This window comes from Corapipo altera, unplaced genomic scaffold, assembly GCF_003945725.1.
Source record: "Corapipo altera isolate COAL_440 unplaced genomic scaffold, ASM394572v1 66, whole genome shotgun sequence".
Taxonomy (NCBI): domain Eukaryota; kingdom Metazoa; phylum Chordata; class Aves; order Passeriformes; family Pipridae; genus Corapipo; species Corapipo altera.
Genome location: NW_020884924.1, coordinates 6,156,431 through 6,215,586, shown reverse-complemented (window position 1 = coordinate 6,215,586; position 59,156 = coordinate 6,156,431). Strand labels below are relative to the sequence as shown.

The following is a 59,156-nucleotide window of genomic DNA, read 5'->3' as shown; positions in this document are numbered from 1 at the left end:
ACACAGCCCATACATTTTAATGTAATCCAAAACATTGCACAGCAACTTGAAAATATTCTCACTTCCTCAAAATAAGTCATATAGCACATATATGTGCTAAGCAGTATGTCACTAATGCACATATCAATCCTTTGACATTTCCTAGTTCTGTCTTTTAGAATTAAAGATCATGGAGATATTTACCTTCTCCTTGGAACTCACGGTGTCAACTTGACAGTTGAGCTTGTTGATGGGCCTTCTGGAGCAATGGAATATAAAACCATTGCCACTCCCAGTGGCAGCATAATTTTCACTCACGATGAATCATATTCCTGTCTGTTGCAATCAGTTAGTATAATTAGGGGATCTTTTGTGGAATCCTGCATTTTTCCTTATCCCTAAGAGTTCAGAAAGAAGTCACAATTTCAAATGCATACTGAGATGTAAAAAAATTTTTCCTAGTTATAAAAGAGAAAGCAAACTCCTAGAAACAAAGGAGATCTGAGGCAATTTTTTACCTGTAAAAAATAAATTCTACAAATTTTGATGTGTTTTACTGTCAGAAGTGACACCACTGAATGCAAACACATATGTTTCTATAATAGAAACTAATTATTAAAACCTCTGATGGTGGCACAGTAGCAAGGGAAAGTAAAATACAGAACTATCTGTTTGGCCAATTGTGACATAAGGCAGTGGTTCCAAGGTGGAGGTAGGGCAATTCCCTTTGCCTTCTCCAGATCTGTGCCTCTGAAGACTTCTCTCGTAAAGATCTCTTCCAGGGAACTTTCCCTACCTCTTTACTGCCTCAACTGAAAATTCTGTCCTTAATGCAGAAGACGAATTTAGCCATTTGTTCCAGAATTTGTTGAATACCCAACAGCCTGGGCAAACAGTAGCTTGCCTTTATTTGCATGATATCCTAGAAGAGAGGGCACGTTGCACGCACAGCTCGACTGTGCCGAGCACGTACCTCAGGTGTGCTGCAGCTGAGCCTCCGCAGTCATTGTAGCGATGGGGTACAGGTCGTGCATTCACAACAACGACACAGCGCATGCAGACTAACTTTGGTACTCCTGGGATGCTGTGCTTCCTGCAGAGGCACTGCAGGAAGGGGCTCTCCATGCATTATCTGCATTGGCCTAGGTTCTATGGATGGAAATTTGAGATATTCTCCTGGGGATTCCCAATATTTCTACTGTAAGTAGGGAAGGCATTTGTGGCACAAGGGGCAAAACATTGAGAAGCTATCGCTGTTCATATAGTCTTCTTTCAAAACCTTGCATTCTGCGGATATGTTAACAGGAAAACTGCTGAGTTTTGTCCAGGCAGGCTTTCCACAAGACACTGATATATCTAAGTTTAGCCCACAACTCCTCATTTTTGTCAGTGTCTTTGAGGAAGTCTGGTCCTTGCCTTATATTGCTTCAGCGAGGCATAGGCAGCAGGGACAGAGCAACCTAATTATAAGCAGTAGTATATTTCCTGTTATTTTCCTGAAAAAATAATCTTCCTTCACATTTAGATTGATATGGTGTGTAGGTGGGCAAACACTTGCATAAGCGTATGCAAGCACAAGCACTTAAATCACTGGTTTGTAAGAAATACTTAGTTATCAATGTTAACATATACTTACATATCAACCCAACAAGATACTAGGGTTCTCTGCTATTTAGGAAGCTTTGAAGGCAGTTTCATGTCAATCACAAGGTACTCAAGGGTTTAATTCTCTTCTGGTTTGAATTTTCTCATATTTTTTCTGGGAGGAAATAGAAATTAAAAATGTGCTGCTTGCTCGTGCCCTGAGGACAAGAGGGTTAGACCGGCACAGATTTTGCCTGAAGGAAAGAAAGCCACAGAGTCTGGTTTAACTTGCTTAACACTGGGGCAAGAAAACTTCACAAAGTGTCTGGCTTGCTTTCCTGGTTTCTGGCTGCTCTCCACACAGCCACTTAAAAACCCACCTGCGGAGCCTGTTCCTCACTGTTAAGGAAACTTCCCTGTTCAACCATCCAAGAGCCATTCCATCAGTCGCACCCATACCATCCAAGCTAGGCTTGGGGCCCCTTTGCAGCTGCACACCCCACACTCACACAGTCAGACCAGTTTTCCCTATCAGCTCAACCTTTGGTTTCCCATAGCAGAGTCTCAGATGTCACAACCCTTAAAATAATTTAATCATGGTGCAATAACAAACTATCAGCTCGAGCTGAGTGCCTCCAAGGAGGAACTCGAAACAAAAAGACACCTCCGCGCTTTTATACCCTCACAGTCTATGTATGGGAAAGTCCAGGGTCCTCGGCTCCTGCCCTGTTGGGTCCCCTGGCTGTGCCACAGGTCTCCATGCCCTTTTTTATGCGAAGCAGCAGTTCAGGTTAACTCTTCAGCCTCTAGCCTAGGGCTTGGGCTCTCACCACCCAGAGCTCAGCTTGCAGTTTGCACTGCAGCTGCACCCCGAGCTCCCTGCCCTGAATGTATTCCTCGACACTCACACTGTCACCCATAGGAAACTGCAGGGCAAAACTGGGCAGATGCTGATCTCTTTCTTGTGGTGGCAGGCTGTTCTTTGTGTTTTTATTTTTGGCACTAGGCATAGCACAGTTGGAGGAAAAAATGTTGTGGAATACAAGAGGGGAAAGTATACAAATAGGAGCCACAAAATACATTAGTTGCAAGTCAGAGTAGCACTCAGTCATCTCCCAGAACAGAAGAAGGGAGATAGTTTTCAAGCAGCTAGACACAAACAAGTATTTTTCTTTCAGGAACTGGCAATTTTTAGTCCAAATTAATATAGTGAATGGAAAACTGCAATCCTGAAGCGCAATAAATCATGTCCTTTAGGCACAGGGGTGTGTGGCTAGAGACACAAGTACCCTTGAAATTCATTCTTCTGTATAGGAATCCATTAAGGCAAAATTCAAGTTATCTAATATGCTATCAGACTGAAATACTACTCTCCTAGTCCTGCTTAGGTTTCTGATACTTTTGAGCTCTTGCCTTAACTGTCTTAAGTGAACAGGTTTTTTTATGGTTGTTTGTTATTTCACTGGTTCTGTAGGTACTTCTGTTCATTTTGAGTTAACCTGAAGGTTAACTGTGGCTCCACTATTCCATTTGGTGGAGGTTTGTTTCACATGGATCATTTTCTGTCGTTGGTCAAATTATAGCTAATGAAGGAGCTGAACTGGCCTTGATTTTCAGAAAGGAACATTTTCTGCTGTTCTTCTAGTCTCCTCCTTTGATGTTACCTTCTCTTCTAGGCTAGTTCAATGTGGGTTAGAGAGTGCTTAGACAGGCACATTTTTTAATGGCAATGTGCGAGAAATCCAGAAGTTTTTGTTCAAGTGGATTGAAGGATCTCCTGCTTTGTAGGTTCTGAGGAGACTTGCTATGCAAGCACCTGCTGGGAAAAACAAAGCTATAGCTAATTCTGCTGTTGAACAGGGAGCTGGACTAGGAATTGCACCACATTTGTCAGATCTATGACTCCCTTCTTGCTCTTGGAATAATGCAAAGGTGCATTTCAGGCCAGAGAAAAATTAAGAAGATTGAAGAAGGTCATGGTGGTCTCAAATCAGGAGACTCTCTTTATTCCTTTCCATGAATAAGCCTCCTAGAAGGAAAGGATAAATAACAGGAGGACTTTTTTTTAAGGGTTATAGAAAATGGATTGTGTGGAAAGGAAGACTAAGATGTAAAAGTCCTGCAAGTACTGCAAGAAGTGACAGATTTTCCTTCAGATACTTGAACTATTCTGGTGAGAATGCAGATTTCAAAGACAGACCTTTTAGCTGGTGGTCAGATGCTTGTCATAGTAAAGTTGCTTTCAGGTACAGAGGAATGGGTCACAGACTGAGCTGCTTGCTACACCTAAAGTTCTCTACATTTAGATAAGAGTGTAAATAGTACAACATGCTTAGGGACAAGTTTTGTTCAGTACTGTTTAATCTGTTTGCAGTCATTTTGGCTGAAAGTCTCAAACTTTTTCTTCATTTTCCAATGACTTTTTTTTTTATGTTTCTGATGGCCTTGGGGCCAGGACCAAGGGAAAGAAGACTTCTCTGTATGATTTGTAAACCATAAAGAGTTCTGATGACATGGATAAGATAAGCATAGGAAGGCCAAAACAAGGAACAAGAGATCCGCTCAGTGATGTCAATCAGCAGGACACAGTCTCACAGCAAGAAGCAATGACTCTGTAGCAGAACAGACCACCAGCATATTCCTTGCGATTATTCTTTGCTGCAAAAAGATGTAAGAAACTTGGATTCCTACAGTTCTCCCTTGGTTTTTTTCTCATTGTTTGCAGCCATATGCTTTCCTTGCTGTCAGTGACTACACGATGCAGCAGAGAAACAGATTCCTATTGAGGAAACAGAGGCTGATCTCAAGGTTGACAGCAAAGGCTCTTCTTGTCCCTTCCATCTGGCAAAATGCACATTCTGCTACCACCCTGCTCAGGTGGTAATTACAGAGTACCTGATTTGTCTGAGGTTGCTGTGAGTAAAGGTACCATTAGATAAGTAGAGTTGCTGAATAGCAAGAATGAAACAAGGAGTCCTGTGATTTTCATGAGGCCAAAAGGGCCCTCCCTCTTTGTCAGACATCTGCTTCAACAAATAACAAGCCTTATACAACATATGAGAGTAATTAAGAGTGATAGAGTATCTGTGGTGATCCAGAGAAACATTAGCATGACAGAAAAATACCTCTTGAAGTAGTGGAAGAAGCTGGAGAGATTCCAGATGTTGCTCATGGTCTCAGCTCATTTGGGAAGCACCACGTGAGCAAAGTCTGATATTAATTCCTGTGATCTTCAGGTTGTATGAGTCAAGAACTTATTGAAAAGCAAGTATCACCTTCTAAATTGCACTGCTGTCTTCTGACTCTCCAATACTGAATTTATTGGCAAGAGAGTGCAGGAATTGATAAGAGTCAACTTTGCAGAGATTTGAGCCACCTCATGCTGGTCATTCAACTTGCCAGGGAAAAGGTGAGCCCAGCACTGTTTTTTTTCCCACCTGAACTTGTTTCTGCAACAAAGTTTTTCCATTATTGCAATGAAACCCCTTTACTCTCCAGGGAAACTTAGACATGACACAGAATAGCATCAAAAATTCTTCATCTTTGATTCACTTATCTTACCAGCATCCAAAAATAGCTCTAGCAATACAGCCAGTTCTGCCTGTTTTACATTCTCTGCTCACAGTTCTGCTCACCTGTTCATGCGCCTTGACTAACAGGAAATTACATTTGTAAGCAAGGATGTCTGCTTAACTGACTTCCAAAGCATAAGGTGTTATGACTAGACAGATAAATATTTTTGCATTATGATCCCATTTTATAATGCTGATCCAGGCTTTGTGAGTGATATCATCTATAGTATTCCTGGACATCATCCCTTTGTGGCACTTTAAATCGTTTTCTAAGCCAGCTCTCTTTACCTAAATAACAAGTGTAGCATTTTTTAAAGCTGTGCAATACAGAATGTCCATAAGTATTCCTCTTCTGGCTCTATCTCTGTGCATAGCTTTTCTCGTCAGTCAGTATTGTGGGATGCAGTAGATAGTAGAAAAATTCCCTTGCCTTTTAAAAAAGGGGCTGTTTTTCTATATTGCTTAGCCACTGGAAAAGATAATAGATAATCTCATGCAATGGATTTGTTGTTAGCTTTGGTTGAAAGTGACAGAACTGTGTGGCTGGAAGGAGCTTTGAGATTTCTAGTGTTTCTTATGCCCTGAGGTGGGATGAAAGACCTAGACTACAGTAGATAGGTGTTTGTCGAACCTAGTTTTTGAAGCTTCTACACAAAGATTTCCCAAGCTTCTGTTATGTTTCAGTGCTTTCTTATTCCTGGAATTTTAACTCAACTTTCTTTTAAGTTGTCCTGACTGCAAACTAGAACAGTTACATCCAGTCATCTTTAAACTTTGATATATGCCACTGGCCAAGTCATGTAAATACTTATTAGTCAATTTATCCTTTGTACAAGATGTAGCATTTGGGACTGTCTCCCTGGTCATAAAATGTCATTACTGTAGGTGTACTCATGACCAGAAATTTAACACTACACTAATCACACTACCCAAAACACTGTGGGTATTGTTAGCTACTGAGCTGCTTCAACAACTTATGGATTTGGCAACCTGAAATGTCCTTTAGGGCTGCTCAGCCCTTTAGCACATTGTATAATTCTCACCATTCTGAGAAGAAAAGTTTTGCTTTTGGCCATCAGTCTGGATGTTAAAGTAATTGTTTTTCCTCATTCCCATGACAATCCTTGTGGTATGATTTCCACAGCTAGTCAAATTATGCAGTTGCTCAGTAGTTTAATATGTTCATTGCATAAATTTTACTGTGGGGATATTCTTGCCAGTCCCTACAGCTAGTGAAATGAGATGCATTGTAGGTCCAGAAATGAAGTGCATGTGTTTGCCGATATTGCGCACATATTGTTAGTGACCGAGTTTTGAAAACAAAATGAGATTTGAAAACACCCTTCCTAAACTGCCAAGGCCTATGAGGAGCTGACAGCTGCATAATTTGAAACCACAGGGTCAAATTTTCAGTCACTGTAAAACTGATTCAGTTCCAGAAGAGGTGTGAAAAGAGAATTTGTTCTTCTTCAGGCCACAGAATAATGTGAATGTACAGATGGTATGTTTTCCACATCCTGCCACAGAATTTGTACAATATATAATTTCATCATTCTTCAAGTCAAATTTCTACATGCCTAGGATAACCAAGGACTACTGAACTGTCCTGAAAATAAGTTCTCTACAACTCTTCTCTCAGTTCCACTGATTTTTACTATTGATAAAGTGTTTGGTCTCATATTATCCTGCATAAAATTTGACAGCCTCTTCTTTTCTGGCCTACCTGTAACCCAGAAACATCACCTTGTGAATCCCAGATACTTGTATCCCAACTGGTTGTAAACATTTATAATCTAAAAAAAACTAATGTGGAACTTGTGACCAGCATCACTTACCAACAACCTTCGTAAAATAAGATACTAAAGAAATATCTACTACAGGATAAGAACACTACACAGAATACTATGCAAAATACTACATAGAAAAAGATATTTAAGAAAATCTGATTTTAAAGCATTATGCTCCCAAGAACCACTATTTCATGCAGAATATGTAAAGTAGTTCCTGCTATTTTGGTCTTAAGCGATCATTGGATGTGAACAAGAATGTCTTGACAGAACATGATGTCCAATTGCTAGTGGAAAGCACCATTTGATTCTTTTCCTAAACCTTCATCTTGTACAAAGTAAATATCACCACTAAGCCATGGGAGGTAAACCGGATCTGGAACACCATCAAATGATTGTGGAGTGACTTCAAAGCTCTGATCCTGCCAGCAAGCCTTCTCATTTGAGAGTAGGGAAAGCCTCCAAGTACCTGTCTTTATTCACAGAGCTGTAGTTTACTGTATATTTAAGACATGGTTAATTTTTTCCCCCTGCATTTGGAAACCAGCTACAGGATGTACTCATAAATATATTCTCCCTTTGTCTGATTTTGTGCTACATGGAGAAACACAACTGTGTGGGTTCATTTCTAAACTGAGATTCAGGATGGCCCTTTTTTTCTTCCTGCTATGCCAGGTATCTGAGCAACTCAGCTAGAGAACTGGGACTGAATTCTGTTCTCAGGCTTGGGTGTAAATCTATCACAGCTCCACTAACACCAGTTCACTGATATTTTAATAGCTCATAAATGCATACTCTGTAATTGCAGAAAATTTTATAGGCAGAAGAGACCAGAATAAGACCAAATTTAATTTTGTTGTACAGTTCTATTCTCTCTGTCTCAGTTGTGAAACTCAATAATTGACTGCAGGTTTCCAAATTTTTGAGTCACTAACATTCACTGAAAACTACGTGTATTCATTCACTCCTGCACATACAGAAAATGAGTTTTGCTATGCAGAAGCAAACTGAGTAAATAAACACATTTAGATACCAATTCTTACAATCAAAAATCAGAAAACACAAATTTAATTATTCAAGGCCTTACCTGAAGTGGTTTTGCATAGAAAAACAGTCAGCTCACTATTTTGTGCTATATTATAAAATTGATATTAAAATATTAAAACCTATGAATGCCACACAAGAAAAATAAACCAAAAAACATTGCCACATATTTGCCGTTTTAAAATATTTCCCTTTATATTAGGGCATTTGACAAACTGCAGCTAAACCCTGTGGTGTAGATTGATCCCAGCCAGCAGCCAAGCACCCACAGAGCTGTTTGCTTACTCCCCTCCATCCCCAAAGGGATGGGGGGAGGATAGGAGGAGCAAAAAGGGGGGGGAAGGGGGAGAAGTGAGTTGAGATAAAGGCAGTTCAGTTGGCAAAAGAAGCAAAAACAGAAGCAAAAATCTCCACCACCCCTTCTTCCTCCCACCAAGTTTTTGTTGCTGACATGATATTATATGGTATGGAATATCTCTTTGGTCAGTTGAGGTCAGCTCTCCTGGTTGTGCCCCCTTCCTGCTTCCCAACTTATTTTCTGGGGATAGAGGCAGAATGGGAACAAAGAGAAAGCCGAAATATATTCTGGCTGTTACTGAACAGGAAGAGTTTTCTTTGAAAGGTCCCTTTCAAAAAAACCTCCCATCCTTTGCATCCATTATTTTTAGAATTAAAAGTCAGACAAATGCAGGTGGAGGACATTCAAGTTCACATTGCTGTCCCAGGACCAGGTTGCAGACCATGCAAAGTGCACCTCGTACCCTGACCTGAACAAGCACGTCTGGGCAAATCACCCCTTTAGTCATGTTCATGCTTTTCCGCTGTCTGTTCCAGCTAGCTCCTCACTCACTTTCATCTCCTCAATTTTTATTTTTTTTTAAAAGGCTGTACTCTGTGTAAATATAGTCATGTAGTCAACATCCTGTTTTTCTTGCAAGAATTGCTACACGGTTTAGAAGCACTGGTCAACATTCAGACACTGAGTAATTGTGAATTCGCTGAATTACACAGGATAAAAACTTTTTCTTTTGTACATTGTGTAAAACATAAAGCACATTGTGTGAAAACAAACAACAGAGAGACTAGCAAATTGGATTGTCAAGACATAGCCAAAAAACAATCTTGTTCCTCTTCCTCCTGAATTTGAGGTAACAAGTTCATATGTCCTAGCACTTCTAACATAACTGCAATGCCATTTATCTCCTTTTGCCTTTAGAGGGGATTACCAAATTCCCTTCTGCTGTTGACCCAAGGAAAGAATTTCGCTACATACCTCCTAATCCTGGGATTGTCACATCCATGAAATGTCAGCCCCGCAGGCAGAAACACTGCAGCCAGCCTTCGTGCATTGCTGCAACACACTTTGCTCCACTCCACCCTGTGTTTACAGTACTGTCACTACCCCAGGAAAACCTAAAGCTGAGAGAGTTACCTTCTCCTGGGAAGAGCTGACTGACAGTTTCTTCACTGATGAAGGACGGTGTCCCACCCTGTCTTAAATTGAAACCAACAACTGTGTAGCCTGCTCAGCTTATTTCTGAAAAAGGAGCGCGCTTGGGGAAATCAAGGTCCGACAGACAGAGTACCAGGAGAATGGTTTTTCATGTCCCACAGGAAAGTGAGACACACTGAGTGATCCAGTGTCTTCTGGTTTTCACTCTCTAAAACAAGCAGCAAAAGAAGGAAGTATACCTCTTTCCCCTCCCAGGGAGGAGGCACACTATTGATGCTGCTTCATCTCATTCACTTGCTTTGCTGAATCATCTGTAGCAAAGACACGGTAAGCATCTGCAGAAAGCATACAATAACAGCAAGAGGAAAACGGGAAAAAAATCACAGTATTTAGAGAGGCCTCTCCCTATACTACCTAAATGCATCTGACAACCTCTGTCTCATGGGTAGCCCTGATAATCCTGCAGCAGATGACAGACCTGGGCCCGTAACCACAAGATGTTATTTCTTCTTTAACTCAGACCATCCTGATCCCGTCTGTGCTGCAACAGCTCCTCTGTCTCAGACCTACACTTAGCTGGGGCTGCCTCAGCATGGGCACCAAAGGACCTCCAGACATCCCTTCCAACGCTGACAATTCTGTGATTCTGTGGTTCCGTGTGACACTGTGCCTGTCTTGGAATCTCAGCCTGTTTTTCTTCCTGCGTCCACAAAGCCAGACAGTGGAGTGAGCACACAGGAACCTTCAGCAGCACATCCTAGCCTGGGATTTGATTGTCTCCCGGACTCTGTGTCTAGGGGAGGCAGACCTAACCAAGTACTACAGGATGTGATCCAAAGGGCAGAAGAAGTCCCAGTTACGCAGCTCTGGGCACAAGGTTGTTCGCATATGGTGAGAATCTTAGGGAACAAACTTTTTCCATTGACCTCATGCAGGAAAAGGGCAAGAGGGGGTGAAGCAAAGGCATCACCAGCCCCACTTAGAAAAGCTCAGTATGAACAGCACTAATGGGAGGAGCAGTGAGATGGAGCAGCTCTGTCATTCAAACTGGTGCTGCTTATCCCTCCGGGGCTAGATGTGGGTTTTTCCCAGAGTCTAACAGAGAGTTAGACACTGCAATGGGAGTACAGCTGAGTTCTCAGTTGTGAATATTTGCTGCTGTACTCTAGCTGTGGATCTGGTTTTCTATCTCTTAGGTCTAGCTCACATATTTCAGCAGAACTGTGGGGGGAGCTTGAGGCACTGATATTTTTGGTTTGAAATGCATGTGGGACTCCTGAGTCTTTTGTTGAGCTCCACAGTCATTGTCAGGCTGCACCTCCAGAAGGTTTGCACAAAACAACAACCAAATAAGGCAGCAAGGTGGGGTTGCTCCTGCCTGGGGATACAAGAGATACACCAAAGGCTGCTGGGTATGTCTTCCAGGATTCTCCATATTCATCACCATTCATGAGCAAGGAAATGGGCTCCACACTGTCAAAGCACTCATCCTTTGGCCCTTTGGGTTGTTCTGTGTCACAAGCAGCAGTCAGCTGGTGTCTCGAGAATGGGTGTGGGCTGAGCACTGTCTATATTTTAGGCCAACAGGCACTGTGCTAGTCACTGCTCTAGGCAGAATATCATATTTCTTAGAGAAGACCAACAACCGGACCTATTGAGCAAAATGCAGCTAAGCCCCCATTAGATACCACACAATGATTGCATTAATACAATCTGAAAATATTACTTGGGGAACTTTTCCCTGTTATGAAACTTCAGCTTGAGAAAGTCTTCCCCTTCAGTAGTCATCCTACTAGAATTTGGTAAGGTGATTCCTCACTCGGCAAGCTGAGGGCTGTGGAAAAGGCAGAATTGGTCATTGCTGCCCAGTGTTTGGGGCAGCTTCGTGCTGACAGATTGCAGAGGAGAGGAGTGACAAGCAGCAGAGAAGGCTACAGTGGGGATCTCTTGGAAAAGGAGCCGTCAGGGGTGTAAATGGAGGCAGAGTTGCAGCTGGTGCTGTGAGGTTGCAGGCTGCAATTAGGACAGAGCCGAAAGTGAACTTCTTCATGAGGCAAGAAAATAAGGCGTCCATCAGGATTTACAAAAGAGGTCCTTCAGGAGTGTTTTTCCAGCATGTTTAAACTATCAGTAAGTGTATGGAAAAGCTGGGCCCTGTTTCCAAACTGTGGCACTCAAGTGAGGGAGTAATGCAAAACAATTTTGGACATGTGTATGTGCCAGTGCTCTTACATAAAAGCTGTGACATGATTAAGAATATCTAATTTCATGCCTGAATATGCAGATGAAAAAGCTGCACAGCAGCACCCTCTGAAGAGCTGAAAGGAAGCTCACCAGCGACCTACTTTAGTTGCTATTTTCTTTTCTAGGCAGATATTAAGAAAGTGAGGAAAAATTCATGCTATAAGAAAGATATAGACAAAATACTTCCATATCATTATTGCTAGGATAGAAACACACATATAGATACTTTTTTTCTGTGTAACTGGACTAAAATAGGAAGAGCCCTGGGACCAGAGACTGGAAACCAGAAATCATCTATAATACAGTTGTTGAATTGCAAAGCTGTCAGTCCTAGAGTTCTCTGCTTGTGTCATTAAGCTGCACTCATCTTTGTAAGGGCTTCAAAAGGAAGGTGGACAGTTTTGCCACACAGTCTGTGCCAAATCCCAGTGCCTGATAGCATTTGGTGCATTCTCTCGGGAGCCACAGGCTTGAATTCCAGCAAAGGTATGGGATACAGGCCCTTCACCTCCTAAGCCACATGAATTTCTTCACTACAGAAGTTAAGTACTATTTTCAGTCAAAACAAAAATGAAGTCAGTGTAATGGCATTTTCCAGGAGCCCTATTTGAAGAGCTTGCACAAAGCCTGCTTTGAATTCATTCACTAGATGTTCTTCAGGGATTTACACCTCATTCTATCTTGCTCCTGACTTTCAACGTGGGCAAAGCACCTCATCACTCACATCAGGGCAGTTCAGAGAAAGCAAAGAAAAATGCTAGCTGCTAGAGAATTTACAAAATGTGAAAATAAAATGCCTACAAATTTTGGATAAGAGAATTTTCCTTTCAGATGGCTTTTTGGATGTACAAGTTTAAAGCCAGCCTATGTTCTGTTTAGGAGAGACACATCATTACTTTAGTGTGTCTTCTCCTTTCTGAAGCCATCTATAATTCTGTGCATTAAACATGTTATTCACTGATTCTCCATTACATATACATATAAAAAAAAACCCCACAGTTTGCAAGTGTGACTTATGAATCTGGTTCTCATAACACCTATGAATACTATGATGCAGAACCTGCTAGAAGTGATTATAATTCAATATAGAAAATGAGCATACTTTGCCAAGAAAATAAAATCAAGGATTTACTAAGAGACAAATTTTTTAATAAATATGGAAATTAAATGTCTAGATTATCCTGATGCCATTACTGTGTGACTGACTGCACAGCTGGAATAGAATAGCACCTCTTATAGTACAGAAGGCATGAAGCTACTTACATTACCATCAGTCAAGGCCAGCCTTCGATGTGTGGTAATTTTATATTGTAACAAATATTACATTATTATAATTAATGTTAATAAATTATAAGTAAATAAAAGTTAACCTATTTATCTTGATAATAAATAAATTTAATAAACTATGTACAATTTATATTGTAAATCATATCGTGCTTGAATGTTGAACTTTAGTCCTGATAATCTGCTCATAATACCTTCTGTAGATCTTAGCCAGAGGATGCTAATTAGTAGCAATGCCATCAATCAGATTCAGTCAGACTACATATGTCCTTCCTTGCTGCTTTGTTCAAGCCTTGGTAGTATCTGAATATAGATGTGATGCTACTACACATTCACCCTGCTAAGTTGACTCTACTGGACTAAGAGAATAAAATATGGTATAACATGGAAGTTTAAAAAAAGAAGTGAAATCAAAGCATTCCTTCTTCATGATTTTCTGAACCCATACAAGAAGTGAGCTGGCACTTCCATACATGTGTTGGAAGTGCAGAATGGATGGTCTAGGCAAAAGGTGATGGAAAATTGATAAATACTGGAAGGGAGACTGGAAACAAAGTTCTAAATGCATAAGACTTTTTCTTTTTTATGGTTGGAGAGATAAGAATATCTGTAAGAAATCAGTGACAGGATAGTTTTTAAAAACCATTTGAATATTGTAATATTTTTTACTAATTATACTACTGTGTTTAATCTTAAGATCAGAAGGAATTACATCTGAGTTTCTGTCTAAAATAGGTTTGTTTTTAGAAATCCAGAACACCAAGGCCAAAACCAAAAATGACCAAGAGCCAAATTCTGAGATATTCACAGGACAACTTAGGAAATAACAGGTCAAATAAATCCTGCTAAGTAGCCTCTCCTGAAGTGTACCAGTTGAACCTTTTCTGGTTTAATTTTTAGCCCTGGGAATAAAGCTTTCCCCAAGAGTAAAATCAGTGTTTAAGCTTTTTACAGCAGTACCTCTGGCATTCTTGACTCCTCTGGAAATATAGGTATCACATCTTTATTAAATTAGAAATACATATTGAATTGGTTTCTAAAGTAAAGTTTAACTCTCTCTGAAGATAAGTGAATTATATAAACAGTTGCCTGCAAGGTAGGCATCTCACTTTACTGCTCATAACACATTAACTGATTTTGTGATTTGAGGGCCAAATTGTGGCCCTCCCCTTAGTTGATACCAGGATAGACATAAGTATCTAATTCAGTGAGGTGATGAGCACCAGGCGATGGAGAACCCAGAGCTGCTGATGAATCCTCTCAGAAGGACTGTGGCCTCACAATTTGGAGAAGAAAGCTGAAACACTGTGCATCCCAAACACACCAAGCCAAATTTCGAGAGAAGAGGTAGAGATTTACTCCATACATTTCTACTGCCACCACTTCCCTTGCACCAAGAGGAAACCACATGCAAAGTTACCTCAGATTGAGCATGAACACTAGAAGTGATACTATGGAAGCGAAACTTTCAACATCATACACATCTCTAAATCTAGTCTCAGCCCCTGTGCACTGAAAAATAGTATTTCTTCACCTTGTAGCTTAAAAGCTATATATTTTGCCAATAACCATTATTCCAATCACTGCTGAGTTTCTCCCCCTCCAGTTCCAGACAGAAACAGGAAAACAAGGCAGATCCTACACAGTTCAGTAAGTATAATACAGGATATTAAAGTTGGGAGAATGTGAGATTTTAAAATGTGCCTGTATGTTTCGTGTCTAAGACACAATACCTGATAACTCTTTCATTTTTTACCAACTCAGATATTTTGCGATGCAGCATGGTTGCTATAAACCAGTCTGACCAGCTGTAAATTAGTAGACGACCAGAGCTCAGTGGACACAGCTAAATCCAGCTAACCAGAGCACAAGACACAGACCCATAGAACAGGCTTTGGGTTGTAAACGACCTTCAGAGGTCACCTAGTCCAACGCTGGGGTCTCAGGGCAGAGACACAAATACTTCTGAACCTTGCCATTTGCAAAGGAGATGCCTCCTCCCCAGCGAGCTGCAAGCTGTGGAGAGAGAAGAGGCACTGAACCTTATTTACAAGAATGGGGATTAGCAGTGAGAGAGGCACTGCCTTCAGTAGAGTTTGTACTGAGGGAAATAAAATGTGAAAAACCTATGTTGTATAGACATTTGGGGATTTTGCTTCCTAACATTTTTCTTCTCTTAGTTCATGAGGTTGTTGCAATACTAAATCTGCTGCTATCGCATGTGTCAGAAAAGGCCTAGACACGTCTCTGATGCCATGCAGGGTTCACCACTCATCTTCATGGCTCCTGGGCTCTGACAGCACAAGAATGGCCCAGCTGAGCAGGTACTAAATGGAGGCTTTCACTGCAAACATTCCCCTCTATTTCTTTCACTGTCAGGACTAAGCTCCTTCATTCTTCACTGGTAACAAGTGCAGATCTGTCACCCTGCTAATCCACAGCATTGCCACAAACTCCTGTTTTAATTCAAAAGTCAAAAAAGAATGTGCTTGGTGTTGGGAACTGTTTACTCATTTCTGAGAAAAGATAGGAATAAAGGGAAGGGGGTTTCCCCCGTGGCATTTGCCACTTCACCATGAATCCCTGTCCCTCTGTTTTCAAAAACATTGCTGATTCTTGAGGTTGCAGTGCTCAGAACTTCCCTGGGGAATGTAAACACCGGATGATGACAGGTTTAGGTAACAAAAACAATGCCTAATAGGCCAACTGGGTGACCAGCCTCCAGAAAGGAAACACAGACACAGCCTGAAAACTCCTGCTGCACTTCTACTCCACCTTCAGATTAGACAATCAAGAGTAGTAGTTTGCTTATTTGACTCTTTTATTGTCCTGCTCCTGTCTGTTCCTGCTCAGTTATCACTCACTTTTATTTTCTAGACTTTCTTGTCCAAATGGCTCCAGGTAACTTACCGTGCATAAGCTATGGTAATCATGAATGCAGAACATGAGGATGTACAGTGAACAGCTGATGTACATTTTCCTTTTCAGGGGTCAAAAAGCACACTGCAGACATTCATTTGCTAAATCTCATGCAGAATCTCTCTGAGGAAGATGTCACTTATGTTAAACCAGCAAATTAGCAGTAATATCTCCCTATCAGTTAGGAAGAAGTTTTATTTTTTCCCCACAAACATTTGCAAGTAATGTTTAACTGTGACTTTCATGATTTACATTGTACTTTTCAAAATCATACCTTATTTTTCAAAGCATGGAGAGAGCCCTGTCTTTCAGATTTGCATCTGAGAACATTAAAATTCACCACACAGCAGCATGAGAGAAAAAAACCCCACATTTCTTGAAAGTTCATTGCTACAGTTTTCTGCATCAGTAACTTCAATGGGGTGCTTTAGACCATTTTCTTCCTATTCTTTGAGACTGAAATAATTTGATTTATCCCCATATAAAAGGCTTTACTATGTAAATAATTAACCATCTTTAGAAATATGCAGTTTTGTATCCTGTTCCTGCAGACACTACGCATACAAAATTGTCTTTGGAGTTATTTGAGAACTTAGGACGCGCTTACAGGAGTTGGTTCAAAGAAGTGGTGGAGTCTCCGTCTTTGGAGATATCCAAAAGCCATCTGGACATGGACTTGGGCAACCAGTTCTAAATGGGCCTTCTTGTGCAGAGGAGGTAGACCAGATGATTTCTAAAGGTCACTTCCCATCTCACCCCTATTATCACCATCATTAATAAGTAGAAATGCATATGAATGCAGGAATACAGGAGCATACATGCACATCAAGGAAACAAACTGTTATTCATATTCAGTGAGGTTAAGGTAAAATTTACTCCCATTACGGATTCAGATCAATACTTACAATTCAAGGAGCCTAGTGACAGAGCATCCATTTAATAGGTTATAAACAAAACTGGTTACAGTGATTACTTTGAAGTACAAACCAGCCGTCATAGGATTAAGAATGTACTGGGGAAAAAAAGTACAATTTCTGATTTTCATCCAGATGTTCCTTACAATGCTATAAAACAGCCCTGATTTTAAGGTGAACGGAGTTTGCCAAAGAAAATAATAGCATTGGTAGGATTGTGTCGAATAAAGAATAAGAAAGGGTGATTAGCCATAAACACCTCTGTGAGAGGCATAGATCTCCTCACAATGCTAGCTCCTGTACCAGCTGCTGCTACGGTGCCTTCCTCATTGACTTCCACATACGTCTTATGGACAACATTTGACAGCACCAGAGATTTTGCAAACGACATTGCAGAGAGGTCAACTTTTGATTCAGTGAAGATATCAGTCATCCCCATCTCTTGTAACACCTCATTGAGGTTAAATGTGTCTTCAAGCTTGAATCGGGGGAGGTAGACCTCCACTGTTGTCTCAAACATGTTCTCTACAGAGGTCCACAGCATTAAATTTTCATAGGTCATTTTGCTTTCAATCTAAAAGTTGGGGGGAAAAAGAGATTAAAATAGGTGGGCAACTTTAAAAATTTAGATCTTTACCCACTGTTAATTTAGACAACTAGCTTTTAGTTCTAGCCCATGATATAAACTGCCTTACCTGCTCCAGCCCACTGATAGATCCATCAGCCGCGTCACCTGGCAGCAGGATGATCATGCTCAGTAACTTCTGAGCATAAGGGAGTTCAAGGATCTGAGCACCCACCTCCTCAATGTAGCCTAGTTTAAATGTGCCTTTCTGATACATCATCTGCACAGGTTTTTTTCTGTTCTATTGAAAAGAAAATATGAAGTCACTTATGCAATACAGCACTTAACAACACCTCTTCCCAACAGGAGAAGCAAGTTAAGTTCCCAAAACACCCTTACCTTACCTTAATCACGGGGCAGCTAAGCCTTGGACATTGTGCTTCTGCAATGATCACACTTTCCAGAGTAAATAGTGTTAAGATTTACAGAATGTAGATGTACCTGATTCAGTTTAAAATCTCTCTGTACTGTTTTTTGTTCCTCAAACTTGTGTTCCCAGGATGCTTTGAAATAGATGACATTCACCAGCACCAGCAATGCGTGTCCATCAATCACACCAGGAGCAAAGAGTTCCTTGATTTTACCTAAGGGGAATTTTGAAATATGTAAGTATTTATTAGTTGTCATTAAGACTCTGGATTTAGACTCAATAACTGGCCTGTGAACTTAGCTTTGGGAAAACTTAGGAACTTTTGGTTTATTCAAAGGACAGAAAAAATATAAGTAAACAAATGGTGGATTCCTCTGCACTGTTACCAGCCAGGGAGGACAGGGGAACTGGGGGTCATCAAATTAGCCAGCTGTCACTGCCAGTGACCATACATATGTGCCAGGTGACATTTATCATGGTAAAAGAGACAGCACCATTAAACACATATTTTGGTTTGCATGAGGGCATCTTTCCCTTCCTACCAAGCACAGTACTTAACTGGCCATGGAGTTTTTGACTTTCTACACAGAGGCTGAGGTAAGAGTTAGCAGGTCCACAGGCTTCATATGAGCACCCAGACCAAGGATGGTTCCTAACCCTGTCTGAGGTGGCTTCTGAACTTTCAGCTCTCTTACTGGGAGCCCATTGTTAACAAGTCTTTCCCACACCAATCACAGGCCGCTCTGCCAGTACAAGGACAGGCTTGGTCAGGAGATGGGCAACTGAGAAATTGCAGAAGCCATCAAATCTATTTGCCTGTTCCTGAGGAAATTCTGGTTTATGTTCAGCCAGAAGATTCAGAAAATTTTCATCCCACTGCTACTGCAGATCTGGCAAAACGAAAGGAAAATGGCAGATATCATGTTTAGTCTAATCAGCAAAAGCCAATGGCCCCTGCTGTCCTGTTATATGCAACAGTTGATTAAATGATGTCACTTGTGATGGTGAGTCTTGCCAGTGGTCACATCTCTCATCTTTGTGGACATTGCTTTACATATAACCAGGTCCCCAGATGGGCTCTCTCCCCACCACCACTCTTCCTGGCTGCTCCCAGTCTCATCATGAATCTCATGGCTTCCATCCCCTGCTGTATCTGCATTTGGGGCTGTTTGCAGAAGCTGTTGGTCTGGTCAAGCCTTATAGGTATTACTGTAATTACCATGCCAGCTGTAAGGGTGGGAATACGAAAGTATTTGACAACAAACATTTTTAATTCAGAAATAATTTATCTGGTAACTTACTCTAATATTTCAGGAGTGGATGGGAAGACAAACTATATTTAAACAGCATAAGAGTGAACACCCAGACATGTAGACAGGCCTTTGCTTTTCATATTCTGGAATTTCATTTGTTGAAGCAGTGTAAGAAAGCAGCGAGAGTATGACAGTGGTTTTGCTTTGTTTTACCTTGTGTCTCACTCTCAACCCAAGCATTAATTTTTCTTCTGGCAGCTTCAACAGCACCATGAAAGTCCACTGTTTGCAGCATTGCTCCATACAGTTCCTTAGTACACATTAGAAATTGCTGTAAAGCAAAATAAAGATTATGACTTGATCAGGTCTATTAAGCACTTATTCCCTTTAAAAAAAATCAATGGTTCAACAGTCTTTTAGAAATGGTGAGGGACCTTTTGACTCCATAAGGCAAAGTTTCATTTTGGAAACCAACTATCTGAAGTTTATTCAGAGAATCTTTGAAAACAAGATAATTATTCTATTGTATAGGCAAAAAAGGTAAATAAGTAACAAGAAAGCCAGGAGAAAGAGTCTTCTCATGGAGAACTGCACAACTGATGTCCAGGTAAAAAAACAATAAAGAGAGAAAATGTGAAATATGTTTTTTGATGTTCAAGTATCAAAAAAACCAATAGAAATAACTGACAGAAAAGTTAAGATGTGACTAGTAAGATAGCCTTACCAAGTAATCTCAAGACCACTCTTCATTCAGTAAGAAAGGAGCAAGAAATTCAGGACAGCAGCTCTGTGCATGAACCTGTTCAACACCCCAGGTGATAAGTCCTCTCCAAACTTACTGCTGCCCCAGAAGTAGGTAGTTTACACACAGCTTGAATAGGACATTTTTTGGCTGTTGGTTCACCTCTGGCTGAGTGTAGACATGCCAAAAGTGAACAGCCCTCTGCTTTATTTTTGTTCTGTAGCCATTGATATCCACAAGGTGGTTTATTTTATTTTAAATAAAATAACTGAAAGTTGACAATCTTGTCTCTTTCCCACAAGCCCCAAGAGATATAGCTCCAAGAAGCACATTGAGTGCTCCAAAGCATAAACGAGAGGGGAAACAGTGAGATTTGGTTAAAGGGAAGCTTGAGGTCAGGGCCACAGGAATTAGCAGATACAGGTAACTTACCTGCTGGATTTCAAATCCTTGTTGTATAAAGAGATTGTTGGCCAGGGTTAAAACGTATCTTTCACCAAGGTTTTGTAGTTGCAAAAGCAATGTCTGGAACACTTTATGGTTAAGGTCTCCATCCTTGTTACACTGGGATTATTACAAACACAACAATTAAAATTATTCCTCTGTATATCTTTGGTTTTTAATTTGCATCTTAATTAGATTACGCTGTAAGGCTAACTCCTGCTGAAGTCATTTTTAGATCCAGCAACTCCAAGCTTTGTAGCCTGATCCTCTTTCAGATGAGATCACTGAAGGCTTTGGTATCGACTTATTGAAAGGTTTGGCCCTTAATAAAATAACACCTTGTATCAGGCATTTCCAAGAGGATTAGGTAGACTCTGAGCCTGTGATCTTGACTCCCTCCAGTGGCAAACTAGTGCTTTACCCCTACTAACCTACCTCACAGTGAAGACAGTGTTCCAGCGCTCCCCACCCAAGGACGCACCTGTGAGAAGGAAGGCTGTCTCTCCCAGGTTTCTTTTGGCTCCATTTCTGGGGCTGCATTCTCTTGATCGTATCCAAGGCTCATTCCTCCTGCAGATTTCCTGATGTGGAGCACCTGCAGTTGAAGATGCCAAGTTATGGCAACTGTAACTGGGATAAAAGCATTTTCCTCAATTAAAAGCTTTGCTATGCTGCCGTGGATAAGTGGTGTAGATTTATAAAATGTGTTTTCTCAGCTTCACTTATCAGCTGAAATGGCAGACTTGAAATTGTTCATATACTCATGTTCAGACTCACATATCTATGTCAACAAACCCAGAAGAACTTGCATTTAATCCCTCAAAGTGTTACTCTTCCTTACCCCAGAGTGTTTATATTTGATTTGTGTTTCATTGCTACAGTTACCTTAAATTTCAAAACAAAAAGTTGCCCCAAGCACAGAGATAAAAATGGTTTTCTTTGAAAACATCAAAACTGGATTCTTGCAACCATTCTTAATAGTGGCATCAGCTTAGGAAAAATATCAAAACCATAGTGCTCTTAATGGAAACCAGTACTTGTTTCTAATGTGCAAATATCTCACTGAAAAATTTCCAGCAGCTTCTCCATTACAATAATGTTGCATCATACATAGACTTACTCTTTTTATTGAGGATACTGATATTAAGCAGTCCCCATTTCTTTCCTAAAACAAGCAGTAGTCCCTGTGTATAGGGTTGATGTGGCATCATTATGGTAGCCAGGGGGCTGCAGGCCTCTGTATGAAGAGAACAGACTCTATATGTCAAACTGAGCTGGTTCAGCCAGCTCCAGAATGAGTCAAGTCTGTTTTGCCGTGACAGTAATTGCCAAGTGATGTCCCTGTCCTTATCTTGACCCACAAGCTTTTTAATCTTATTTTCTCTTCCTGTCCTTGTAGAAGATGGAGAGTGAGAGAATGTCTGGGTGGGTACCTGCTAGCCACCAGCCAAGGTCAACCCACCACAACCTGGAATCCTCACAAGGAGAGCACATCTACCTTGGCTGTGGGTGATCCAGCAGTCAGACTGTGCACGTGGTAGTGTTAGAATATGATGCATTAAAATGTACCAGTACAGAGGCAGCTACTGAGAAGAATTTTACCTTAGGATTATTGGGGTTTTACCACTCATAGGCTCAAACAAGAAAAGAGAAGAAAGGTTGTAGAAAGCAGAACTTGTTGTGCAGGGAGTAAAGGCACAGTGATTGAAGGGGTCTCTGTGAGGTGAGACACTTTGACTCTTGAATGTCATAAGTGACAAGTGAGCTAATGCTTCCAGCCACACAGGTGCAACTACTTCAGGTTTCTGCAGCTCTCCCCACTGCCCACCCAGACACAACTTGAGGATTCTCATAACAACCACAACAAGAAACTCTGATCTGTAATTTTGAAACCAAGTCTGATATTCTGACAGCAGGCTTGGGGAAAGCCAGAGTGCCCCACTGTGCTGTACTGCCGCTTCCCATTCAGTCCTTGCTCCTTGTTCTTGCATGGGGGCATGATGAGACTCACATTAGCAGATGGCAAGGATCGTAGTTCACCAAGCACGACTGTGAAGGCAGAATCTGTGCCTGCATTTGTGCAGGTTTCCTATGAGACCCTTGCACATGTGTCGTGCTAGGGTCTTCCAACACTTCCATTAAGGGAACAGCAAGAAATGAGGAAGCATCTCGGCATGGTTTGTTAATACTTACTTTTTCTATCTGAGCAGCAGTGTTGTTTCTTGCACCTAGATGGATCAGGGCCAGGGCAACAGAGATGCTCACTGGAGAGAAGACGATATTTGTGTCCTCTGCATTTCTGTTGAGCTTATTGTAGAGATCAAGGCAAAACTCAATAACTGGTCTAGAAATGGAGTTCATCATGAAGCATCTGCTAACTGAGAGCACAAAAGAATGAAGGAATTTAATGCAGCTTGTCTAGCTAGGTGCTATGAAGCACCTGTCTGCCCTGAGTTTATCCCATAGCTGGTTGCTAAATAATAAAAGTTTTCTAAATTCTGGGAGTTTGAAACAGCCAACCTTGCACATATTTGTCAGTCTGTAATGCACAGATGTATCAAGGACACAGAGGGTCTGGGAAAGGGACCTACACACACAGAGGGTCCTCAGAAAGGACCCTTTTTTTGTCTTATCCCATGCTGTGTCTTATTTCAGCTCATGATATTGAAATCAGTCAGCTATGGATTAACATTTTCCTCCTCCAAACTGGTTTGATGGATATAGTTGCAACAACTCTTTTCTCTTTTAACAAAATACAGTGACACAGACTTGGTAACAGAAACTATGCCTGCATATAACCATGTGTGGTAACCAGAGCTGTAGTATACAGGTTTCAAGCAATAGGTTTATAAAAATAAAATCACTATTAGTTGAATGTCATACATCAAAAAGGGTAATTAACAGCTATGGAGACTGAACTACATATGGAAACATTAACAGTTTGAAATACACTTTTTCACCTCTCGTGAGTTTTCCAGGAGCCACAGATTCAGGCAGGATACACAACTAAAAATTCCAAAGTAATAGCTCAAGAGCCCTGAAAAAAAATTTTGTAACTTCCTGCTCAATGATATAACAAGATCTGTGTCAATCTCTTCTTTTGTACTAGAAACATTACAGTCTGATACCTTTCCCATGGGTCATTTACTTTCAATTCGCTCTGCTAAGAACAAGTTAGGACCAAGTTCAGCTTGGTCCTTGCAAGGAGGAGACCGTGAAGAGAAAGAGGGTTATAAACTCCTTTCCTGAATCTTAGGAGAATAGTAAAGGTGTTATGTGGATATGAGTGGGATCACACAAACTTTTACGGAATCATTATACCAAAAAAACCCAAAACCCAACAAAAAACAAACCACATCACTTTCAGTATCAAACAAATAATATTTTGAACAGCACAAATGAAAAAAATGTATGAAAAGCAAAGCATACACTCTCACCTTCTTGCAGACAGAGCTAGGTAGCTGTGGTCTGTGTTTCAGAAAGATGATTTATTCAGAGGAAAATATATGGCCACAGTATGGAGAGAAGTCCTTCATGTCTCCCATGGCACAGATCTGGCTGGCTCTCCTCTCAGTCTGCACTGGAACTAGCATGGGTCAGGTCCATAGCAAGCTGCCGCAGTTCCTCTCCATTTTAAAAACAAGTCAGTGCACAGCCAAGTGGTTATGCTCAGTCCCCACAGAAGGCCATGGCACAGCAGGCAGGCACTCCTTCTCAGCCCTGTCTGCCTGGCTGCTGCAGCCTGCTAGGCAAAGTTACACGAGGAGCTCCAGTTTGTGTCACCAGAGGTTAAGGGTGGGGAAAGGCTTGTGAAAAGCTGAACTTCAGGATCTTTTATCAGCAGGGGCCATATACAGCCTGTCCTGGGCTGTCACTGCCACTTTGAGAGTGGTCTAGAGCCTTCATGGGAAGTGTTGCCTGGTGCTGGGGACCTCCATCCCCTTCCAGCCAATTCTCTCCTGTCACCCTGCTCTCCCACTGAGGCCCCAGTTCTACCACAGCCACAGCCCCCCACCTCACAGAGACCCTGCCCTTTACAGAGTTTTCTTTTTTCAAAGAGCTACTCAAAACGTCTTGCACTGTTCTTAAAATGCAGAGTGCAGGCTACCTCTTACTCAGCCATGAGCCAGGTATGCATTTTGCATGAGAAGTTGGAACTCAGGTGCCAGAAGAAGTTGCCAGGGCGTTGGGTGTTGACATGGCTCAGCCAAGATGCAGCATTTGTCTGTGCAAACCGTCTTAGCCCACAGCAAGTGCCAGACAATAGGAATGAACTCAGTCCACAGAAAAACAAACTGAGCCTAAGACAGATTGCTGAAGAAGATTGGAAGAGCTGAAAGGTCAAGTTTCTGAATACATGAAGGTGTATTGTGTGGCAAATGCAGACATTTCTTGCCATTTGACTAGCTTGAAAAGCACAGCAATAATCAGTGCTTCATCCTGTTTCTGAATGAAGCTCTGTGGAAAGAACACGTGATGCTGAAAGAAAAAGTTCATGTATGTTTCATACTGAGACATTTGTTTTACCCTGAAGACTAGAAGTACTTCACACAGAGACCTAATACAAATGGAGAGGAGAAAGACCAAAAAAATTTTCTGCACAGAGAAATCAAAGATCAGTTTTATCTCATTAATTCTGAAAACTGTAGCTAGCTCTGCTAGCTCTGCTATTCGTGTCTTTGTATGAAATATGGTTTTCATTTTCCTTTTAGTAGTGCAGTCATCTTACCACAAGACATTGCACTAAATAATCATTTCTCTTTCGTTCTACCTTCACATCCTACTATTCAGAAACTTCTGGAAAAAAAAAACTCAGTGCATCTTCAGTTCTTAAGTTATTATTGTTCTACTTCCATATCTCTGGAAAAATCTGAAATGGAGCTGTGAAATCAGTCATGGTGAACATAGGCCATGAGGCACATTATAGGTGTGCCCAAACTTCAGAACAAGCCAGGGAGAAAAAAAGAGTTAATAAACTTACTCAGTGGGAAGGAGGCACCTCCACCCCACCCTGCAGGGAAAGGGCTGCATACAAAGAATGGAGGGAGAGGCCAGGATCTGGGAACAGGTTTTAAAAGCGAGCGTCTGGCATAGTGAGGTGACCACTCCTTTTGCAAAAGCAGCAGGCTGTCCTCAGGGAGACATCCAGGTGCAAACACTACAGCCAACTCCATGGTTTTGTGAGTGGGAACTACTTAGAGAGCTGCCCTAGAAACCCAAAGGAAGGAGAGGGAAGTATGGGTTGGTCAAGGAACTTTCTCACTGAAGACTTAAAGGATTTAGTGAACTTTCTTAATCTAAATTGGGGTGGGCACAAGTGTGTGAATGATTCCACACCATTAAGTCTTCTGTATAATTTGTGTAATATTTCAATCAGAGTTTTGGAGCTACTGCAAGGACCATGGCATTTGGAGAACACCTACGTGGTGGACAACAAATGGTAATGTTACTTTTAAATAATCTTGGGGTGACAAGAAGTGATAATATTAAGAGCAAAATAAGTGTTCCAGGAAGATCCTAGCTGCTGTTCTGCACTAGTCAAAGCATGTGCATTGAGCATTATCAATAGTGCAGAACCACTGATGAAGGGAGATGCTTTGCACAATAGTTCATCAGCATTTAACACAGATCAGCAGATGGAAATTACTGGTGCCGCTGTATGTGAGCAAAAGCCACCCAGAAAAATAGCTTCCTTCAGAAGAAACCACTGCATACCACAGACCTTGCAAGGATGACAAACTTCTTCCATACCTGTGTGAAATGACAAACACTTCTCTATAACTATTCATGATTTGTCCTCCCTTTATAGTTTTGGTTTCGGCTAAGGGTAAATGAAATCTAAATTAAAATTATCAAAGAATTTAAAAAAAACTGTGCTCAAATCTATCATAATTATTGGGTGTATTTAGATTATATTATTCAGTCAACAGAAGGAGGTAGTAAATAGGGCAGAGAGGCTGGGAGGTGTAGCCTTGCTTTTAAGGTAATTCTGTATTTCATACAAGAAAAGTAAGAAGGAACCTGTTTTCTCTGATGCCACATGGTACTTTCTATTGCATGTTTTACTTATTTAATCTGCTTTCCATTAATGTGCTTTAATACACATTCATCTCTCATACACAAAGGAAGACAGAATAGGCAGAAATTACATGTGTCTATCCTAGAAAAAGATCACATGACAGACAGTGCCATTTCCTCACACGAAAATTGGTAGAAGTTACTTTCTTATTTTTCATGGCCATTCTTACAAAAAGACAATTCCAAATGTTTTCATGATGATTTGGAGTGAAAGAGACAAGGAGCACATAAGAAAAATTAAATTTCCTACAACACAGAAATTCTAATCGTTCCTAAGTGACATAAAACATTTCCAAAGTAACATCCTTTAAATTAAAAAGCAGTACATTTCAGTAAAAAACAGTTTTTCAAGCAAAATGGTGCCAATTTCATTTTCCAAACAACCTAGCCTCTCAGGATTCTACTTTTATGCCAGAAAGCCTTTTTACTGACTGCTTTTATTAGTTTGAGTCAGTCCCTCCAGTATCTTCTGTACCTCATTCTAGGCTAATTATTTCTGCATAAACAGACATGGATATACATTGGCATGTTGCAGGCTGTACAGTGGCAAGTTATTTGCTGTGCTTGTGTGCAGCTGCACAGGCAAGCTTCTAAACGTTGTTGCCAAACCCAGGAGCTAATATTTTGCTGGCTAAGACTAGCATCCCCACTAAAAAACCAAAATCTTAATACCACTCCACTCTCTCTATTTTATAGAGTCATTGTTCAGGAACATAAACAATTTCCCCGGCAGCGGGGATCAGAGTACAGGGCAAATACCTAAGAACCCAATAAAAGAATTGCATGCTCTCTCTCTCATCTAGTGAACATTTCAAGGCTTTTTCTTTTGCCATGGAAACCTGAGAAAAGAAGTTAAATTAACATATATCTCCCACTCTGTGAGTGAGTTTGCTCAGGTCATCAGCATCATCATTTTATATGAAGCCCGTTTCTACCAGAGTAGGTAGAGGTGCTCTGAAGGAGCCTGCACTTCAGCCCTTCTGGACATACAGGCAGAAAAGCATCTACTTTCTCGTATAAGCCACTGAGCTCATTAGTCCTGTAGAAATTAGACCATAGTGGATGGACAGAGATGTTCTGTGGAAATTTCAGATTCAAAAGCCTGTGAAATTTAGGCAAGAATCTTTAGATTGATATCTTTGGGCATATGTTCCTAAATTCCTCATTCATATCCCACATATCCTTTGTGTGAGCCACCTGAATTTCAGCAGTGTGTTTTGCTGCCTGAAGCCTGTAAACCCTCTCTGTTCCATCTGTAAACATGATGTTTACTTTACCAGCCTGTAGATTACTTTGGATCTGCCAAAAAAAAATATCACATGTTATTTGGGGGGGAGAAAACAACAAAAACAACATAGAATTTTTACCTTCTTGCCTGAAGAGGTTAAATGAAGAGCACAACAGCTGAGCTCTGGAGCACGTTCCTGTGACTACCGTATTACAAAAATCTCCCACTCTCTTGTTCAATCTCTAACCAATTGCTGCTGATAGCAGCATGTTGCAGTTCAATGTGAATGCCATCAACATGAGGTTTCCTCACAGAAGACTGGTAAACCTGCAGCTAGCAATATGCTATTAGCACTTCTCTCAAGGCTGCCCAACAAGTTTGGCAGGCAATATCTGCTGGCAACATCTGATTGCAATGCCAAGTCACCCTCAGCTGGAAAACTGATCATTAACCCTGGAGATCCATGGCTGCATGGATGTGTGTAGTCCCTTTAAAATTTGATGGGGTCTGGCTTGGACACAGGTGTTTGCATGCCAAGATTGTTTGGACTGAGCTTGCTTGCACAGAGCAAATGAATGGGAAACACACGAGCTTTATGTTGCCTACAGCCATTTCTCTCTCTCAGGTAAGGAGTCGGCTTTACGTGTATGGAAGGAGCTTAATTAGAGAAGGGAAGAAGTATTTCCTTGAAGTGTAACAGGAATTCCCAGCCAGGAGGTATTCTTTTAAATCCTTGGAGTAAAGAATAAAAGAAGGCCAGAAGTGGTTGATCACATAGGTTAAGTCTCCAGTATAGGGTGAGAAGGAAGAACAGGAAGCATGGAGCTGCATCAGCACAGTGTTTGATCTCCCCTAAGCAGCACGACTGAGCTCAAGTGCAACACTGGGTTATAGCAGCTGGTCTCAGAGATCAAAACTGATCTAGGGTTGTATGTGGCTTTGCAATCCTGAAAATTTTATGTCTTTCCTTTCTCACCTCTTCTTTCTTCCTACAAAGCATAAAACTGGCTTTGTGTTTGTAGGATCTTTGAGGGATCAAACATGGTAAGCAGGAAAGAGAAAGAAGGTCCCCCAGCATCACCTTGCCCTTCCCACAGTTTCCTTCTAGAGCTGAAGCTGGACTACCCTCTTCTTAGGCACAGCTCCCATCAGCTTTGCTGTTCCCTTTTCCTCTGCCAAGGTCTCAGCCCAGTTGGCCAGGCTCCAGTGCTCTCATCCAAAAAGGGGGATTTGTAAGCAATGCAAGACACAAGGATAAAGTGAGTGTTCTTGTTACCTCTATTCTTTTCCTCGCTTTTTTGCTTTCATTTGCCATTAACTTCTTTGCTTCTGTTTTTCCTTCCGTCATGTTTCTGTAGTGCTCCTTAGTCTTCCACCTCAGGTCTTTCTTTCCCTATTTTTAAAACTCATTTATTTATACACATTGCCTTTTCATGTATCTTGTGATGCTTTTGTGAGTCCTAGACTCTTTTCAGTGACAGTCTAGGTATTTTTTAGTATCTCACAAGACTTTCTTTCTTCCAACCTCTGTGCTTTCTCCCTCCCTCCTACACTGACATTGTTCCTTCACTGACTTATTTTACTTGCTATGCCATATATTCCCTCAGAACTTCCTTGACTGATATCAGTTTAACTGCTTTGCCTCAGGAAATGTCAATGTATGTGGAAATCTTGTCTTTTCTAGGCCCTTAGGATACTACATTAACGAAAGTGTCCTGCTTTTCCAGTAAGGCCAATTGGCCCTACCTTGCATTTTTCAAGTTTCAAATCCAAACTGCTCTTCCCCACAAACAGTTTTTGCTACCAACAAACATTAAAATGTATCTCTTCCTGCTCCTAGCATTTGGTTGAGAAGTGGGCAATGACTGTGCAGATGAGCAAATGATGAGATGACTAGGCACATAACACTACAGTTTGCAACTGCCTGCCAAACCAGCCATGGCTTGCTTTTTTCCATCAGGGGCATCATCCATCACTGGATAGTAATGCTCTGTTGAAAGCTGAGGTGGAGTGCCTTTTCAATCTGAGCAAGTCCTCAGCTATGTTCACTCTCTCCATTGTAACCAACACCTTTCAGCACATAAGTGTTCCTATACACAAACTCCCACACACATTTTCCCATGTCCTCCCATGAGATTTCTTGCCCAAGGCCCACAGGGGTGTTCCAACATGGGTGGAACAAACAATAGACTGTAACATGGTTCTCACACCAGCAGGAGCCTCATGGATACTTTTCCATGAGGAGAAGTGCTGCCAGATGGAAAGGCTTCACACTGGGACTGGTAGAGAGAAGAGGCAGAAGTGAAAAATGAAGATTTTCATGGGCAAGGCACCATGTTTATAAATGACCAATAAGGGGCTTTGCCTTATGTGGGCTAAGACAGCTTTGTATCTCTAACATCTGCTTGCCTTGCACAGACTGGGATACCTTGGTATTAGTCAAGAGGTGCAGAAAGATGGGCCCCACCCTAAGGCTGTGTTTTGCTCTGCTTTCATGGGATAACCCTTCCTGGCAAAGCTATCATAAGGACAAGACATGCTTACATAAATTTGTGGGGATATGCCAAATGCTCTGATCAGCATTTAAACAGAATACAACCTCTATTAAATGAAGACTGGCTCCTGAATTGGAATGTTTTGAGAACCTCAAAACGCTTTGGAAGTGATGTCTGAGCTTTTCTCCTTCAGGAAATCTCATCCAGGCAGAAAAAGAGAGATAGGTAATCTGCCAGAGGTTTTCATTAGTCTAGCAGACCAGCACAGATGTAGCAGTAAGTGTGATATGGCCTGCTGAATGACAGGAACTACCTGACGAAGAGTTAGCGCCCAAACACAAACTGTACAGACTAGAGGCAACTAATCCATCTTGCCTATGCACAGACTGCCTGTGCAGCTGCTTAGTCATCAACCCCATGCACAGTGTCCTGACACACCTCATACGGGAGAACCAGTAGAAATCACAGTGATTAAATAACCCTGGATAAATCTGACCTCAGCCTCCAAAGCAGATCAGACCATGATTGGGTGTACCAATCACTCAGGTATCACTGAAATTGAGCCAGTAATGATCTTTGCAGGTAATTCCTTCTCAGACAGGATGGGCTGCACAGTAATTTTTATATTTTTCATTCTTCTGACTACTATCCATGAATCAAGACACCTGATCCATATCAGCAAAGATCCATAGAGGTCTGCAGGGTCTCACCTCCCATTGTTTTTGGTGGAAGTTAGTCTCCTCAGTACCCTCAAAGATACGGACCAAAGACCCCAATTAACCTCTGGCATTAAAATACATTAGAGCCCATTAAAGGTCCACAGAGGGAAGGAAACACGTAAAACTACTGAATCACTGTGACTCAAAAACTACTGAATCATTGTGAAATCTCTCATGGGTTGATAAGAATCAAAACAGTCTCTACATTCTCAATAACCACAGCACTGCTCTCTGATGTTGAAAGTACGCATACTTGGGGTTGCCTCTTTCCATTTAGAAATCTCTTTCAGTTTCTTTCAGACCTGAGGCACCAAGAGGATTTCTTCAGTAAAATGCTCCCACCCTTTGAGAATAGATAATTGAATTCTCTGTATATCCTGACCAGCTAGTAACATATTCCTTACTGGAAACTATCATCATGTGGCCCAGAAGGGCAATCCAGACATTTACTTAGGGTGTTTTTTTTATTCTGACTTTGTGGCCTAAGTGAATCTGTTTGCCATTCCTATTATTTATTGGAAGTCAAGAGTGAACACTGACACTGTCAGTGAACACAAAGACTGACACTGGAGGTATTGCTCATTTGACACAGGTTTTATAGTGCTTTATTCTGAACAGTAATTAGGTAAATCAGTACTAAACATATGCAGCAGGCAGTCTTTAGATAGAAATGAAATCTGATTACCATGATCTCATGTGGAATTTGAAGACTAGTAATTACAATGTTAATTTCACTCAAGTTGAAGTCCTTATTTCTTTCTCATGCTTCAGACGTTAAGTAACTGTAGAGGAGTTTCCTTAATGCTGAATCCAGAACTAGAAGTGTGGCACTTCCAGTATTAATCCAACTGTGTTCTATCCTTGAATTGCATAATGTTCTTTTTCTTAGGATATATACAACAGGGCTCCTCATAACTGCGCTGAACTTGTCCCATCTTCCATGTCTGAAGGGAATGAATGAAAAAATGCCACACAGAAGAATCCAACCTCCCCAGTCTGGGAAATGATGTAGCTCATGCTGAAGAGTCTTCTGGGTATACATTCTGTCACCATGATTTTTGCCTCTGGCGTCCATAGGCCTCAGTGTGACTGATGTTTCACAGATGCAAATTCTGATGCCAGCCTGAATAGTTTAGCTATCTGCAGAACTTGAGCACTGTTTCACTGAGCATTGGTAGGGTCTGGTAGGGCACCCTGGACCATCAGAGTGTAGCCAGGTACAAGGGCAGAGCTATCACACCACATGTGCACAGTTCTCCTTATAGGTAGTAGGAATCCAGAGAGTCTGGGTCACAACAGAGAGTGGTTTGACTAGGGAGCAGGAATGTCTTCCCAGAGCCCTTTCCAACCCCTGGTCTGTCTTAAATCAGGCTCTCAGTTCACTTCATTTTGGGAAAAAGGTGTCACAGAGGAACAGAATATTCTTGTTGCGAGGCTGGGATACTTCTCAATGAAGTGTTTTTCACAATGGAAATCCTTCAGCTTAAGGGGATGAAACATAAGGAGATAAACTAGTTCTGCTGCATATGTAGAGTACATTGTATTACCCAGCCAATATATGAAACTCTTAGATTTCCTTTCAAAGATGATTGTCAGGATGACAAGCTTTACAGGAGCATGCACCACCATAAATGTAATTGTGCTTTTCCATAATGAATACGCCCTACTTAGGGAGAACAGAATCGGCCTGTGAGAAGCACATTGCGAGTTTTGTTATGTCTAAACAAAAAGATAAATGGATGGTCAGCTTTAAATTCATCTTTGTGTTGCAGAATCCGATATCCTGGTACCTCTCGGGAGTCGCTACCTTGTTCATTTACTTCCAAGGAGACTTTATGGATGATCTTTGACAAAACCACACCTTTTGTCTCACACATCTCAGAGAAATCTGATGCACTTTCATTGAAGATATTTGTCATTCCCAGGCTTTCCAGAAGTGGCTTCAGGTCATAGTCACCTTCTATGCTAAACTTTGGAAGAAATACATTCACTTTGGTGTTGGCCATCATGCTGGGATTGGTCCACTGTAATAATGTCTCAGGAGTCAGTGCCTTTTCCAGCTGAAAACGTAAAGGAACAGAGGAAATTAATGAGCAGTCCAAGGAAAGAGAGGAAAAAAACAACAGACCATTCCTGAACTTCTCTCTCCTATCAAGTCTCCAAAACATAAAGTCCGAAAGGCAACTTGTTCTTTTCAATTCACAACTGTAGCATTTAGGCTTAACATATTCTCAGTTACATTGGTGTAAGTATGATTTAATCCATAGGACTGGCCTCTAGAAGAAATCTACTGTATGTGCATGCTCTGGCAAGCTTTTGATAAGCAATCACCTCAACAACCATATGAAGGAACCTGAGAAAGACAGTCCCTACCCAGGTTACACCTGGCCAACTGGCAGAGATCCAAAGTCTTTATTCCTGATCCTGCAGAGTAATGAAATTGCTGCTATCTGGGACAGAAAAATGCTCTGAATACAGAGCCTGATCTCAATCAAACATGCAGCTGTTTGAGCAATTTTTTTAAAACTGGAAAGTCAGGAGGCAGAATGTGGGGCCACAACAAATTGCTATCAAGAAAGGCATTTTATGATATGTGTGTTCTGTAATTTACTCTGGCATATGAAAGTATCTTCCAGATGCAAAGACAGATTCTTCCTGCCTTTAAAATTTGTGGACAGTTGCAGCAAATTACAAAGGAGAACTGTGTGATTATCTGTCTTTTAATCTTAAATAATTTTATTATTTATTAATTAATTAGTCCTTAATGAACTTTGAAGAGGAGTGAAAATATATTCTAAAATTTTCATAGACAAATGACATAAGAAATTGTTGTTCTTTAGGAAATGCCTTATTAATCTTCACAAACTTACTTTTTGTTTCCTAATGCATTGCTTCAAAATAACTAAAACCTTCCATAAACATATGGCATTATAAATGGGCTGTTTCCAAGGAAGTATCATAGCAATTCTACTTTTTTCCCTCACCTGCTCCAGGCCAGTGGTCTCATCTTCAATTTCTTTGGGTAGCAGAATGAGCATGCTTATATGTTTGTTAAGGCATGGAAGCTCAAGGATGGAAACATTTAAATCTTTTACATATCCCAGGCAAAAAGTAGCTTCCAGATTCATCATCTGCACTGGTTTAGTTTCAGTCTGCAAAACATAGAGGAAACAATCTCTCATTCCTTTTAATTCACAAATCAGATGCTGAGACAGAAAAGTTTGCAAGCTTGCCTGGAAGTAGTATATTGAGTTACCACCACAGAATTTGTTGGCTTTCATAGGTAATGAAAGCAGCAGCAAAACACAGTGTTGGCTTTTTACAGTAGGAAGCTTTCCAAAGAAAAGTGGGACAGTGTTCTACTTAATACAATAGCAACATATTGGGGATGTGCCTTAAAAGAGGAGTTTACCTAGTATCGGTGGCCCTTCATGCCTTTATCCCTAAGTGCTACAAACTATACTATATACATAATGCCAGTAAGTGTCAGGCACTGAGCACATCTCAACAGTGAAGGCCAAGCTGTTCATATGAATAATTGATTTTTTGGTTCAGGAGCTGAAATAAAATAAGAAGAAATTTCAGGCTTACTTTAATTCCTATGTCTTTGCTTTTTGTGAATGAAACAAAACAGAACAACCCAAAATTCTTTATTTCATAAAGAAGGTTTAAAAAACTGTTCTGTTCACATGGAAACATTCAAAATTCAAATTCAGTAGAAAATGTTACTTTGGAAAAAAAAGTTGAGATGTTTCACTTAAAAATTTTAGTGTTGATTGTATAATTTTTTAAATTTTTTTGGCTGAAACTATTGGTTGAATAGGTAATTTATTAATAGTTTTAGTGAACCTGAAACTTCAACTTTTCTTTTGCATCTATATATATATGTATATATGCATATATTTGGAGTATAATCTCTCTATCTCACAAATGTTGTGCAGCTTTGTATCCTGGTTTAAAGCTGACTGTCTGATCACAATATTCATTACTGGTCACAGATTCCTGAATCCACCAGCCATAGGTGCTGCATCCATTTGGACCTCATGGCCAAGCAGGACTAATATGCAGAAGGCTGCAGACTTGAGCCTGGTTGGAAAGAGGGAGATTGATGGGGCAACACCTCTACTGAGGAAAACACAGGGCCAGGCACCTAAGGGATGTACTCAAAAAGGTGAAACAATTGTAGATATTTCACTATCTCTGTGACTACGAGAAATGCAGTGTTTCATGCTTCACCTCTGCTGGTTTTTAGGTGCAGCCTCTGGTTCCTCCAACCTTTCAATCTCTTGGAATAAGCTACTCATGAGAATGTGCATCTCCTTACAGACAATGGCTGCTTCTGATCACTTGTACTCAGATCACATACTAACTGGTATATACCCACTCACACACTAACCTTGTGAGTGCAAGTCTGAGACCCTTGCAAAACCATATGGGTTTAGATAGAGTCTAAGAATGCTGTGGTAAAAAACATTTCTCATTTCGTCTTGTGATTTCCTTAGATCAAAGTTTGCATCTTCATGAGAAGAAACCGTACTCCATTTTATTTTATTTTTTTTCATAACATACCTTGTTGACTTTAAAAGCACATTCTTTGATCTCTGCCTCTGGGAACTTCTTCATCCAGTTTGTGACAAAATAAGCTGCATTAACTAGAAGGATCTGAGTCTCACCACTTACACTATCCTCATTCAAAATATTCTCCATTTTGCCTGTGAACAAGTTTAAAGTGGTTGTTAATACAACAATACATTAACATTATATCAACTGCTTCAAGTGAATACGGTAGCATTTCACTGAACTAAAAACATTTTTGTCCTGCACCTCATAGATAATTATTTCTAATGGAAAATTTCAAAAAGAAGTACTTACTTAAAATTGCAGCTATATTTTTGATATGGGATTTGGGATCAAGGCAGATCTTCCAAATTACATGTTTTGTTGGCTTATATTCCACGGAATCAAAACTATGTCTCCTGCTTTTTTTTCAATACCTTAAAGAAGGTGCTCATTTTTCAGTGAAATTCAACAGGTGTAAGTGAAAAAACATTTGTCATTTGGACAGTAAGACTTGAAGGGAAGTTCCACACTAGCAGCTACTCATTTCTAAACTGATACATGAGAATAAAATTACCAGAATAACAAAAAATGCTGCTCTGATTACAGTTAATAACCAAATACTGCTACGGACTTCAAAAAGAAGATGTAAATGACGTGTCCTCTCTCTGTTTCAGACCTGTTCAAGCACTGCCATAAGTGACCCTGAATTCAGAGCACTGGGGAGGCAAGTCCTGTCTTCGAATTGCACAGGCAGGGCAAGATGCTTCCACATGGACACCTGTTCCAGCCTGGAAGGACCAGACTCATAAACGGTGTTTCCTTATTTGTACCACACGAGGGCAACAGGTGGCAACCAACCCCAGAGCCATCTCTGCCCAGGCTTCCATAGGAAGGCAAATAAGAGATGCACATCTGCTTGTGTTACCCTCACTGGCAAAAGGAGGTGGGATATTGATTAACAGCCTGAAATTCAGAGTCCAACAAGTACTTCCCATTAAAATAAAGCTTTTAAAGGAGTTAGGGTCTGGGCTCAATGTATTGGTGTCAGAGGTTTGTGGCGCTCCACAACCAGGACCTGTCATTCTCCCAAATCATCTTGCTGCAGTCAGATGTGAGCAGCTTTCCCCAAGGCTAATGCACAGTCAGTCTCACATTTCCACCTTCAGAAGTGCTGCAGTAGTGAAGTCAGTGATTTCAAAACAGGCTGACGCTGCTAATCCTCATGAGTTCAAATAGTAGGTCTAGTCCCACTGCTTTCACTATGTATTTACTTCTAAAATCATTAGTAAAGAAATGTCACAAGGACAAAGATCTTTCTCCAAAGAGGCAAACAGCATCCCCAAGGTTAAGCTGTACTCACCATCAGTTAGCTCTGAAAGAGATTTGTTGATTTTTTGTCGGGTTTCCTCGGTTTTTTCTTTGAACTCCACTAATTCCAGCTCAGATGGAAAAGGCCTCTTTGTGGAGTTGACAAAGTCCTGAAAGATACAGGGAACGAAAGTCATGCTTGGTTAAGTGTCATCCACTCAATGATTCTTTAAGAGCCTTCAGCATCAGCCTCTCAAGCTTCGCCATGGGGTAGCTGAGGAGTTCATTATGGTAGAAACCTATTAAATAACCACGTGACAACCAGGATGCACAGCTGCATCCAGCACACTGCTCCCAAGGTTGTGTTCAGTCCAGTGGTGTTACATCAGCAGCTTTAAAGTAACTTCGATATTGCAGGAGTGACCATGTTGCCAGAGTTCAAAAGAATAAAACAATCCTCAGTTCAGGCCTGGGTAAGACTGAGATAAAGGCCACAGGCTGCTCCTATCACATCTCTCCTCATCAGGTGAGATATTTATTGCTCTGGATGGGTACTGGCCTTTGCTGTGTCAGAGGCTGAACAGCAGATAATCTGATTATAGCATCACTGAAGCATGCCGAGTTTTCTGAAACATGACTTTTAGGCTGATGTTATCTTTCTTGGGACTCTATTCAATGACAACTTTCGGGAAAAAAAAAACAACACACACAGAATTCTTCTGAGTTTTTTGCAAGGTTCATAAGTTATAAAGAACTTACAAAGTTCTTCACTTGTTTTGCTTCAATAGCCAGGCTTCTGCCTCACAGATAGATTAAAAAACAACAGTTTATGCAGTAATTACTTGGGTGTGTGAACTGGACACACACTTGCACCATCAACTTTTTATATACTCCTCTTCACTCATACTTGCCATGTAAAGACTTTGATGTGGCATATAGGTTATTTTGCATTCAAAACCAATCTAGCTACTGACCTAAAGCATATTAATGAAAGAATTAGAAGTGTTGTAATAGTTGCACAGTTTGAGTTCAAGCAGCAGACTCATACATCCTCCTACAAACTTCTATGGCAGCTGTTCATCATTTGAATCTAGTCAAGAAACAGCCAAAATTCAAAGAATTTATTTTAAATAACGTTGCAGTCTGACACAATAATCCGTCAATGTAACGGTTAAGCAATTCATAGCACCAGTGTTTTCCTACAGTACTTACTGTGGTAGGATTAAGAGACTTGTCTACAAACAGCCGTTTTACCATTTTCAGTGCAAAGAAGGAGCTGAGTTTGGAAACATCTGAAGTTATTGTTTGAAACCCAAAAGAAACGTCTTTGACATCTTTTAAATGGAGTACCTGTTAAATGAACATAGTAAAATACTAAGCATCTTCCTTGTTACCATTATCTAAACATTCCAAACAGCTTAGCAAAAAATAATGCTAATTTGTGACCAGAGCTGTGGCTTTTTGTATTTAAGATGATAACAGAGCCTCTCACTGTCGTTTCTCAAACATCATTTATTTATTTGACATCCTCACATAAATCTAAAAATCTGATCCTACCAGAACTTTAACCAAATGCATTTCTTTCCTGTGAGCAGTCCAAAGAAATCAGTAGAGCTGTTCATGCTGGTGATGTGACTTAGTCAACTAAAACTCTGTGGTATGGAGTCATAATGTTTTCACCAAACTTACATTTCCTTCCAAAAATATGGAGCTTATTCTAAGATAGATAAATGAAGATCACAGATAATCTCCTTTCTAGAAGTGGGCTACACCTTTAAAAATGCTTGACAGATCATCAAGTTTTCTGACTGCTGTGACTAATACATGACATCACATGACATTTCAGCAAAAACTGATCAGATAACTGTGTCTGTTTTGTAGACACAGTATAACTGTGAGCAGGGCTGCTGACCCACACATGGCCACTTCCCAATTCCTGGGAATGACAAGTCCAGTTCTAGGAAGTACGGAGTTGACCTAAAACTTCTTGCTTTTAGGCACCAGAGGTGAGAGGTTACTGGTGCCTTTGCTTGAAAATAACCCTATAAATACAAACTGAAATTTTAATGCCTATTTATTACAGGGTCTTGGATGGTGGCTGTTTCATTACAGGCAGCCTGCCCAGTCTTCCTCGTCTGACTCAAGTTTCTGCACGAGGTATAGCAGGCATTAGTGACCTTCTTTCCCTTTGTACATCACTCCTGCTCTTTCTCTCAGAACACATCACATCTTCAAAGACACAACAAACTGCTGCTCTTTCTAGTCACCCTTCCACATCCTCCCCTCTCCTTGCTCAGTGGAAGCAGAAGGAAATAAACTCCCAAGGACACACACCAGCACAGCTCTCATAGACAAACTCCATGGTCATTTCTTCAGAGACAGCTTTCTCAACTTATTTCCTTTTCCTTCAACAGTTTATTTCTGTGCATGTTAAGCACAGAAAGCTTCTGTGCCTGGGAACTATGCTGGGAGAGAAAGCTACTGCAATTCTCTACCTGAGAGAACTTTTGGCACAAGTTTTTTAATGTTCCAGAGTACAGCTGCCAATCTGGCTCCTTTTGTATTTAGTGTTTAAAACCCAAGCACGAACTCAGGGACAGGCAGAAGCTAGAATAAACATGGAAAATAGGAGATATTGCATTTAAAAACATACCAAGCTCTCCTTAGTATCTGAAGTCAGCACTTTTTAAATACCACTAGAGAAATATGAAATATAAATGTGCTTGTGTAATAGAGCTCCACTTGTGGATGTATAAGCTAATTTATTATTATGCAATGGTTCAAAGCAAAATGCAGAGACAAGTGAAAACAAAATAAGGGCAGGTTAATATGTTGAAGTCTCCCATCAGAAAGACAACGTTTGAATTTTGAAATCGTGAGGGAGCTTCAGGGTGCCATTTAAATTAAAAATAAAAATTAAAAATAAAATTTTTTTAAAAACCCACTAGAGTTAATTTTTAAATTTAAAAGAAAAATGCTGTTTAAAAAAATTTGCAGTGCCTACAAGATTCATCCCCAAAAATGTTCAAAGCCAAGCTGGATGGGGTCCTGAGCAACCTGGTCTAGTGGAAGATGTCCCTGCCCATGGCAGGGGGATTTAAGGTCCCTTCCAACCCAAACCATTCTAGGGTTCTATGATCTTCATGACATATTGCAGTGTAGCTCTGTGAACAGCACAAGATTCCCTGTAATCTGTGGCATAAGTAGAGGCACAGAAGGCTGTGCTCGGAGGTGCTTTCCGTGAATGAGAAAGTACAGGGAGGAATTCCCAAAGGAGGGAAAATGCATTCAAATATGTAGAAACTTTCAGAGCCAGGTGATGATCAGCATACAAATGCATACTGAATTTGCCTCTAATCCACCTTTAGGTAACTGCAGAAACCCAGGGACACTCACTGGGATAAAAAGGAACTAGATCTATCTCTGCTTACACAGAGGCAGCAGAAGAGGCTGGAGGGCTGACTCCCTCCACCCCAGAGTGAGCTTGATAAACTGATTTAATCATGACTGCCATGCTGCATCATGGTGCTGGAAACCCTTTGAACACCACAAGCTGCTTGTAAGGAGAAACACAGCTGAAATTGTACCCCTTCTGCTGCATCTGCCTCCTCTTAGCAGCTTTGCAGGAGAAAAGGGAAATGCCAGTGGCAGGGCTGCTATGCATACTTGCTGCTGACAGACAATGCCAAAATTCTTTCCAATTCTATAAAGCCTAGGTGGTTTTGAATTAAAAAAAAGTTATCCAGAAAATGCAGTGATCTTGACTGTGGCTTGCAGCCAGAAACAACACTGCACTAAAAAGAGACAAGGCTTTAATGCAATTGTTAAGGACTCTGCCATGTTCCCTTCTGCCTTCTACACACTTGAAAAGTCTTTTCTTTATGACAGGTTTTGTCTTTTGTTGTGTGGGGCTATGGAGTGTGGAACCGTTCAGGAAATTCAGATGGGTGGCTTGAAGTCTGATTTAAAGGAAACAGACATCCAGGAGAATATTAACAATAATAAATAAGACAGACATCTGCAACAGCCGTATAATTTTGCAGCCACAAAACAGGTTGCTGACAGTTTACCTGTTTCATTTGGTCTGCAGTATCACCTTTCGTAGCTTTATATGCCAGAGCCAGAGAAGTTGAGGTACACAGTGGGGAAAAAATAATATTGGCTGTTTTGTCCTTCTCACATAGTTTTTTGAACATATCAACCGCAAAGGCAGTGTTCGCTAGCTGCAGAGCATCCATTGTCATCCTGAAACAGAAAAGGGAAAAGAGAGATGACTCAGGCTGTAATTCTATCTCCTGCACTAGAGGCTATGCCAAAGAACTGAAAGAGGCTGGGCACCAGTATCTGAACTGGATAGCTTGAACCGAAGAGAGGAGAGGTTTAGTAATAGCCATTATCTTCAAGTGACAGCTAGCAATGCTACATGTTATGTGGAGCCAGTATTACCAGAAGAACTTGGGGAAATCTGTGTAGGTCAGGGTGACCCAAGCATACTGAGTCAAATTGGATCACATATGAATTTAATCAGTTTTTAATTGATATGCTTAAATTAAATATGCCAACTCAGAAGGTACTTTGCCTATGCTCTGGGCCATCCTGGCTCTTAGGCAGGCCTTTAATGGTCTCATAGCTTCTCTATCTCTTTCTTCGTGGCTAACTGTTCATTAAGCTTTAGCTTACATGTCCTTCTAAGGGTTGATTCCCCATTCTCTCTGGCCTTGCTAGGAGTCTCCAAAAAGCTAGTCCTATAGGTTGAGATTGTTCTAGAAACCTGAAGAAGGCCTTCAAAAACAAATACTGCTGTGTGCCCACCCATCACTTACACTGTTTTAACTGAAAATATTTTCCTAGCCATTCTTAATAACTGTAGTTGCCACAGTGCTGTTAGATGATCTGTGCAGTCAGGAATGACCCAGGGTGGCCAAGGGACAGTTGCTGTAGTCAATGCTCTAGGAAAGCCAGAGACTATTCCCATCTTCCAGGCTGCTTTCATATACCCAAAGCTGCACTTTGGTATAAGTACATTTGTGTAGATTCAAACCAACAAGGATGAATCACAGAATTTCAGTCAATAGCACAAGCCTGGCTTTAGACCAGCAAGCACACAAGAGACGACCCCTTTGGCAAAGTGAATTTGGTACTACACTGCCCTAAATATCATGTATTCCTAAAAAAACAAACAAACAAACAAGACAACTGTTAAAACTGGTGTTAAACAGCTCCATCAATGCTATTGATAGAGACAGAAAGGAAATAGAAACAACAAATATTGGGAAAGTCTTCCAAAGGCATAAGATTTCACACAGAATCTAAAAGGTGTCTCCAGTATTTACTCTCTCCAGCAAAAACAGCAAAATAGTGGAATAAAAATGGTATAGAAAGATGATTTTTAAAAGGTGTGTTCTTATCCACAAACATACCTATCTACACTTGCATTTCGTACTCAGACACTGATCTAGGGGTCCTATTAAGCAAAAGAAAATTGATTATTTCCTAGGTTGGTAGGAGGTTTGCTAATCATTGGAGAAACACCTTAAGGACAGGGATTTCTCTCTAAGAATTGACTACTTAATAGTGCAGCTTCAAACATTTATTTACCTAGTTCATAACAATTGCATCCTAGCCAGGAAAGACCTCACCACGTGAGAGCAGAATGGTATGAGAATACAAAAAGGGGAAGAGGAGTCAAGGACCTGTCTCCAGCAAGGTATCTTTCTTGACCATTCACTCTCATCTCAGTTTGGAAAGGCATTTTGAATTAGAACAATCTCCTCTTTGACATGCAGCTGAACATCTGACACCATTGTACAGAGATACTGCTGAGCAGCTGTGGTGCTTGACAGTAGTCAATGATTTCCAAATAATCTGTGGTAGTTATACATTTTTATAGGACTAATAGAATGGGTGCATAATTTGCCTGCAACATAGTAGAGAAAACACTTTGACTTACTCGTAAGACCTGTTTGACTACAGAAGGTCTTTTATAAAATAAATATCCTTATTTTTATTTTAATTAACTTATACATTTTCTTGGATCTATTTGGTAAGGCAATTGTTTTACTTGACAGCTAGTTTGTTTTGGGCTGAAAGATGCAGTATAAAAGGTTAGTGAAATGCACTGCACAATCTAATCAAATAATAAAAAAAAAGACACTGGCATAAAACCAAGGCTTTTTAAGTTAGTGTTTGAAAAGCACACCTAACCAGCCCTGCACTCTTGTAAAATGTTCTGACTGTTGGTATTAGCAACAAACTGTTTTCTAACAAATCCCCTCCCACTGGGGAAAAAAAAAAATAATTTGTCTGGAAGAGAGTAAACATTCAACACATTTCACTGAAGAAATTTATCCCCACATAAAAACACAGAGGAGTATGCTTTGCAACATCCAGAGGTTTTGCCAGAACCCTGAATTCACGATGGGTCTGGCTGGATTTGTCCATCTTCCAGTAGTCTGGCAGTGCCCAGCAGCTTCTTGGTAAAGAGAGATTATCCATGCCAGATTCCATTTTACAGCATCAGCAGGCATTGAGCTGATGTCAGAATAAGGTTTGGGAAACATGTCTCAGAGATCTTACGGGTGTAAAGGGAGAACTAAGCACCAGCCTAGCACTGCAACCATCTACCTTTTTTACACAGACACAATTTCTCAGGCATGAAAGCAACTAATTACCAAAAAAGTCAAGCTTGCCAGCAACCATGAGCTCAGCACACACCTTAAAGGAGGAGAGCTTTAGGCAGGACAGTGGCAAAAGACAGTTAAAACAAGTTTGAAGGACTGAGACTGCTGATGAAGGAGTAACTTGGAACAATATGGGCAAAGAAGCAAATGTAAAATCATTCTTTCAAATACCTTCCCGCAATTCCTCATTACAGACGTGCTCCTTCATGCCCGCACATATCTTAAATAAACTAGCATAGGCTACCTACCTTATCTTCACCATTAGCTCAATCATTCTCACATGAATACACAATACATTGGTATACTTTGTCTCCTGAATCTCGCTCTCTGACCCACCCCAGCCCCACCCCCACCCCCCAAACTACAATGTGAATATCTGGGGCAAGTACCAACTTCCCAGGTATTTCTTACTGAGGAGCTGATGGAAAATTACTTAAGGAACCAAGAATGTGTCATTCAGTAAATATCTACCACTCTCAAGAAGACAAACAATACAAAGAATCTCGCACGAGGCATGCAGTGCACCTCAAAAAACTTACTTGTCAATGGGGTAGAGTATCATTATTTAGTTCTGGCTAGCATGATATTATTCTACTTAGGTCTCTGGATCTTCCTTACAGGCCAAAAATCAATATGCAATCATAACCACTTAAAAATACCCCTTGTTCATTTCTGCCTTAATACTGACTTCATATGTGCTACCTGCACACTCTTCTTCCTTATGCCAGTTAAAAGCCACACCATGGCTTAAAAACCCTTCTGACTTCATTAGTAACTCTGATATTATTCAAGCTGGATCTTTTTTTATAAAGTTTCAATATTTCTTTTCATTGGGAAAAAACAGGAGGTATTTCATGGTGAACTTTTTATTTACCTCTGTTCACCCAGTAACTGCTGATACTCTCAAAGCTTCTTTAGTGCAGAATTCAACTATTTCTGGTAGTGGTAAAGCTCTCCATTCTGGTTTCTTCCTTTTAGTGCTATTATTGAATTAAGGACCATTCAGGGCATGTTGGGAAAAAAGCTGTTTCACCCTTAACCTTGAATAAGGGACTGGATAGCAAAGAATAATATCTATTCCACAATCTTTTTCAACTGGTCAGTCAGTTTTTATTTTCCATTTTTTAATGATATATGATATTTAAGAGCTCATTAAATTCATATTATTGAAAAGAATTTCCAGTATTAAATATTACAAAATCTTAAATCTCGTTAAAGCCTTGAGCATCCCAAGCCTTGTGGGTCCAGTAAAGCCAGTTCTGGACAAGTAAGAAGGGTTGAGGCTCCCAATAAAAGGAAAGCCCATTAGCTGCCCATTAGCCGACTCAGAAATCAGACACAGCTCCTGTGCCAGTAATCACAGGGAACCCTCAAAGGGGGAGGAGTCAAAAAATGAAAAATGAAATTTTAAAAAGGCCTGCTGCATGGATTCTTGCTGAGTCCCTCCTTTCCCAGGAAAGCGGTATGTCAGCATTTCCAGTGAGGCCTGCGGCACTGGGGCATCTTCTAAGCACATGGAGCTTGTGATCCACCCAGCTTTGCTTAAGACTGTGACTGTCACAGTGTTAATGAAACACTTTCAGATACATAAGGAAGCTGAAGGCTACTGAACTAATTCAGAAAAACCTGATTTATACTTATTTATTGGTATAAGACACTGTTTTTGCTTAGTCACTCTTGGATGCAGCAACAACAACAACAACACCCGCCCCCCAAAAAAAACACAACAGTGAGGCTTTGTTTAGTATCTGCTAAGAGAAAAGATAAATATAGCTTATCATTTAAAAATATAATTACAAGAATAGCAACGTCTGTGTGGAAATGTCTGACGAGTCAAGCTAGCTATACGATAGGAATAATCTGATAAAGCTGAACAAGTATTTATTTTATTCTTGTCTCAATTAAGAAGTCCTTTCCGAAGAAGACACCTGTGGCAGATAAAGCGTAGGCAGTGCTGGCCATCCAGTTCTGGGGTTATATTGGGTTTATATCTCAGGAGCTGTGAGCACCAGCACTGTAGTCTCTCCAGTCCAAACAAACTTCCATCAAGAGGATAAATTATACGAAACAACCCACACACGTTTCACAAGCAAGGCATTAATATTGAAACTAGATCAAGTGTTTAACATGACCCCACTTCAGCTCTTACTCAGCAAATAAAAAAATATAAAGGAGATAAAATATTTCTGCGAGCCTTTTCTTCTTCTGCAGAAATGACAACTCTCCACCTGGCAAACTACCTGGATAAAAAACAAGGACACAGTTTCCTCTGAACAGACATTGAGAAATGCAAGATATCAGACTGATGTGGGACCAGAGCATCTCATATGGTTGAGGAAAAAGCACTGTCAGTAATATAGCAGGGAAAGTCACTCCAGGAAGGAAAGAGAAACAAGTCACTGCAATATGCTTTGTTGAAGAGTTCAATGCCAGTGAACTCTTCAAACTAGATGGTCACACTGAAAATAGATTTTTAATTACTAGGCCTAAGTTCCTGTCCTTCACTTTAAACAAATGCGGATTAGTCACTTGGTTAATAACTCAAAGCAAACAGAGCAGAGCATACACACCTCTGCAGAAAATGAGAGGTATATTCCTCTGAAACAGATTAACAAAACAGCCAAAATCCTAGTTTGGCACAAGGAGCATTTCCATGGCATCATACTCAACCTGCTTTTTCTGATATGGGGAAAGCCATTTTCAATAAACCACCATATTTTAATAATTCCTAATGCCCTTGCTGTCTCACCAGCCAGATCCTATTCATCACTTCCAATGAATCTTTTCAGAAGGGAAGAAATATAGCATAAAAAATACAGCAATTTTGGAATGAAACTAAAACACTGTAGTTTCGGAAGGTAAAAAAAGCTCCTTTAATTCCCCATAACATCTACCTTTCTGCACAAAATTTCCTTATCCCTCTCCCTGTACGCAGCTATGTTTCACAGCCAAGATTTGTTAACTATTAGTTAGGCATAAGTTAAAGTATCAGAGGAAGAAAAAAGCTGTACTTACTTTGCAAGGCTATAATCCTGGCAAACGAATCAATGAAACGAGCACAGCACGAAGAACTAGCTGCCCGTGCTGAAACCTTGCTGAGCGGAAGACTTTGTTACTTGCCTACTTATTGACACCACTCCCACTTTCCCAACCTCAATTTGTGCACACACACACTCCCTCACACTCTCGCTTTTTTTTTTCCCCTCCCTTAATCATTCTTCATGGCAACTCCTACATTGGAGGAGCAAAATGATTCACACCAGAGTTGTCTTTGCCTGCCCAGCCAGTGAATACAACAACAAGCTCCGGCAGGAAAGAGCAGCTTTGTGCGTTGCCTTCAGCAAGCATAGTAGAGGCACCAGGCAAGAATGAACAAAGACGACAAAGGAGAGAACACAGGAGTCGATGAGCAATTAAGAGACCTCCTGAGCAAAACTAGTACTCCAAATAGCACTGGGATTGCCGCTATTTGCAGAAAAATTGTCATTATGAAAAAGAAACCCAGGAAGACAACTAAAACATGTAGGAGTGTGTGGCTGGGCGCTTTGCACCCGTATATGCATTAAGACTATCTTAATTCTGTCTAAGAGGCATATGTGTGTGTTTGGCTGCCTTAAAAGCCCAAGGCCAGATGCTCCAGGAAAAACCTCTGTCCTTCTTACTGCTGTAAAGCAAGAGCTCCCTCCCATTAGCGGACAAGTTGTCTGCAGAGGAGCAGCCTTCCCTGCTGCTAGCTGTCCCCAGAGGTGGAAGGGGAACAGAAAGTCCCCTGCAGACAACACCAGCAGGTACTCCCTGGGAAGCCATGGCTACACTTGAGTCCCCATGAGGAAACAATGCACCACATCAGAGGCACAGTTCAGGTTCACACCTCAGTAACCCTAGGTGGCCCTGCATACCTTTAGACTACAAAAGTTATAGGCAGGATAATTGAATTTGCATACAGCTTTGCAGTGCTGGTGTGTCCAGTTGGCCAAATGAAAGGGGAAGGACACTGAAGGATGTGTTTCCGCTGACACTATACTTCTTTGGTGACAGTGGGAACTGGGGAGATGTTATCTTCGTCTGGAATTACATATTTCTGTGTTGCTTTGAGCATAAATCAGGCCTCAGCACAGCACACTGATCAGGTCCAGCCCATGTTTCCTTCCAAAAGGCTACTATGCTTTTGTTACCCAAAGGAAATTATGTTTTTCTTTCTGCTGAGATGCAGATGGAGTTCACTTTCCATCATTGACAGACTGGAAATTTAAAATTTGTATGCTTTGCCATAAGTGAATTCAAACAAAGACAGGGTGTGGATATGTTTAAGCAATTAAAATAAGGTAGAGGCCAGCTGGCTAAGCTGTGCCATCTGGGCCGTCATTGTTATGTATCTAATTAAGTCTTCTGTAAGAGAAATGTTTATGAAAATACACAGTAATGTTGGCTGCCAGACTCTTCTCAAATGTCTGCAGGTAATCTAAAGCCAAACATTGCCATTTCTGCAGGAGCAAATCTTCCTTCAGACCCAGGTCTAACAAGTATCCTCACTGTGAAGGAGCTCAGGAGCTTCTGGATAAGCTGTAGGGAGGTGGACAACAGCCAGACTGCCCTAACAGAGACGGCACAATTCACCAGATTAATTTCCTTGCTAATGGTAAGTGGAAAATACAGATATAACTATATGCCTCAAAAGGCTGGACAGTGGAAAAAGGAAAGGACTCTACATTGCCAAGCTGGAGGTGTGTAAACATCACTTATGCTTCACTAGATAACTGCTCTGTGATAGCTGAGGTGTGGCACTGTGTAGCGGTACAGAGTCCTTCAATCTGACCTGGTTAATACTGAGAAATTATTTATTTCTGATCATGGTGCCATGAAACTAATAATTACTGCTGCAATTGAGATGCTTCAAGTGAAGGAGTACACACTGGCACTGGTAACTGAGTGGCTCAGAGGGCAGGTTGCTTCCCCTAAGAATGGATAGTTTGGGCTCATTTGCTCCTGGAGGTACTGTTAAAATAACTGTGACTTCCTGCTAGCTATTTATGCAGATGTATGGGAATTGCTGGCATATAAAAGGGTCTTACAAGGAAGATGCAGAAAAGCAGAAGATGTTAACTTGAAAAGTAGAAGGTGTTTAATCTTAGGCAGTTGAGGTTTGCACAGGACAAGAAGTAAAGCAGTTCTCCCCCTGTCCAGGAACATTCTTTGTCAGTCTGACTTGCATCAACTTCCTTATCTCCTGCATTTACCTTTCACTAAATTAGTCTTGTTCAGTTTAATCTTAAAGTATTTTCAACACACACCTATTATGACCTGTATTTCTATCATCATATTAAAAAAAAAAAAAAAAAAGGAAAAGAACACATAATGGGATTTTTCCTTATCAAAAAATCAATACTATTTTTAAGCCCCCTGTCAGTTGGACACCTCCTACTGTGATATTATCTCAGAAAATAAGGTAGAAACAATGGGGGTGTAACATGGAATACCCTGAATCTTAAAGTATGAAGCCTCTTAACACAGGCAAGTTACAGTTTACTGGCAAAGTAGTAAATGAGTTACTGTTCTCACTCTTCCGGGTCTTCAACAGCTCAAGGAAAACTTCAAAGATGTTGTTGGATGCTAGGATCCAGCAGTTACATTTGTGTATCTCCATCTCTGAACTGGCATGCCAGACACCAGACATCATTTCAGAAGGGATGGGACCCACCAGGTGACTCTCCTGTTACTCAGCCTACTCCCAGTCCTCACTCCCCTGGCTCTCCCTGCCACTCCCTCCTAGGAATGCTGTTCCTACATGCTGCTGGAAAGCAAAAAAACCAACTGCCTTCTCTCCACTCTTCGAGTAAGCTCAATTTGGCAGGAGGCAGGAGGGAATACTCTTGCTGCTCAACACAGCATGAAGAACTATTTCAATTATTTCAGAGGCTCAATGCATTCTCTGTAGTCTTTTATTTTTCCTTCCCTCAAACTCACTAATTCTCAGTGCATGTCTGATTGCAATTAATGCTAGCATGCTTAGGAGACCACATGGGAAATCATCTACAAGTGGGACTGAATAATGAATAGAACAAGACTGGTCATTCTTTCTATGCCATCAGTCATGAAAGATCTTCTAATCGAGTTACAGCTTTCACAATAATCTTTTGATCTTGCAAGGAAAGTAGAAATAGGAGGTCATTTGAACACTTTTATTTTGATTTAGTGACCTACAACTTTAACACAATTAGAAATATTCAAAGGGTAAGAAAGACTGAAGTGTCTGTAAACAGGTATACACAGCAGAGCTTTTCATATTTTTCACATAATATGGGTCTAGATTACTATTTAGCAAGAGGAATAAGCGATAGCCAAAATATTTTTCATTTCATAAGAAATGCTAGCAAAGATCACATCAACCACAAGCTACTTTGAAAATAAAATACCACTTACAATAACAAAGCATTATTCGATGGTTCCATTGAGAGAGACACAAACTGAACAGTAACAAGCTGTCTCTCTTTTTTTTCCTCCCAAGACGTCTGCACCAATATGTGTAAAGGGTGGTGTCACATAGCAACACACTGATCAAACGTGTATGGTAGCAATACAGTTTTCTTCAGATAAGTCTGCTTATACTTCTGTAGAAGTATTACTCACCATACATTGAACAACACACAGGAAATTAATTTTTCATATTTACATGTGCTCACTTTTGTGGTTTTTTTTTTTTTTAGTGAGGCTTTCTGAACTTCAGTATATGTTTCATTGTGGAAAAAAGTGAAATAGGCAACCAAACAGCTGACAGATTTCAGTGAGAACAAAACCTTTAATCCAGTGAATGGGAAATGAATGATCCCATGACTGGAATCAAGTTATTGAGGATCTGACTATTTTCCCTAAAGACGCTGCTCCCAACACTTTGCACCAGGCATAAAGCTCAGTGTAATACAAATAAATCAGCTTAATAAAGACATAGATTTGATTGACTACTTGGAGAAGCCTGTGGAAATAGCCTCACAATATAACTAGGAATTCAAACTACAAGGGCAAATGAATACATGTAAACCAGACCAAAAACCTGGAAACGTTATTCTGAAACTTTATCTGTTTCTCAATGTACAAAGACTAAGATCAACTTCTGTGTGACAAAAACAGAGAGACAATGCTTTGGATTAATTACTTCTCACTAAAGCACCTGTGATCCGCTCCTTCCATTAAAAAAAGCTAACTCTGAACACATCCATGTGTGCACTGCTGGTTCAGGGTGCCATCTCATGGGCACACGGATCATAATCTTTTTTCCTTTGTCACTTATGCCTGTAGTTACTGCAACAGCTTCCTTTGCCAGGCTGGAACTATGATGCAAAATCACCTGCCCTACCTTTGTCCCAGAAAAAATGCAAACATGCTCACATTTGTCATGTTTCCTCAGTAATTTTTTTATCCATTTAGTGATATTTTCAAATGTTTGAAGTGCCACTCTCTAATATTGCTTAGGTGAATGGATTCACCTTATTGAAACCACCTTACCACAAGAATGCTGTTACTAAGGATGCTTTCCCTACATATCCACAATGCGTTGTGCTTGATTATAGATTTGTGGAAGACCCCAGTTAGTGAATTACTGACAGCATAATAATCTATCAGTAAATTCCAAACTGAGTATAGGAGCAATTTTAGAATTATCTGCCTTCAAATAGCAAAATAAAATCTGTATGCGGATAGGATTGCTCCTGTGTCTAGATGAATGTGGAAACTCTAAAGAGAGAGGACATCACATTGACATACAGTAAATTAGCAGAAGTATCTTTCCCAAGAGGAATAAAGGGACCAAGCAGCTCCCTCCTTTGGACACCAAACTAGTTTTAACTCAGAGCTTCAGCAGGTTCTGGAAGGGATTACATGACCTTCACTGCTGACTGTTGCAGACCTTGACTCTGAAGCACAGCTTCTCTTCCAGCTCTGTTTGTAGTACTCCCTTAAGTGTCTCCTTATCATGTCTACAGGCAGGCGTTTAAGAATTAGGGGACTTTTTCCCCTCTTGTTTTTATCCATTGTCATCTGTAGATGACTCACTTTCTTCTGTAATCCAAGTAGTTAAGTGTCTGTGTGATTAATGTGGATGAAGGCACACACTTTCCTAGGCTTGCTTAGTGCAGTTTACAGCCTGAATATATGCACATTAAAGGAAAATAAAAGCTTAGAATCAATATTTGCTGAGTATTTCACTGGAAATGGGCGTGCTCTCACAGACTGAATTTTGTCCTCTTGTGTGTTTTCAGGGTAGGATGAAGGCCTTTGTTTATCCCCAAATGCAGCTAAGACAGAGGGGTGAATATGTTAATTCTTGCTTCTCCAGGTTAAAGGCAACTAAATCAGTGTGCATTCTTACACACTACTGTCTGTATGATCAATAAATTACAGAAGTTATACCTGCAAACCTATCTTGACTTCCAGATTTAGAATCTGCAAATAATGGTCCAAAACCCCAGCGAATGTAAACTGATTAGTGCCCATGACAGCCAGGGAGCTACTCCCATACTCAGCAGTTTATTCCGTTCCTATCACCACTAACCCAGGACTGCAAGACTTGCATCACAAAACACACAGAAAAGAATTTTATATTAGCCCATAATAGGGTAAGTATAAAACAGCTGTAAACTGTGAAACATGATTATATATTTTACACAAGAAAGTGCTAGGACTGGATAATAGAATTTACCAAGGTGATAAGTAACCTACTGAAAAGTTTTCTTCAGTCCTGAGATCTAATGCTCCCATTCAGCTCTATGGAGAAGCTTTAGAGGATACTGCATGTATATTACAATAAGCTAATAAACTTACTAGCACAATAACATTAACATTTATCTAACAGAAATAGGACATAAAGTTGTAATAAGGTAAGATGTAATTACTTGTGGTAATGTAAATACTTATTCCTCTGTCTATATAAGCTCAAGATTTAAAGCCCACTGCAAAGGTGGCTACTGACTTCAATGGGGTAAAATAGGGCAACAGACTTGTTAGGGAAAATTGTACTGAAAGGTGTGGGGAAAGCATTGTACATGTGGAAGCATTATAGACAACTTACGGTAGAATAACAGACTGGATCAAAGAGCTTCCTGCTTAAAATGAAAATTATTCTGCTAAGAGTGGCTTGGATCAAGAGAAAGCTAAATGACTTCTCCATCCAGTTTTTGCTCCTTTTCATACAAGACCTAATTAAAAGGCTTAGGAATTAATAAAGACTGATCCAGTAGGGAAATTCTAGCCCAGAAATCTAGTGCAGACTACACTGCAGTAGCTGCACAGCTAGTCTAGTTCCATACCAGCTCTATTCCCCTTTATCACCTTAATCATTCAGACTACAAGCCATTCAGTGACGTTGGAAACACTGCTCTCACAGGAAAAAGCCACTTTGAATTTAGCGTGAGAATAAAGTCTGCTGGAAGCATCAGGGGTATCCCCTCAGTTTTAAAACTTACTCATGGAGGTGACTCTGTTTTGCAACATCCAAGTTCAGTTATTCTGCTATATATTGGAATGGCAAAAGTTATTCCCCTGTCACCTGTTTAGAGAAGTCTGGTAATACTTCTAAAAGTACTTACTGGAGCAGAACTACTTTTATGCTTCTCATTGCCCAACACAATTTCTTGTACTCTGGCAACAGTAAACATACAAGCTTTTTATTGCACAGGAGACCAGATTCCCAGAAAGAAAATCTGCGTCAACTCACAGATTTCTGTCTTTTTAAGACAGTGAGACACACACTGTGACAACCAGCTGGCTTGAACCCTTGCACAACACAGGTTGTAGAACTTGATCTACCAATTTTATGAGTCCCTTGATTTCTCTTTGGATTACAGCATATATTTTTGAAAAATCTGGCGGTGATTAAAAAAGACCCCCAGGTGATGAGAGCAACTACAACTACAATATCCTTAGGAGTTGTTCCAAAGACTTTATAGGTCATCAAAATTTTAAATGAAGGCAGCTAGAAGCAATCCAAAGTGCACAGTCCAAACTTGAAGCTTTCTAAACTTGAAGAAACATTGGCTGAGGAACACGTCCTCAATTTTTAACGATAAAATCTCTGAGGTGATTATATAAGGCTGTTAAGTGTGGTGACTATGAAAACATTTCTAAAAGAAATGCTGCTTCACCAAATTCAACAATGCATAGCACAAAATCCCTGAATTCATATATGTATAGAAGAGCTGGCAGTCTCCAGCTGGCAAAATCGTATATTTTAAATGAAAATGAGTCAACCAATACAACCTTCAAGCCACAACTGCTCGACTGTACAAAAAGTCAACATCGAAGTGATTTTATTCCATTCAATCTGAATGAGTTAGCAAGACCTAACATATGAAATGCTATGCAGAAAAGACCAAGGTGAAATGTTTGTCCTTGGCCTCTGTACAGAATGCCCATATGAGTGTCCCTGACTGCTGCGTTCAAGATGAGAAAAGACTGAGAAATCTCCAGATTTATGCTCGTAGAGGGCAAATACTGCCCTTGAAGACAACACGTGCAAAGCTAAGAAAAATACTGTTTCATATTTCATTTTATTCTTCTGGCAGCAATATCTGCCAGAATATTTTCCTACTGTTACTCATGTAACAGTAGGAAAAAAACTCCTGAAATTCACTATGCTAAATGTTGTTCAAAAAATATAGTAGCACTGGACTTTATATTTCACAAATTAAGACAATATGCTAGGTTTTTATTTCTATGCTTTGTCAAAAGATCAGATGAACAGTTTAAAAATGTGCCCTAAGTTATACTTGCAATCATTTTCTTAGGCCGTTTTCCCAAAGTGCCAGATTAATCTCACTATGAAGTACAGGAATATACATCTTGAGTCATTCCATTACCAAGTAGCTTAGTCCAGAAGGCAACACATTTTGTACACACACACACACACTTGATTCAAAATCATAGTGTGCCTTGAAGCATTTACATATTTTGAGTTTCTGAGTTTAAAAACTAAACTAGAAGTAGAGTGAAGATTAATATAACTAAGAAATCTAAAGAGTTTAGCTCAAAAGCTACAAATTTAACTTTTCCGGAAAGGCACAACCAGATCCATAACTGTACTATGGCAGGAAATATATTGCCACCATCCACCTGGGACCCATGGGATGAGATGGAGTCTGAGCACCACTTACTCCTGAAAATCCAGTGCTACAAGTCCTGCCCCAAAGCTCACTCTTGTCTCTAGCACCGTAGATGTAACATGGCTTAATTTTGCTCTCAATCCTTCTGGTCCTGAAGGCAGCTTTAATTCTTTTCCTTCTGGGCTCCATAGCTACACAATACCCCCTCTGTGCCCAGAGCTCCGAGTGCTTTAGGAATAATAACTCTTAGGATACAGCCCTCCGCCACAATGCTGGTGTGGTTTCAGTGCTATTAGAAGTGGTTACATAGGGCAGCCATCCACCTGGGAATACCACAGCAGCAGTACTCCCACATGCACTACATTACAGGCAGACAGGTTCCCAAGGACAGCTGGTGGCTGGAACCTCTTAGAAGGGCAGTGCTCCTGGCTTTTTAGCACAGCAGGTTTCCTGGTGCAGGGAATGAACACAGATGCACTGCCAAGCCTATGGCAGGTCCAGTCCCAGGTGCATGAGCTCATTGTTTGTACACCAAACTGGATCGAGGTCATGTAATGGGATTTATACTGATCTTGCAACATCATTTCATCATGTAGAAAAATACAAAAAATTAGAGGCTATATTTTCCTGCCTTCTCTGTCTGCACGGTTAAGCTCTTTAAGGCAGTGATTTCCCCTAACTGCGTGGCTCTTGTGTCATCTAGTTAATAGCAGTCTCACTCTGATAATGACATTAGTCATCTCTGTCAGCTGCCATGGCAGAGGGGAATCACAGATATGAAGCCTGGCTGTGCTGCAGACATGCCTTGTTTTATTGGTGTATCCACCTATTCTTGGCCCAAGGTGTCCAGGCAACAGGCAGGGTGGATCCTTTCCCTCCATACCAAGATAAGGCAGCTGGAAGCATTCTCCACAACAGCTTACTCAGCCTTACGAAACACGGGAGATCTTCCATGCTTCTGCCACCTAACACTGAAGCAATGTAAGCAACAAGGCAATGATGAGATGGACTTAGCTGAGGCCAAGAGGTACCCATATTAGCATTTTAAATATGTTTTATTTTCATTACACTTAGTGGTACACAATCATTATGATATGAATTCTTAGAATATGGTAACACAGGATCTTCAGCACTGGGAAGCATTAGATAATGTGACCGTACTTGTCCCTCAAATTGAAGAAATACCCTTGGCATGACACTTCATCAGCCTCTCAGGAAATAATCTTGATGTCATTACTCAGCATTCATCATTCATCCAGTCTTTCCTCAGGCAGAATGAGCTTCAAAGTCAAATTATAGCAGGAATATTGTATGAGTAAGACTTCAGTAAGGAGTCCAAGATTTAGCCTGTTATTGTAATGGCACAAGTGCCTTTTCTGATTTACTTTTTTAAATCACACTGCTGTTTTTTCTGGAGTTCAGAAGCTAGTTCAGTGTGACTGGAGAGACATTTACTACTTACGCACTTGTGACATTGTTTTAGACCTAGGTCTAAAAGCTAGATATAACACTACAGAATTAAAAATCATAGGTATAGAGGACACAGCTAGAAATATTAGTGCAAGGAACGCATCTCAGAATACTCTGTTACACTAATCAGAATGAGAAGGTAAAGCCGAAAGGGAAATGACATCCCCAAGGAAGTAGTGTATTTTAAATAAAAAGGAGGTTAAAAAGAGCTCAAGGGCTCTATGATGACATAATCACTGGTGAAAGAGTAAAAGGGATGGTTTTGCCTCATCCTTTGAAGATGGAATAAGAAAGAAATTGATATATGTGATTTAGCCCCCAGTTTTCCTGAGCACTTTCTGCCATGGGTGCTACGCTTGAATCCTGATGACCACACAGCTGTAAAGTTCCTTCAGAAATCATCAGCTTTCCCTTCACTTTGGCCAATTTCAGTTGTCTTTTGTGGCAAACTCCGTTTACCATGTCATGTTCCAAAGCCTGATTACATGACTTAATCTTTGCTACAACATGTCTTTACACATTTGCAGTTGAGCTGAGGAGAACAGTTGTTACTGAACATGTCTGAAAACCAACCAAAGCATCCTGAATACATGAGGACACTTACCAAGATAAACTGCCAACCAGGTGATCTGAGGAAAATACTACCATGACCTTCCCTGGTACAGGGAGGACTGTGGATGTGCTTTTTTACCTCTGCCCAGAACAGGCAGCCTACTTACAGTAACAAAAAGGTTCACTGAATTGTTTTATTTAAAATTAAAAAAAAAAAACCTAAAAAAAAAAATTTAAAAAGTGACATTGAAATTATTAAGTCAAATTTGCACTGTGGTTACTTGGAGGTAGCTGGAAGAATGGGGTTTATTAATCTAGAGAAGTTTCCCAGACATTCTTTTTTGCCCTAAAGGAATTAAAGTACTGTGGGGAAGGATATGGCACTAATTTAGCAGGTGTCCCTAAATCCATACAGCAGGTTAGTTTTACAGAACTGGTTTGTGATCAGCTGCGTGTTGAGTCACTTCCTCCTCCACACTCCGTGAGCATCGAACGTCACCTGAGCTTCATTACTGACCCACGGGCCAGTGACACTTGACTGCTCATGATTGTGTCAGGATGGATTAAACAAGATTGGGCCTGTTTAGTCTGGAGGAGAGAAGACTGAGAGGGGACCTCATTAATGCATATAAATATCTCCAAGGCGGTTGCCGAGAGGATGGTGCCAGGCTCTTTTCAGTGGTACGAGGAGTAATGGCCATAAACTAAAACACAAAAAATTCCACCTCATCATGAGGAAGAACTTCTCTTCGCTGAGGGTGGCAGACCGCTGGAACAGGCTGCCCAGGGAGGCTGCGGAGTGTCCTTCTCTGGCAACATTCCAAACCCACCCCGGACGCGTTCCTGCGTCACCTGCTCTAGGTGACGCTGCCTTAGGAGGGGGGTTGGACCGGACGATCTCCAGGAGTCCCTTCCAACCCTAGCGATTCCGTGACTAAGAGCGGCTCAGGGAACACCAGGGAACACCGAGGACCGCGAGGGGCTGCGCGGGGCGCTCCCAGACCCGGTTAGCGACTCGCTGGCGGCGCGCGGGGCGTGCCCGGAAGCGGAAGGGGCGGGGTGGGGCGCGCGGTGCGGAAGGGCGGGCGGAGGCCGCGGTTTCGGTTCCCGTTCCCGGGCCGGGGGCGCTGCGACGGCTGCAGCCGCGGGCCTGCGCTCCCTGCTCCGGTCTCCGCCCCTCTGCCGCTCCGCCATGGCGGGCAACACCGGCAACCTGCAGGTACAGCGGCGCCGGCCCTGCCTGGGGCAGGGCGGGCCGGGGGCGGCGGGCAGGAAGGAGCGCGGCCGGGGCTGTCCTGGGCCGGGGCTGTCGTGCGGGCGGAGTGGCGGCACAGGGAACGCGAACGCCGCCTGCCCGCCGGGCCGAGGACACCGTCGGGAGAGCCGCAGGCAGCCGCAGCCAGGGGCGTGTGGTGGGAAGTGGGCTCGGGGCTCGGCGCGGCAGAGCCCGCAGGGTCACCACTCATCGGCACCGGGGTTGAGACCCCGGGAGGGGGTCCCTGACCCCCCCGGGAGGGGGTCCCTGCGAGCACCAGCCCTGCGGGACTCGGTGCCTAATGCCCGTCTGGGAAGCGCTGTTGCCTCTTGTGGTCTTGGACGCATAGTTTGGCTTGTGTTTCTTGCTGTAGGAAGCCCTTGCCTGCTCCGTTTTCTGCTTGTGTTAACCCTCAGTCGGGCCTGTGTAATCGGTGCTGCGGCAGGCCGGCAAAACAGATCCAGAAGTGACCTGTGTTCAGAACAGTCTCTTTTCTCTTCAGCTGTTTGAACCGTGATCATTTCCGTATGCAGTGTTTACACGGGCGGTGTAATGTTTATACTGGCAAAGCAGAGGATATATTGCAGAGTCTAGAATAAGCAGAAGGGGGATGACACCTGTTAAGGCTGACATTCTTTCTGAGGGTGATGTTCATCAAACTATCAAACTATGGCCTGATGAATGTAGTTTGTGCCTTAGGGATAGTTAAAGCTGGTCATCTATGCCCTAGTTCATAGGACTTTCTAATAATGATTTTCTGTTTGATAGCAGTGGTGTTCTTAAAATCATAGAATCACAGAATCAACTGGATTGGAAAAGACCTCCAAGATCATCAAGTCCAACCCTTTATCCAACACCGCTGTGGTTACTAGACCATGGCACTGAATGCCACACCCAGTCTCATCTTAAAAATCTCAAGGGGCAGTGAATCCACCACCTCACTGGGCAGCCTATTCCAGTGTCTGATTACTGTCTCCGTAAAAAATTTCTTCCTAATATCCAACCTAAACTTCCCCTGGCAGAGCTTAAGACCATGCCCTCTTGTCCTGCTGCTGGTTGCCTGGGAGAAGGGACTGATACCCCTCTAGCTACAACCTCTTTTCAGGTAGTTGTGGAGAGTGATGAGGTCTCCCCTGAGCCTCCTCTTCTCCCGGCTGAACAACCCCAGCTCCCTCAGCCTCTCCTCACAGGACTTGTGCTCGAGTCCCTTCACCAGACTTGTTGCTCTTCTCTGGACCTGCTCCAGCACCTCAATATCCTTCCTGAACTGAGGGGCCCAGAACTGGACACAGTACTCCAACTGTGGCCTCACTAGCACTAAGTGCAGGGGAAGAATCACTTCCCTGGTCCTGTTGGCCACACTGTTCCTGATCCAGGCCAGGATGCCATGGGCCTTCTTGGCGACCTAGGCATACTGCTGGCTCATGTTCAGCTTCCTGTGCAGCTCATGTAAGGAAGTATTAGAGCTGAGAATCTAATAGCCAGGTAATCGTCTTTGGCTGTTTAC

General features: G+C 41.2%; 3 protein-coding genes across 3 annotated transcripts in view; 1 reads left to right on the top strand and 2 right to left on the bottom strand.

The window, feature by feature from the left end:
- Positions 1-16,822: 16,822 nt before the first annotated feature.
- LOC113953832 (serpin B11-like) lies at positions 16,823-28,563 on the bottom strand. Its single transcript, XM_027657465.1, is given in 11 exon segments — positions 16,823-17,354; positions 17,476-17,646; positions 17,847-17,989; positions 19,242-19,359; positions 20,203-20,334; positions 20,696-20,809; positions 22,408-22,588; positions 27,647-27,754; positions 27,756-27,829; positions 27,831-27,987; positions 28,514-28,563. Coding segments are annotated over 11 exon segments (1,653 nt in total). The 3' UTR covers positions 16,823-16,949.
- Positions 28,564-31,323: 2,760 nt separating this feature from the next.
- SERPINB5 (serpin family B member 5) lies at positions 31,324-43,612 on the bottom strand. The gene is made up of 7 exons (XM_027657453.1): positions 43,531-43,612; positions 40,673-40,847; positions 37,815-37,952; positions 36,655-36,772; positions 35,304-35,446; positions 33,719-33,886; positions 31,324-32,794 (listed from the first exon to the last, which is right to left on the bottom strand). The coding sequence occupies exons 1-7, from the start codon at positions 43,554-43,556 to the stop codon at positions 32,402-32,404; spliced, it is 1,161 nt and encodes a 386-aa protein (XP_027513254.1). The 5' UTR covers positions 43,557-43,612; the 3' UTR covers positions 31,324-32,401.
- Positions 43,613-57,479: 13,867 nt separating this feature from the next.
- The window catches only part of VPS4B (vacuolar protein sorting 4 homolog B), a 20,206-nt gene continuing 18,529 nt past the window's right edge, over positions 57,480-59,156 (top strand). Inside the window, exon 1 of the mRNA XM_027657464.1 lies at positions 57,480-57,613. Coding sequence (XP_027513265.1) covers positions 57,587-57,613 — 27 coding nt within the window. The 5' untranslated portion in view covers positions 57,480-57,586. The remainder of the gene's footprint in view (positions 57,614-59,156) is intronic.

Coding starts and splice junctions, on each gene's coding strand:
- SERPINB5 (XM_027657453.1), bottom strand. CDS start 43,556: ATGATTGAGCTAATGGTGAAGATAAG. Junction 36,773..37,814: donor AGTCTCTTAATCCTACCACA/GTAAGTACTGTA, acceptor TGTATCTTTCAG/GACTTTGTCAACTCCACAAA. Junction 32,795..33,718: donor AGACCACTGGCCTGGAGCAG/GTGAGGGAAAAA, acceptor TTACGTTTTCAG/CTGGAAAAGGCACTGACTCC.